This window comes from Musca domestica, unplaced genomic scaffold (assembly GCF_030504385.1).
Source record: "Musca domestica strain aabys unplaced genomic scaffold, Musca_domestica.polishedcontigs.V.1.1 11, whole genome shotgun sequence".
Lineage (NCBI taxonomy): Eukaryota > Metazoa > Arthropoda > Insecta > Diptera > Muscidae > Musca > Musca domestica.
In genome coordinates, this window is record NW_026712133.1 from 16,620,443 (window position 1) to 16,692,531 (window position 72,089).

The window sequence follows — 72,089 nt, forward strand, 5'->3', positions numbered from 1 at the left end:
AACGGGCGGAAAACCGGCACTAAAAAAACCTTGAACAAGTGTGAAAATTTTATAAATGTTGGTCATAAAGAAAGAGAAAAACAAATAAAAAAAGAAGAGAAGAGAATTGGAAAAACAATTACAAAATGTACTAAGTCGGTAATTTAGTATGTACGGCAGTTGCTTTGTCCTTGAACGATTAGAATACCAAATGGAAACCCTTCTATTTCCTCCAAATTTTCCCTTTGAAAAAAGAAACAGAAACAACAAATAAATGGAAGGGTTTCTATTCTGGCCATGCTGAGGAAAATAATGATGACAATGTGAATGTGATGATGGTAATAGAGCGGCCCAGTGCGGTTGGTGATGATATTTTATTGACTGCCATAAAATATCATCAACGTAAAAAAGTGTGTGTGTGTGTGTGTGTGTGTGTGTGTGTGTGAGTTGTTTAAAAACGCAATTGCTTAAACATTACCGGTGTTGTTGTTATTGTTGTTGCCCAATCGTGAGTAATAATTCCTGAGGATTTATTACTATTTACAATGCATTGCTCAAGTTCCGTTCTATTTTTAATGCCTCGCTTGTCATTGTGTGGATGATGGTGATAAAGAAGTACGCGCTTACGGCAGTAGCAAAGCCAGGCCCTTGCTGCCTGTCCGCTTTCCTTCCTGGGCAGGCGGTATTGCTTTTAAGAGGCTCATTTCTATGGGTTTTTTTTTTCTTTTTGGGCTCTCGGCGACTATTTTACCTCAATGACAAATATTACTTACAAATTCCCCGATATTACATGAACGGATCATAAAAAACCACCACACAAACTCCTCGGGGCTAAGTGTGTGCGTTGTTTTCATTTTTTTCGATTGATCGAGGAATTTATGTCACAGCGCCTGCGTGCGCGCTTAGCGTATGCGCGCATCATTTGTTTACTTTAATTTCAACAGGGTTGTTGTTCTTGTTGCTGTTGTCGTCTAATAAATAGCCTAGCCTACAATTGCGGCTGTAATGGCTTGGCTTCCTTTTTTTATGATCCCTTGAGGGATTGAGGTTTGTGTTTTTTTTCTATGCCCGAAGAGGAGGTAATATTTTTGTATCTTATTACATGAATTGTCATCACATTCGGGGCGGAAGTAATATCATTTCGTATTTTATTTATTTCGATTTTTAATTCTATTTCTGTTCGATTCCTCAATTTAAGATTAATGTTGCATGGGTATGTGCGGTGTGTGTGTGTAGAGAGAGATTTCATTCTTAGTCCGTTTATGTTTTCTTCTTTTTCTTGACATGCTTGAACAAATCTAAGCCTTTTTTTCCTATTTTTTCTCAAATGTTTACCCTTGTGTGGTTATTCGAGATTGTATCCTTGGGGGCAGAAATCATTAGGTTTAATTACAAATGTACATAGTTTTGTGTGTGTTTGTGTTTTTGTGAAATGACAAAAGGTAATCAATATTTAGTACAGATTTATTTACTCGGAATGTAAAAAAAAAAAACACTCCTCGAAAATATTCAAGTCATTGTCGTTTCTTAGAAAAAATAAAAAAAAAAAATTGTTGCACACCACCATATCGCCCGGTAAATAAGATGACATTTGTGACATGAGTCCCAGCGAGAATTATACAAAGGAAGTGGTTTTTGTTAAAACGGAAATAAAATGTTTGACATCCACACAAATTCCGGTTAAATATGAAAATCAAATTTGCAAGATTACCTTTGGTTTTACATTTGATTTTCTAGGGGCTTATCGAAATAAATGGAAAATACAACCAAATATCCTTAAATCGTTCCCATGACGGTTGGGCCTACAATACGGAAATATGGAAAATCTTTTAGGCCTAGCATTGTCAGGTTGGCATATTCGGTAAGAACCATGTCAAATATTCGTATAATTGTTAAGACTTGTATAATTGTTTAAAATCTTGACGTACATTAGGAAAATTCATAATTGGTTCTTGAATCTACGAAGTATATAAGATAACAAGCTGAACCCAGCGCGTTCCGCTACCCCTTCTGATTTTATATTAATTCAAACTTTTATATAAAATGTTTAAATAAAAATAATGTTTTTTTGTTATTATTTTTTATACCCTACAACTCTATGTGTTGGTCCACGACATAGTAATATTGGTCCCCAACATAGTAGGCTATATGTATGGATCTTCCTATCTCGCCGAGCTGAGTCGATCTAGCAATGTCCGTCTGTCCATGTTAATTTGTAATCACGATACATGGTGATACGAGGTGGGGTTAGAGTCAGAATAGAAGTCTATTTGGAGATGATCGCCAAAAATTAGTGGTTGAAATGGTTAGAGCTTAGGGATGGACAGAAGATTTCCAACAGCATGTGTTAAGGGTATTATATATAGGCCGCAATTATCGTCCGATCCTCACGAAATTTTGCATTGCAGAATTAAAGCCTATTGTTTTTAAAGATATAAAAACATAAAATTTCCCTGATATTGATGTCTTTCCAAAGGTCGCAATTGAAAACCAATCGACACGGAATTTTGCATGAGAAGAGAGTTAAGGTCAGGGAAGAAGTCTAACATTTTGGATGACCATTGGATTATGGACCACAACTTTTGTGTAAATTTGTTTCAGCACGACAGAGAGCGAAAATATTGGACAATTGCCCCCGTTCAAAAAACTAAGGGTAACATCTGGCCAGAGCTCTATGACATAATGTCAAAAACGAACTTTTCCATAATGGATTTAGACATAAGGAGCTTCCAACATATTGTAGTGTTGTAGGGTATCACATGGTCGGCCCCGCAAGACTATAGCCTTTGCTTACTCTCCTGCAGGAACGTAAACAAACAACTTACTCGGTCTGTCAAGAAAGCAGGAACATACCAATTTAGGATTTATTAATTTTCATTACAAAAATATGTATGAAGCTGTATCCAAATCGGAGGCGATTTCAATATAATTAGACCAATGAATTTCTAGACCAAATTGCGTCCTTCATTCCAAATTTAAGTGAAATTGGAGGTACAAAGCGTGTTTGGAGCATCAAATGCATGAAATCGGTCGAAAATATGTATGGCTGCTATATCCAAATCTGAACAGATTTCAATATAATTTGGCATAGTTTTCAGCCCTGATTTTACTCTTTAAATATCATTACCGAATATGTTGGCTTGGGATTATCGTTACATGAGAGGCCTTCGTCATGCGAGATTCGGAAGTGAACTCGAAACAAAAATCCATTCCATGTATTTTTTCACAATATAGTGTTTGACGATATTTTGAAACCATAATAATGTTGAGCATATAATTGCGAATAATCTAATCTAACTGAGGTCCAGGTTCTGAAATTACCACTATATTACCCTGGCCCACAATTATTAGTAGCGTGGAGACCCTAGCCAATTATTCGAACTAATCGTGTTGAAATTTCGTTTTGGGAGTTTTTATCGAGTGTAAGATATTCGCCCGTTTCTGCGATACGAAATTGAACTCGAAAGAAAAAGACAATTGAATAGTTTAAATTAAACATCGCACAATTTTCAACTTGACATCATAAAGCATCAAAAGTAACGAATTATTTAATTACTTATACATAGTATGGAAGGTATATTAAGTTCGAAATAATAATTTTTTACATATTCTTGGTCTGCGTAAATTTCTGAGGTGATTTAGCCCTGTACCTCTGTTGTAATCACTCTAGAGTCAAAACGAATTAAGATAGGAAGCTAAAATTTTGCACAGATCAGTCTTTTGTCTGCAGGCAGGTCAAGTTCGAAGATGGGTTATATAGCCTCCTATAGCCTCCATGTAACGGTACCTCCGATATTCGGTATTTTGATGATTTTAGCCACATTTTTCAATGGAATTGTCCACACAAGGGGTTCCTTCTGAACACTTTACCCCCTAGAAGAGATTGTCTATATAGGTTCACGATATCGTATTTTCGGTATTTTGATGATTTTAGCGACACTTTTACCGGCTCTCGAATTTAAAGTTCGTAATGTGTGCTACAACCTATGACAGAAAATTATCTGTGTATATTCACGTCTTAAAATAGCACACATATAACGGCACCTCCATTTATTCGGAATTTTGATGATATTAACGACATTTTTACCGCAATTGTTTCAAAATTTAGTATTTGAAGTTCTGTAATGAAAACTACAGCTTATGGAAAAAATGCGTATGCAGTTCAACGTTTTCGTATGGTCCCCATATAACGATACCTCCCGATATTCGATATTTTGATAATTTTAGGCACATTATTTATTCGGACTTGTTTCAAATTTCGCAATTGAAGTTCGTAATGGGTACTAACGTAATGGGTATTTAGAGTAATTTAAATTCGATGTAAAAGCTAATTTTTATTTTCGAATTTTAAAGATAAGTGTCGAAAAAATTTTAAGTGGTTAATGAATATTAAAACATAGATTCAGTTTTATGTTAGTTTTCCTTGTTGTAAATAATTTTATGAGAGAAATTTGCTACCTGTTATTATATTCTTGATTAGTGTAAAACTCTTAGCTAATTTAATTTATATATCTGCTAGGGTCCAAACACCTTGTGATAGGAAGCTATGATTTGATATAAATCAGACTTTTGCCTGACAACACAAGTCAAGCTCGAAGGTGGAATATAACGGTTTACGAATCTCCACAATATCCTGAATATTCATGATTCGAACCACTTTTTTTCAACTGAATTCTCTGTCATTTTTATTCGAAACTGGTGTTTATCCCAGGTTATTTGGTGCCTCCCTGAATTAGGTATTTTCACGATTTCAGTTATATTTTTAATATATGAAGTTGCTCATAAGTACTAATCTCACATATTCGGTATTTTGATAGATTTGATCAGTGAAATTGAATTTGAATATTCGTAAATGGTAGAAATTTTGCTAGAAAAATATTGTTTATGGAGTTTTACGTTTTCATGTTTATATTTCCCGAATAAAAGTGCCACGCGATATCCAGTATTTTAATAATTTTAATTATATAATATATAATTATATAATATATAAATATATAATTTTAATGGAATCGTTTGCAATGGATTCGTAATAATTCCATTGTAATACCGGTACTTTCCCTCATTGGCATTTTTATGTGACTCACCAAATTTAATACGAAATTCTAACAAACAAGAGTAATTGGAACTAGTAAAAAAGCACTAAGTTCGACTGGAGCGAACCTTTTGGAAGAAATTTGCAAATTAAAAAAAAATCTGTTGCAAAATACTGCTAGAATCATAAAAATACAGAATATAGGGAGTTATCGTTATATTGGGCCTATACGAAGACAAGAACCTGTAAATGCAATTTTCGTTATAGGCGATTACGATATTCAAATACCAAATTTGAAATAATGCCGTTGAATAATGTCGAAAATCATCATAATACCAAATATAGGGAGATATCGTTGTATGGGAGCTATCCGAAGAACTGGGCCTGCATATGCAATTTTCTGTCATAGGCTGTAGTCACCATTAGAAACTTCAAATACGAAATTAAATCATCAAAATATCGAGTATATGGAGGTACTGCTGGATGAAGACGTAGATCTGTTTGAGCAATTTTCTGTCATAGGATGTATTACCCATTTGAAACTTCAAATTGCAAATTTGAAACATTTCCGGTGAAATTAGAAACTTCAAATACGAAATTTGATACAATTCCGGTGAATGAAGTAGCTAAAATCATCCAAATACCAAATATAGGGATGTACTTCTATACGAAGACGTAGACCTGTTTGAGCAATTTTCTTTTATAGGATGTAGTACCCATTAGGAACTTCAAATTGCAAATTTGAAACATTTCCGGTGAAATGTGTGAAACAAAACATCAAAATACCGAATATTTGCAGGTACAGTTATACGGTCAAAACTTAGACCTGCATTGACAGTTCTGTGCAAAAATGTTTCCTACATAACGATATAAGAGAGAATATTTGGGTTAAAATTGTGACAAATGCAGACAAAAAACCTTAGATCTGTCGGTAAAGTTATATAGGCCCATTTGCAATACCAAATGTCCTGCAGAACAAACACACATCTGAGTAAAGGTTTAAAAACCTACTTAATTTCGCTTGGAAGCTAGAGTGGTTTCCACAGACGGACAGCCTGACGGACATCGCTAAATCGACATGGAACTTTATGCTGATTAAGAAAATATATACTTTGTGGGATCTAAAATGTATATTTAGAGGTGTTACAAACGGAATGTCCCCTTCGTAATATGGTGGAGGGTATACTAATGAATTAATTGGGGCCGTATTAATTCTGAATGGAAATAATTTTCCTTCTTGTACACAAACTATAACCAAGTTTCAACAAAACGGTCTTCTTGCCCTAATGATGGAGGATATCAAAAGACAAAACACTTGAAAAGAATTCCCTTTACGGAATTTGTAATAAAAAAGATATTGAAAGTGTTCAAAGCTAAGAATTCTGTTTGCATACAGAAACAAGTAAATGCAGTTTACGAGGATTCAGATATTCATAATTTTCATAAAATTTATGAGATGAATTGATATCAGTCCTTTATGGGCATTACTTTTATTAAGGCAGTTTTCACACTATTCAAATAAAATGTCCGTAAATATTTAGCTTCAATATAGATACACTTAAAAGGAATTCCCTCTACGAAATATGTAATCAAAATTTATACTTAAAGTGTTCAAAGCTAAGAATTCGGTTTGCTTACAGGATTCAGATATTCACAACTTTCATAATATTTATGAGATGAATCTATAGCAGTCCTTTTTAGGTAATAGTTGTAATAAAATTTCCGTAAATATTTAGCTTTAATTGAGTAAACTTGTCTTTCTTCCCTTCCAAAATGTATAATAAACATGATTTCCCTGTCACACATTTCATACAACTGCAATGTTAATATCAAAATGTTATATTAACAGTCTTACCTAAAAGTCTTATACTATGTTATGGATTACAGCATTAGAATTTCGAAACTGTTAAGAATTTCTTTGTTTCATTGTGTTATTAACAGTGAGGAGAAATATGTAATCGAACCACGTTAACAGTTCAGTTGTTTACATTATATCATTTACATTCAGAAAACATGTATTTCCTACAGGAAATGTTAATCTCATTCCATCTCTGAAACAAATAACATTTGCCTTTATTATACGAAAGAGTGAAAGAGATAACATGCTTCATTTGGTTTTTTCTCTGTGTTTGTTTCTCAATGTTAAGCACTATGCTAACGCACAGAATGCAGTAGCAGTGCCTTAACTGCACTCCTAGTTGACATGCGTGCTCTGTCCGAGTGCGTTTGTGTTGTAAATATGTAGGTAGCTATGTTGAATGATATCTTCTTCTCCATGTGAAGCAGGTCTGTGTGAAATTGTCGGTTCTCATAACGTTGCAATCAAACACAGAGTAAAGATGTTATTGCGCGCTGAACAGTTGATTTGTTCAATGGGAAATGTTTGTTACTGCTGTTTGGGTCCTGAGCAGGAACTTGGTGCAAAACAAAAATTGTGATTATTTTTTTTTTTTCATCAACAACTCCCTCTCCCATAACACAACAGAATGTGTTATAAGGATTATGAGAGGTTCTCATATTAAAAAAAAAATAAGAAAAAACATCAAGAATTATCTCCTTAGTTGTTAAAATTGGGAGAGAGAGAAAGAGCGCGTGTGAGAGCAGTTCGTTTTTATTAATATGGCATGGAAATACGAGAGCAGTAACCAAAAACAAAACCTGTCTTTTCAAGTTTATTCCTACTCATAATTTTGAACAGCAAAAACTCAGAGCACCAACATCGATCCGTTCTCCCCAACCTCTCCTTCCAGAAAACCATTGGCCATAATAAAGATTTGTTGTTTTTGCCAAGCAGTTTAGTTTGTTTGACGGCATATGAGACGGAAGATACAATTCGATGAGAATCGCTGCTAACGATTAAGTCAAACACATTCGTGAAGCTGCCAGCAGCCATGTCGTTGTCGTCGTCGTCAGCCTGTCATATTTTCTGTTTGTTTTGATGAGTGTCGCGCACAACAACAACAAACATTCATAATTTTCTTTTTGACAATGTGTTGGTTTGCTTGTTTGGTGGTTGGTCGAATTATGAACAATGGAGAAGAGTACCACCAAAAAAAAAAAAAAAATAAAAACAACAAAACCAAACCTCATAAAGAGTAGCAAGTTGAGTGTGTTTGTTTGCTTGTGTTTTTTAGCTATTACTGCTGTTGTTGTTGTTTTTGTGTTATTATTTTATTATGTTATCTGTATGGCAGAATACCAACAACAAATTCATTGAAGTGGGGAGGAGTATTGTGTTGTTACTGTCAGCAGTCTAATAAAAACGGTTTATTGTCATATGTTTGTTTGGGTGTGTGAGTGTGGCTGTGTGTCTTGCCAATGAATGGCTGGACGGACAGACAACGAATATTGCCTTGCTGTTGCACTCTTCTTAGCCGAACCTGGCAATGGTGGTTGTTCAAGCCAAAATATGAATGTGGTGGATATTACTTTGTGCCACTGAGGGCATATGAGTGTTTATGAGGCACTCCGCCCTTTTCCTCTCTTCAAAAATTTATGAATTATGTACAATAACAACGGGAAGATGAAGTCATTGCTGGCTGGTACGTCGACTGCCCTTACATAGGAGATGTACGTTGTATGGCCCTCTCAGCAGGGGGAGGGGGTTTCCAGTACATGGGTGGAAAATATTTGTTGGCGTTTTCTTACTGGTGCGCAAAAGGTGTTGAGAATCACCTCAATATATGAGTTTATATTTCATATTTATGCTGCTCATGACGCTATCTCCAAGTTCATGTCTTCGACGTTAACGTCATCGCTGGCGTGGCTTGGCTTCGTTTTTTTTTTGGATTTATTCTTTAGGGTGTTTTATTTCATTATATATTTTTTACACGTTCTTCTTTTTTTCTTCTTATCTTGTGTGGTTCCCAAGAATGAGGGCGGTGATGGTTTTATATATCATAAGGGATCTTAACCTTTGTTGTTGAACTCGCACACTCACCCACCTACAATGTGGGTATGTCTGCATAACCCACAAGAACTATAAATACATATTTTTCTCCCAAGGATTCGTTTTTTTTTCTTGGTTCATATCAAACTTGAGTACTTTTTTGCAGTTATTTACCAAAAGTGGGTGGCTGTATGTATTTATTGAGCAGAGCCATTTATGATGTTACCTCCAAACATAGAGAATTTTGTTCTACGTCTTCTTTAATACGAATATCTTGCTTTTGGTTAACATCTTCCTCCTGCCCGCCACCTCAAACGAAAGCTTGCCGTTTTTATTTCTTCTAAAGGTGTTATATGACCCCCAGAGGTGGATTTTATTTCACTCATTTCTTTTGTATTTTCATCTTTTCACGATTTTCTTTCTTTCATTCGAAGGTGGAGTTATTATTCCACGTTTTTATGATATGGTATTTCGTTCTCTTGTTGCTCCAAAGGTCCTTGGTTCATTTTTGTTTTTTTTTTTTTTTCAACCACAATTTTCTTTTTGTTATGAGAATTTATAAATATTTGAGGTTATTTTTTATTGGTTGGTTGGTTGGTGGCTTGGAAGTCATGGTTGGTTAGAAAGACAAATCAATTTTCAAAAAAAAAAAAAAAAAACCCGAACCTAATACAGAAAGTAAGTAACTTAACATTAATGTTAAAAGAAATCAAGGGGGCAAAGGTTAAGCAGTCATATTTGAAAGGTTAAAAAGAATGTGTACAACAATCATTTTTTATTCAATTTAATAGCCCCCCAAAATATTTCAGTTGTGAATTATAGAATACCCAGCTATTTTATTGAATTTTTTATACCATTAACATGCAAATTGATTCACATAAAAAATTCTAGTTTTGTATTTTAAAGATTTTTTTTCAAAGGAATAATTAAATATTATGGCTAGGTGCCGATATTAAATCCATACAAAATGATATCACAGGCATTAAGTTTATTTGCTATTTTATAAAATGTATGTTTTTATTACTTATTTATGAGTTTTATTTTTTGCTTCGTTGTTCTTCTAATCGAGGAAATGGTGTTGAATTTTGAATAACATCAGATTTATGCATCATAATATAGATGGTATGGGATATTTTTAAAAAAACAAATTAAGTATATTTCAAAAAATAAAAAAAAAAACTTAATTGGTTGAGTCAACATTAAGCCAGGAATTTTTTTTATGTTAAAGCATTGAGTAATACTTTACTTAAAAAAAATTACCAAATGAATTTTTCTATTCAATCATAATTTTGTATTAATTTATAAGACCCTTATATATTAATTAAATTGTCTCTGTATTGATGATATGGGGTGAGTGCGCCCATGTTCGGCATGTCTCAGTAGTCAGAAAAAAATATTTTTTTTATATTGAAACTCAAATATATGAGAATTTTTAGAACTAAATGTAAAAAAACAAATGTTTGTTAGGTTCGAATATAAAGTGAGCTATCCTTGTAAAGTGAGCTATCCTCGCTAAGAAAAAAAAAATTTAGTCCATTAACATTAACATTTTAGTCCGTGAAAGTCATCAGCTCGAACAAGACATTGTAAATTCTTAGGAAAAAATTAAAAGGGACGTCAAATTTAAATGACTCTTATCTATATTAAAATTAAGAAATTTCCCACTTTTCAAAACATTAAAGAATTGTCCGAAGAAGTGTTTAGATATGGATATTATTCTAAAATATCTCTAATATGCGATTTTTTAAGAGGCCGCCTTCTGGCACACAAAAAATTTAGAATTTTCCTAAAGTCGGCATGTGGGAGGGAAACATGAATTTTTGGACATTACTATTATAGGCTGTAGTATCTTAAAGGAACTTCAAATGCGAAATTTTGAAACAATTCCGGTGGATAATGTCGCCAAAATCATCAAAATACCGAATATAGTGAGGTACCGTTATATGGGACACCTATTCGAAGACCTTCAATTTTCTGTCACAGGCTGTAGTACCTATTACGAATTGCAAATACGAAATTTGAAACAATTCCGGTGAATAATGTAGTTAAAATCGTCAAATAATATGGGGGGTTACCTGTATATGGGGGCACAATACATACTATGTATGTAATTTAGGAGGGTATAGAAATTAAATATTTTTTTTTAATATATAATTTTTGCTTTGGAAAAAAATCGATATGCCGACAATTGGAAAGTGGTGCCAACTATTGGTTAGGTGATTTTTTTAAATAAAATTGCAAAATTTAGCAGATGTTATAAAAATGATTCAAACAATGAATACTACTTCGAAAACTAAACAAAACTTTGAGAATTCTACTCAGAATGATAAAAAATTGAAGAAAAATCCTAAAAGTTCATTACGTTTGTAATACCTCTAAATATCTATTTATATTCTTCATCAGCATAGCCCCCAAGAAAACTATACCGGCAGATTTAAGGTATTTTGGGCGTTTTATGTGTCAATTTTAACCCGCATCTGAGGTACATTAGCAGTTTACATTCCCAGTATGTACAAAACATCTATATAGATCCACATGTAGTTCGCTATAGACCTTCTCTGGTAGATTTTTGGCTAATCCAGATACATGCTTTCGTATAGCACCCATATAACTGTAACGCCAGATATTCAGCACTTTGATATGTTTAAAGACACTTTTTGCACGAATTTTTTTACAGTTCGCAAATTCCTTCCAAAATCTACAATTTATTATTCTTATAAAATGGTGTTTGACATCCAAAGTTATTGCTCGGATTATTTCAACAAAAATCTACAATTATAGTTTTGATAATTCTTCAAAAAGTATTTTCGCGAGATTGGTGCTTTCTGAATTCTTCAAAAATTTTAAAAGATCATGCCTTTTTTATACCCTCCACCATAGTATGGAGGGTATATTAAGTTTGTCATTCCTTTTGTAACACCCCGAAATATACATTTTAGACCCCAAAAAGAATATATATATTCTTGATCAGAATAAAATTCTATGTCGATTTAGCGATGTCCGTCCGTCTATCCGTCTGTGAAAATCACTCTAGCTTCCAATCGAAATGAAGTAGCTTGATAAAATTTTACTCAAATTTATATTATGTCTGCAGGACTTTTGGTATTGAAAATGGGCCATGTAGGTCCACGCCTTCATATAGCCTCCATGTAACGGCACCTCCTGATATTCGTTATTTTGATGTTTAAAATTTCAAATTTAAATAATAATAAAATAAATAATAAAAATAAAATAAATAGAAAATTGCATACCCAAGTCCATGTCTTCACATAGACCCCAAGATAATGGCAACTCCCTAAATTCGGTATTTTTAGGATTTTAACATAATTTTTAAGGTATTCTATTTTTTTTTTTAAATCTCCAAATTCGTTCCAAATGGTGGAAGCTGGAGGCCCGGCCTAATTTACTGCTTTTAAACTTGTTTTACTTATCAATGATTCTTGCCTTGCCCAAAAAGTTGTTGATAATTCATAATCTTTATTATCCAAAAACATAAAAAAAATCCAAAATTCATACCATCAAAAATTAATTTTTAAAATCCTTAATTCTTGTCAACAAAAATGTTTCTCTGCCTTCAAAAAATATGTTCAAAATTCTATCCTTGTTGGTCTGATAGTCTTTAAGAAACATATTGTCAAAAATCCAGGATTATTGAATTCAAAGAATATTTTTAATAACCATCAATACATGTCATAAATATATTTTTGTAAATCTACGATTCTTGCCTCAACAATATTATAAAAATTTAAACATGTTGCTCGGATAGTCCAAATATATATTGTTAAAATCATATATTATTGCCATGATTGTTTCTAAAAATATTCTTAAAAAATTGACTTTTGTTTTGATAATCCTTTACATTTTTGGTATAAAAATCCGAAATTGTTATAATATTCTTAAAAAAACCCTGATCATTTTTTGACTATCCTTCAAAAATTGTACAAGAATTGTCGGATATATCCTAAGAAATATTTAATAAAATTCACTACGATTGCTTCTATGTCTTTCAAAGTATTTTTTTAAAAAAACAAAAAAAAAAATGGAAAAATGTTCATTGAAAAAAAAAAACAGATATTCAACTGAGTGCCTCACGACAGGCCCACCAGTGTAATCTTAAAAATTTTCTATTCAAGCAAAGATTCTTATAAATTGTAAATTTATTATCATCTTTTTAACAGTCCTTAAGAACGACCTTGTAAAAGCGCAAATATTGATTTGAGCTCCATTGAAAACATGTTCTTGAAAATCCGAAATTGAGCGTAAATCTGAGGTGTAAAAAATAAATATTCCATGATATATTTGAAATACTTACTTAACAATAGAGAGCAGAGAAGTACGTAGAAATGTCTTCCGAACATTATACTATTGCTAGTATACTATTTTTTAAAACCTACAATATTAGATCTGTGAATACTTAAGCTCAGTTCTTAAGCTCTTAAAAACTATTTTCGGAATAGTTAAAATAATTTTTTCTAAAATATTATTTAAATCTACGCTTTTAATGCAAATTTTAAAAAAATGTGTTATATTACAATGTTTCATAAAGTCGCTGTAACTTATATTCCCATGTTGTAATTATTTCAAAAACCCTATCTACTTTAATCTTTGTTTTCAAATACAATTCCCTATACCTACCGCCATCCATTTGACAATTTTCCTTTAAATTTAACGCAACTCTTTAATTGCTAGCTCTTTAAATGAAAACTTTCATCCCTTCATTCCGCATTCAAAATAACCAAAAGAATTTGATTAGATATCACAACACAACAATTATTTTTATACTCAAAGAAAGAAAATTTCTTAAACACTTTAATCAAATGGATAGATGGATTGCTTTGTATGCAATTTGGTTTTCTTGACAATTGGCCTTTTTATTGAAAATGCTTTTGATTTAAATCTTTATTCTTAAAGTAAATTGTAGTATTACTTAAAGCAAATTGGTTAACAGTTAAAAAGGCTTTAGTTTTCTTGTTTGCCATGGAATTAAATGTTTTGGGAAATGGCCCATTTAAATACAACATTGAAGTGCACACACACACACACACCAAACTATGTATATACCTATGTGTTTGTACACAGTATGTATATACATAGATATGCATGTACATACATATGTATGTAGGTATGTACGTACAAAGAAAGTAAACACTTTCCGAATGTATAGATACATGGCAACAAGTGGCCAAAAACTCTTTAAGATGTACAAATGTACATATCTATGTGGGAATAAGTTTGGCAATTTTTAAACAAAGCAAAGGACAATTTCTGTTCTACAAATCGAGTGGAGTATTTAATGTGAGACACTTTAAAGGCATTTGTTTATGTTTGCGTATGGTTTTCAGAAATAATTTAATTTAATAAAAAAAATCTAGAAAGACTAAAAAATTAAAAAAATAAAACGAATGAAATATTTCTCTGTTACGGCCGTCGTATTTTTGAAAATTTTGAAACTCGCTAAAAAGATATATTAAAAAAAAAAAAAACAGTAAGAAAAGGTCAAAAGTCGGGAGGGGCCGACTGTATGATACCCTACACGACTATGCATATTTAGTAGAGCTCCCGCAACAAACAATGTATGTAAAGTAGATCATACCACCTATGAACCTTATTTGAATGCCTATTCCATTGGATAAGAAAAAATCTATCCAATTCGGACTGATATTACATATATGGTGAACAATAAGCGCAAATTGGATGAATATGTGTATCGAAGGGGAATAAAAATCTGAACCGACCTTGAACAGAGGTATTTTGCAGCTGTATCTGATGCCCGATATCAAACACCATTGCTGTGTAGGGCATATTACCAATGTAAGGGACTTAAACACCAGATGGAATGAAACATATGTATGGGAGCTATGGGTATATCTGAACCGATTTTCACCAAAATTTGAAGTACTTGCTTCTAGGCTGAATTCCGCCGAAAGTGCCAAAATGCAGTCCATTTGATGCACAATAAACTTGAAATCGGATAAAAATATACATGGAAGCTATGTCCAATTCTGAACCGATCTTGATAAAATTTGACAGAGGTATTTCTGGGCTGTATTTGATGTCTGGTACTAAATATCATTCTTATGGAGTGCATATTACGAATGTGAGGGACTTAAACACCAACTCAGATGAAACATATATATGGGAGCTATAGCTATATCTGAACCGATTTTCAAAAAAATTTATGTACTTGCTTCGAGACTAAATTCCGCCGAAAGTGCCAAAATTCAGGTCATTTGGACTGATATTTGCCATTTGGTGCACAAATAACCCGAAATAGGTTAAAGATAAATATGGGAGCTATATAAAAATTTGAACCGATTCTCAGGATAGGATTCGTCCTTGGGTAAAGGGATAGAGATAAAATTCTAAGATTTTATATATAGATTACTGAGTTTGAGATTTGGTGATGGTTTAAAAATGCGTCTTTGTACGAAAAGTACTAAATGGTACTAAAATTTGGTATTTGGGAGAGGCATAGGGTTGGAATACTGAAATTCGAAATTTGATTTGAGGTCTCTGTTGGTATCTGGGCTTGATATATGGAGGTGGTTTTGCAAATACGTTTAATAATTGTCCGAAAAGTACTTCATATTTTCAATCACTGTTAGTGTCTAGTCTGGAGAGATGTAGATTGTTTTGGATATGCTTACTAAATTTTGGTTTGGGTGAAGGAATAGAGTTGATATCGAGATCAATATTGAAAAATTGGATGTTGATCCATTGTGCAATGGTTTTACTAATATCCTCCTTGGTAAACGTCAAAATAAAAGATTTCAAGAAAGATTTTTTGGGACATTTTCCTATTATTCTTCCCGAAAAGAAAAAAAACTTGAATAATATATGAAACCTTAAAGGTCTGAAAAATTAGTACGATTTATAACGTTTTAATTAAAAAATGTTGTCAAACCGAAATTGTGCACTTTGAGTATTAATAAGGCCTAAGACGAACTCTTGGAACGAATCTAAAATTTAAAGGTGAGGTTTGGGCTGACGAAGTAGCGAGCACTTGATCGGAAACCTATATATTTAAATAATAAGTTGAGAATGCTGCCTTTGTAAAATTTCGAAAGGCCAACAAATATTGAACAATTATTTGTATATTTTTTCGTGAACTGTCTTAACTGAATCTATCAAATTTAAAATATTTCAAAAAGAGGTTGAATTCTTCACATTAAAAATTTAGAATTTTGAGTATTTAAGTCAAAACAAAAAAAAAAAAAAAAAAAAAAACTATTAAAAATATTCAAAAAAAAAAAAAAAAAAAATTGAATCAACATAATGCGTTTCTTTAAGATTTCAAATGATATTCCATGTTCCATCCTGTTTCAAATGTTTTTTTTAATATTAAGATAGTAGCCACCATATCTATCTATATTTCAGACTATAATAACACATATATAACAACATTTAATAAAAACTGTTATTTTAATATTTTTAAGAAAATTTCAATCCTTTCAAATTATGGACTTTACCTAGAATGATTTTTTTAAGTAAGCCCTTCCATTTTCTATCTTTATTCGAAGGTTTTTTGGGCCAAGAGCAATTTTTATTTATTATATGGCTTTATTTTTACAATATCCACATATTTTCTCTAGACTTTAAATTGAATAATCCAGTTAATCTTAAGAAAGAAATATTTTATCTACCCCAGTAATAGTGCCCACTACTTAAGATCACATTCCTAAACAAAAGAAACAATGCCTACTTTACACTTAATTACGAATCAAAATATAAAGCTTTAAATTGAATAAGAAAATACCCAGTAGGTACAATTTAAGTAAGGAATATATGTAGCCAGTCCACTCCTGTATTTTTTATACCATTTCTTCTACCTCTAAATTTTATTCTAATATTAAAAAAAACGGCAACCAAAGAACAAAAATTTCCAAAAAAAATAACTTAACTTTCTGCAACAAAAGAAAAGAAAGCAACCGCAAAGCTACGCTCTCTACGTCTTTAAACCCAAAAAGAAATGAAAGCCAAGAAGAAAAAAAAACAATAAAGAAATAATGGCAACGACAAATCATATAAGAAAGTGGGAGGTTACCTTTGGCTTTGAGCAACAAAAACACGACAGCAAAAAAAGAAACAACAACCACAAAAAAAAAACAACGACAACATTATGATAAATACAAGTCATAATAAAGAATATGATGAAAATATAAAAACAAAAACAACAACAACGATATAACCAAAGAGTAGAGGAGAGTCAACACCACCAACCAACCATAGTACCGTCGCCTTGTATTCATCAAATATTAATGCGCGCCAGTGAACGAAAACGTAGAAGAAGATGTTAAAGAAGCCCATTCACAACAAGAACAACAACAACACAAGAAAGAAACCCAAAATGAAGGGGGTTGGCTGTTATTGTATTGTAGTTACAGTCATATACAATGCCGTTGGCTTTGTTGTTGTTCTTTTTTTATTATTTTTGCCGCTGACGTTCTGCTTGCTGTCTTGTACATTGGTGCTTTTGGTTATGACAAGCAAGACACAGCAACAACAACAACAACGCCAATAATGTGTATAGAAAAAAACCTTAAATTATTAAATATGAAAGACAGAGAAAGCAACAGTTTGTGTTGCAGGCATTTTATTGACAAGAGTAAAAGAGAAATAAAACCAGTTGCTTTTTGCCTCACCAACGAGGAGAGTGTATGCGTATGGGAGAGAGTAATGTAATGTTGTTGGGTTTTCTTCTTTCATTTCTTCATAACGAATAAGCCAACACCGATATGAATGAATTATGATCAATTATTGTAAGAGAGAGTAAACAGAAAAAAAGAAACACCATAATAACACCCACCCCCACATGGCCAATAAAAACACATTTCTTGGGAAGTCCAAAGAAGAATTTACAATTTTTTGGGAAGCAAATTTAATAATTTATATTGTTGGCGTTTTCCTCCTGTTTTTAGTTTAATAGATAATTAGATTTTCTTTATTAAAATCCTTATTTCTTTTGTTTTTAATTCCCATTATCAAACCTCCAGAGAACAGAGCTAACATGTTTCCTCATTGATAAATCTCATTAATAAATCCACTCTCTCTCCCTCTCTCTCTCTCTCTGCATTCAAAACAAAAACACAGTAAATTTGAGCATACAAAACAGAGAAATGAAAAGAGCATTTGTTAAGTCGATGAGAGTCTGGTAGAGCGGGAGATTTTGTGTTTGGCTCTTTGATTCATCCATTTACCGAAAAAAGGGTGTGAGTCTAGTTAACAGTTAAACCAAAAGCAGTTAGAGAGACAAGGAAAGGAAATGTTATTTGATTTGCCTCACAGAATATGGGCTAGAAAGAGATGGCATGAGAAAATATTAATAAAATTATGATGTTTTGAGTTTTCATAACATTATACATTGTGGTTGTTGTTGCTGCTGCTGTTGTGTGGCCTGTGTATGTGTCGGTGAGTGAGGCCCATTAAAGTGTGTGTGTGTGGTGTTTGGCCGTAGTAGGGAAAAAAGAAAAAAAGAGAAGGCACATAAAAATTAATGTTGATATATGTTTCATATTTGAAATGATAACATGTTTTTGTTGCTGCTAGCTGGCTAGCTGACTGTATTTGTTGGTAGAGCGTGTGTGTGTGCCTGTATGAGTGAGTGCTGAGTATGAGTACGCATTTAAGGTGGTGGCGCTGGTGGTCTGGTTGTGCTGCCTGCCAGCTAGTAGTAGTCGTAGTAGCACAAGCAACAAAAATATTACGAATTGTTTGAGTGACTTTTTGGTTGGGCTGTTATTATTTGTGAAGTCAGTGTAAGTTTGACGCGCGTGCTGAACGTATCACACAAGCAAAAGAGACGTGAAAAACACACATAAGAGATATATATTTTCAAAACAACAGCAACAAAACTAAATATCAAGCAAAATAATAACGTAGTGTTTAAAAGAACGTAAAATATCAAACGAAAGACGAAACTTGTAATAAATCAAATAAATAAATAATTAAGAAAACAAAGTGAAATGTTTAGCACAATCATTTAAAAATTACCAAAATTATTTTAAAATTTAAAGAAAATATAAAAGTATTTAAAAAAAATTAAAAACAAAAAAGCCGCCGGGTTTTGAAAAAGTAACACACACACAAAAGAGACAAAAATAATTAGCATAAAAAGCAAACAAACTAAGTTAAAATGAGAGTATGAGTGAAAGAAAAACATTGAGTTGGATGAATAGAAAAATGAAATTGCTGTTATGAAACTCGACAGCAAAACATTTTTTGTTAATAAGGAATAAAAAATAATTTGACAAGCCAATCACAGGCCAGCAATCCAACAATTAACACCAATATATAATAACTACAAAACTTTTAATAAATCAATTTGCACAGGGCAATTGAGGAAGAACAACAACATCTGCCCATCAGTCATCGTCATCAAGGATATTATTTGGGAAATAAAAATATGTTTTGTTATGATAAATGAAAAAAGAAGAATTTAATTCTTGTTTTTAATAAAGTGCGTCATAATCAATTTTATGGTTTCCTAAATTAAATAAAACAAAAATTAAATTAACAAAATAATATGCCCCGTTTTGGACATTATTAAAACCGAAAGAAAATAAAAAACTTTATGGTTTCATTTACATTCGGTGTTAAACCTCGCGTATTTTTGCAAATTTATCTAACGGAATACCTGACAGTTTTCGTCGTCTCGTCTATTGTTCTATTCTAAATGAAAAATATTTTCTCAACGGTTTTGTGTGAAATGAGAAGTGATTTTAAAGAAAGCCATCAAGAAACCATTAATAAAATGATACAATTTGGCACGGTTAAATATGGAATTGTCAAACAATTAAAAGATCGTGCTAAAAGTGCAGAGAAAGGTAAGTTGAAAATTACAAAAAAAAAAAAAAAAAAAAAAATAAATAAATAAAAATATTTTAAAGAAATAACAATAAAAATGATTTATAGTGGAAATTGATATCCAAGAGATAAATATCAGGATTTTTAATGAGTGTCCGAAAATATATTTTGATTGGCTCGTTTGTTAATTTAGCCTCTATTTTCTATGAAAAACATTATTTGAACGTCTGTATTGAAAACTAGTTGAGAAAATATATTTGAAAATTGATATAGTGAAATATGCTAGGCCCATAAATGGGAATAAAAAATTATTAATAAAGTTATAGGATTTGTCATAGATATTAAGAGTTCTAATTATATATAAAATAGATTTTTTTTTAATTTTTCTAAAGATTATTATTCTAATCTAAAGATAAATATTATTGGTCTTTAGTGGTAAAATTTGTTTTTTTGATATCAGAAAAAAATGTTCTAAGAAAAAAAAAAATAATAAATTATATTGGTTTTCTTAAGTCTGCAGTATTCCCCCATAAAAAAAATTAAGGTTATCAGACTCTAAAATATCAAAATGCCCAATACAATTGTGGTTTACAGAAATTATGAAAAGGTTCTTAAATTCAAAGATTTCTCAATAGCTGTAATAGAATGTTTGAAATATAATTTTCAGATATAAGTGGACGAACGAAGAAAATGTGAGCAAATTATGTATTAAAGGCTTTGATTCTGACATGTATTGAAGATAGTATGAAAATGTTCCTAAATTTCAAGTAATAGTCCCTTATTATTTTAAGATAATTTGGGGAAACTGTGTTTCAGAATCCTAATTTTCAGATTATTTTTTAAAGCCTTTGACTCTTGAGACAAAATTCTAAAATAATAGCATTTACAAGAAATTATGAAAATTTTCTTACATTTTAAGAATTAGTACTTATATATCTTAAAATTGTACTTGAATTATTTTATAATAATTAAGAACTAAATCTTAAAATTTAAGAACGTTTTCATAATTATTTATTTTCATGTTCGAAATATATTTGGTAATACCAATTAATAGGAGTTATCACAATCGAGGCCATTCAATTTGAATCTGAAGACAGATTATCGGAAATTGAAGTTTCTTAAGTTTCCTTACTTTAATTTTTTTTCTAGAATGCTAAATTTGAAATACAAAAGTGAATGCTAGTTATGTGGTTTGAAGTTGGTGGCGTTGATAAGATTCAAAATGCATAATAGTTGTTCCTATAAATTATGAAAAAAAGTTCTTAAAATAAAAGATCAAGTTCCTAAATTCAATAAAACAAGGAAATGATCTGAATGATTTGAGACATATTTGACAAAGCGAAGAAATGTGTGTTGCTTATAATATCCGACTCAGAATGACTCTGATGATAAAATATCTAAAAATATCATATAATTATGAAAAATGTTCCTAATTGCAGATTCAAAAGGTTTTAATCTTGGAGAGATTTAAGAGAAGTCTCCATAGAGTTTAATTTTTGAATACAAATATATTTCAATTAATTTCTTTTTTCAATATTTGAGAAAAGGAAGAGCATAATCAGTGGCAAAAAAAAAAATGAAAATAGTGTTCCATTTTTTTTCTTTAAAATATCTAAGTTATTTTGTAAATATATCAGTATTGTTGGCGCCCAAATAGTAACCCTTTTTTATTCCTATCATTCATGTATGACAGAGCATATTCCATTACAAATCATTTAATTTTTATTTTTTGTTGCGGTCTAAGACTAGACTCCAAAAAAATTCATTTTTTAAATACAAACATATTTCAATGAAATTTCCCTTTTTTCAGTATTTGACAAGAGGAAATATATATTTTTTGTTTTTATTTTTTTTTTTACCTAAAAAATATCTGAGTTATTTTGCAAATATACCAGTATTGTTGGCGCCCAAATAGTAACTCTCATATACATACATATATATTTCTTTAAATCTCATCATTCCTGTATGCTAAAGCGATTTTCAAATCAAAATCATTTAATTTGTATTTTTTTATTGCCGTTATAATTATGTTTCCATACTTAAAAAATATAATGTCGTTGTTTTATGATTTTCGTTTTTAATATACATAACCCAGAGTGATATGGCAACAAGGGCAATAATTCATTGCACATTAGCATATTTTTAATTAGAGAGAAAAAAATTAATAAAATCTCTAACCAAATATGGTTTTTATGTTTCCAGTTGGAACAAAAGAAAAGGGCGGAAGATTTCATAATTGAATGGACTAAATGAAGTCCAAACAGGAAATAGATGTGGAGTAAGCAAATGGGTGACTATGTTTTTAATAACTTGAATGAGCAGCTAAAATTTAAAATTAAAAAGAAAATTTTGGCAAATTTTAGTATTTTTTTTGATTTGAAATTTTAAAGTAAAAAATTTAGCTCAGTTCCAGAACCTATAAGAATCTACTAGTTCTGCATTTTTTTCGTGGATATTATAAAGGAAAAATTGTTTCTTGTTGGAAACTTTTACATTCTTTTGCAGTTCTGAAACAAAGCATTTAGCAATTTAAGGGTGTTAAGAGTTCTATTGCATTTTCATATTGGACCCAGTTTATTTTCCATTATTTCTCTTGTTTCAATACCTTTTATTTTTTCATTAAAAAATAAATAATCATAAAAAAAATAAAAAATCATAAATATCCATGCTGCCAAATCTCTGTTCAACGGAAGCTCTTTTGAAATTCAATTAAATATTTCAAAAAAAAAAAAATTCAAAAAATATGAAAAAAATTTCTTTGAATCGGCAACAACAAGAACAACAAAAAAGCCAACTAAATTAAAATACATATATATCATAAATTTCTCTGTTAAATGCAAAGAAATCATTGCGTTGAATAAATTTTGGCTACCACCACCCGCCTGGTGCCGATGCTGTCTCGTGCTCCTCTGGCCAGTTTGAAAGAGTTGATAAATCATGTTTTTAAAAAAACAAAAACACATACATAGCTACATACATATTGTATTTTGTATGTATTAAAATTCATATTAAAAAAAAACAACAACAAAAAACATAAGTTTGTATTAATTTTGTGTTTTTTATTTTTGAGTCAACCACATTTTGACAAATGAGTTCAGTTTTAATTTCGATTTTTTTCATATTCTATGCCCCCACACATTCACTGTCGAAACGTTTTGGGGGTATTTTAAGTTTGTTATGCCATTTGAGACATTTGGTTGATAATATTGAAGATGTAAACTTGCCCGAGATATTTCCTTTAAATTATTATCTTTTATTTTTAAATTGGCCGCATAAATAATCCCCGGTGCTGAGACAAATCCGGAAATTAATCTATTCATAAAGCATTAGCATTGTTTTTGTTGTTTTTCTTTTGTGACAAAAATAAAACTTGATCTGTTCCTAATTGCCATTAATAATAATTTTGTTAATAACAAATAAATAATCAATAAATTTCGTATATTATAATTTTTAATTAAGTAAAACCAAAATTGGCCCGTGGTAATAAGCAAAATGGCATAAGTAACAAAATGTGGTATTTGAAAATATTTATTTTTTTTTACTAAGCACCTGTTTTGAAAACCATAAATATATATTTTTGGGACCATTGAATTTTATTCCCATGCCTGAATTCGTGTTGAACTTCTAAGAGAAGATCGTGATTTTTTTCTTAGATTTTTTTCGGTTTGAAATAAAAAAAAAAATCTGCTTAACAAATGTTAGTCATTCCGATGAATGTGATAAATATGTTAATAAATATGATAAGCATTATTACTTTTTAAATATGCATAACAGTGATGGTTATGTGTGTTGGTTAAAATTAACCCTATCATATGAAAATAGAGTGAGTGGGTGTCCAGAGACCCACAAACTAAAAAATTGGAAATATTTCCTCTGAATTTTGAGAGAAAAGAAATTTGTTACTTTCCACCAATGAATAAAACAAAGCAACAACAATGAACGATATTTGCTACTCATTTGAACTAATTCAAACTATATTTTGAAATACCTTTTATGAATTATTCTTTTAAAATCATCGCATCGAAATTGTGATAATTTTTTTTTTAAAAAAAACTTCTAATGCTCGGAATTTACCCTTATTTGCCATCTAGGGGTTAACGAAATCCATTATTCCCATTAATAAATAAATAAACACAGACAAATAATTTGTTATCTATCATTTTCGAAAAGCAAAGCTTTTTCCCATTCAAAAATTAAAATTTCCAAAATTGGTTTTGTTTTTATTTCTCCATACCAGTTTCGAACGAACAAATATTGAAATTTTATGTTTTGTCTGTTGTCATGATATTTATGATTTTTATAAGGCAATCAACTTGAAACAACCAAGAGAATCAAAGCTACAAAGAAACCGAAACAAAATATAGTTTATGAGTTTTCATTAAATCAAAATGCCATGATCGACAACAACAACAACAATATTAAGAAGAAAAACGAAGCTCTATTAAAAATTGACCATGTTAATAAATTAATTTTTAAAAAACATTTTCAAATTTTGTTCTTTTACTATATATATTTGCTGAAGGTGCTGATGTATTTGTGATTTAATTTTTGTTATTGTTGTTGTTTTTAAACTAGTTTTGTTAAAATTTCAAAGAATTTGAAGCAATATTTGAAAAAGAGAAACGGAGGGGGAGGGTCATTTGCCATAATTTGTACTGGGAAGAAAGATAAAGATTAGAAACTTGTAAAAATTGTGATAAAGTAATACACATAAGTATTGTGAGGGAGGTACCAGAAGGTTTGGGCCAATATCTATCATCTTCACACCAAATCTTGTGTTTGAAGCAATATTGGGATGTGTGAAATTTGAAGAGACTCGGAGGCTTATTTCTCTTTTTATGACCATTTTAGTTATTCAAGATTGTGAGCGGCAGGTACCAGAAAGAGCTTAGTAGTTATTCAAAATTTTGATCTCTTTGAGGGGCAGATACCAGAAAGAGTGGGCCGATATCTATCATCTTCGCACCAGAATTGGTGAGCCAATATATCCCATCTTCACACCAGATCTTGTGTTGGAGAAAATATTGGCATGTATAAAGATTAGAAAGAATCGGATGCTTATTCATATTTTATAAGCATTTTAATTCTTCAAAATTTTGACCCTTTTGTGGGGGAGGTACCAGAAGGGGTGGTCCATTTTATTCCATTTTCACACCAGTTCTTGTGTTGCGAAAAATAATGAGATGTGCGATGCTTGAAGACATTTGGGCTCTTATTTCACCCCTAGATCGACTCCAAATGTCCCGAAACTGATTTGTTCCAAAGAGACCTAGGGTCCAAAATCGTTATTTCGACCAATATTTCAAGGTGTTTCTAAAAGTTTGGCTCAATCGAAATAGTAATACCCCTAATGCATGTTCAAGAATAAGAATTTAATTTCGATACAAAATTCCCCCGAAAATTTGCCGAAAAGGGAAATAATTTTACTTGAAATCAAATAGACTTGAAATCTAAAGTAAAATTCGTTTTATTTAAATATTATAAAACTCTCTCGCATTTTTTTTATCCCAAACTCTGAAAACTTACAAAAAATTCTAAAAAAAATTTCCAATTTTTCAAACTCTCAAAACCGAAAAAAAATCATAAAAAATGTATTTTTTTTTTCCAAAATTTTAATTCCAATATTCTATTGGTTTTATAGATTATTTATTTAAAAAACTCTAAATCAAATTATTATACAATGAGAACAAAAAACATTCACACGCTTAATTTTTTTTATTTGTTGCTGTTGTTGTTTTTGTTTTTTTTGTATCATATTTCAATCATCTTTGTTGTGTGACTTTCGTTTAAGAAACGCTTATCGCCAGCTTGAACACAAAAGAAGCCGCCAATATTATAAATAAAAATTAAAGATCAATATTTGTTTAAACGCAAAAATTATATTTAAATTATAAGTTGTTACCGAAAACATGACGAAGAAAATAAATGACAATTAAGGTGTCATCATAAATAAACAACCGGTTAATAATTTTGATGTTTTTTTTTTGCTTTTTTGGCAGCATTTTTATGAAAATAATGATACGAGGAAATTTTTTGAGTTGCGAAATTGAATCCCGGGAAATGGGAAAGGCTAAAAATGTTTCCATTGGAAATTAAATTTTTTTTATTTTTTTCTATATATAAAAAAAGAATATGTTTCAATGTGACTTATTTCGTTTGTTTTGGTTTGATAATGAACTAGAATTATGGCAGAATTTTTATGAAAATATCGATATAAGGAACTTTTTCAATAACGGAATTCCATTCCGGGAAATGCGAAAGGCTAAAAATAATTCCATTGGAAATTAAAGTTTTGGATTTTTTTATTTTTATATTTTATATAAAAAGAATATATTCCAATCCCTTCCTTCATTTTCCCTTCTTCATTTTCATTTACCATTTTAATTATATTTTTATTATTCAATGGCCATAGCTACATTTTATTAAATTATTTCAGTTTGTATGGTGCCACAACAATGTTGTTCTTTTTTTCTGTTCTGGTTTTTTGAATATTCATTTTCAGAACCCAAATAATGGTGTTTTTTTCCTTCCGCATCGAGTTTCATATATATTTAATTTTTAATTGTTGAAAGAAAAAGTTTAATGCAAATATACAAACCAAGTAGTTGGAGACCAACGTTTTTTTTTTGTTTTTTTGTTTAATTTTATTATTTGTTTATAATGTAGGCATTTGAACTTTAAAGGTTACATACTAGCTTATGAATAATTTAATAAAAAAAAAAAAATTAAAAGTTTTCAACACATTGTAATTACAATGTCTTGAAAACTGAGTATATTTTATTGTGGCAAAGTGACACTAGAAAAAAAAAAAATAATTTTATATATTTACATTACGAAATTGAATTTAAAATTACTTTGACAGGCAATTATTCTAGGGTAGTTCAAACATGACCACAATATTTTTCAATTTATTTTTTTTTTTTTTTTATAAAATTTCCCATGAAAATTATGGATTTTTATTAATATCACTTAACACTTATTTATTTCATAGCCAAATTTATTAGTTTTTAATTTTCATAAAAAAAAATAAAATATTTAAAAAAGGGAATTATAATTTTCCCAAACTGGTCACTGACTCATTTTTGTTACCCATTTCAATGCCGATGAGTTTCAATGCCAATTTTTTCTAATATAACCCGAAATCGTTTTTACTTATTTTATAGCCAAATTTATTATTTAATATTATTTTTTATATTAAAAATAAACCTTTTGAAATGAAGAATATAATTTGCTCAACATATTTTTTATTCGCCTCCATAAAAAAATATTATTTTTTTTTACTCACAAATTTTGTTACTCTTCTCAATGCCAAATTTATAATTTACTGGGAGCCTATGTCCACTTCCCTTTTTTTCCTTTGGTCTTTTGGTCCAAAAACCCAATTGTTGTTGGTTTTGATTAACTTGCAAACACAAAACAACTAGCCGAAACTAAAAAGTTTACTAATTGTTGCATTAAGCGTCAATACCAAACTTAAAAAAGAAAAATCCAACAAAAACTGCAACCAAGCTGGCTGGCTGGCATTTAGGGAGGACAAAACAACAACAACAACACCACACAGATGAGTATGATGACAACAATGTCTAGGCAAGATATACAACACATGACAACACATATGGCCTGGTGGCACGGAAGAGTTTTGCTGCCTGGCACTGCTGGTGTTGCATATCGCCCCGGCAAAACTAGGCGAAGCCAAATTGAAAACAGAGCCGCCACAATGCGACATGCTCGCGATTAAGTCATATTGACTAGCAGAGAAGAGACCATAGAAATAGAAGCAGCCAGTTAGCCAGCTAGTTTGCCATCCAGGCAACCGTCCAGTCAAACAGCCAGTTTGCCACCAAACTGAAAAAAAAAAAAAACTAGGCGAGAGAGTAGTAGATTGTTTTTATAAGATTACAGGCCAAAAGCATGGCAGGCCAGCAGAGAAGATGAAGAAAGCAGGTTGCTGGCTGGATGGTTGGCTAGCTGTTTGATTTCCAGCAGCAGGTTGCTTGTTATAGGAATGTTAAAACACTTGCTTTACGCCACACACAAATGCCAAAACAATTGATACAGGTGTAAAAATGGCTTAGAAACAAAACCCAGTGACCAAGTTTAAGGTCTTCCACTGGAAAAAATATTAAAAAAAAATCTAAAAAAACACCCCAACTAATTCTCTCCTCTCTTTTTTCTCTCTCTCTCTCTCTTTGCAGATACCACAAACGATCATGAACAGAATGGTTCCTGTTCTCCATTGGCGGCGGCCACCGCCAATGAGCAGGAAAATCATGGCTGTGATAGGCCAGTAAGTCCCAGCAATGATAATTCCAATAATGCAACACCCTCATCACCTGCCCCCTCAAGTTCGGCAAATGAACCATGCCAAGATCAGGAAGAAACTCCCCACAAGACATATCCCAAGGAACAAGAGTTTCCCTCACCCACACCACCAGACCTCAATGAGTCACAGGAGCCGGTGAATAAGGCCCAAGAAACCACAGAATCTCAAGAAAACACAAACGAAACAGCCGAGGAACAGGACGAACACTTACATCAACAACACGAACACAACTTGGAAGACAAAGAAAACATGTGTCTCAGCAAGACCACAATTGAGCAAAATGATGAAGAAATGGAGGAGGAGGAATCCCCGCAAACTCTGCCAGCTCCTCCCAAATCCATGGAATTTGAAGAAAATGTCGAAACACCGGTGGCTGCGGCCGAGAAGTCATTAGCGAAATCACAAGAAACTGAAATGGACAGTGTTTCGACCACCCCATCTCTGGCCAGCGGTTCGCTGATGGCCAACAGTCAATTTCCCACCACCCCTGTTAACATTGAAGCCATCAAGAATATGCAACTGGCAATTGCCCAGGCAGCAGCAAAAACCATTGCCAACAGTGCTTCGGGTCAGGATAATGAGGCTGCCATGAAACAATTGGCCTTCCTGCAACAGACCCTCTTCAATTTGCAACAGCAACAACTTTTCCAAATCCAACTCATACAACAGCTGCAGTCTCAACTGGCCATGAATCAAACGAAAAATCAAGCCGAAGAAGAAGAGGAGGAGGAAGAGGGGGAGAATGGTGAAGAAGACACCTATGAAGAGGAGGAACGTATTGCCCAAATGGAGCTAAGGCAAAAGGCTGAGGCCCGCATGGCCGAAGACAAGGCCCGCCAGCATCTCATCAATGCTGGAGTTCCTCTCGAGTCCTTGAAGCGCAAACGTGACAATGATGAAGAACCCGAGGCCCAACGGCGCATGAGTGTGGAGTCGAGCAACAACAACAAGTCATCCGAATATGCCCTGGACAAACTTAAGGAAATGGAAAATCGCCCCCTACCCTTTGGCTCCGTTTTGGCCTCATCCATTATAACCCATCACGACGACTTGCCGGAACCCAACTCTTTGGATTTACTACAAAAACGGGCCCAGGAAGTCTTGGACTCAGCATCTCAGGGTATTTTGGCCAATAACATGGCCGATGAATTTGCTTTCAAGGAGAACAATGGCAAGGCCGGCAATGAGCCATTCTTCAAACACAGATGCCGCTACTGTGGCAAGGTATTCGGCTCGGATTCGGCGCTCCAGATACACATTAGATCTCACACCGGTGAAAGGCCGTTCAAGTGCAATGTTTGTGGCAGCCGTTTCACCACCAAAGGCAATCTGAAGGTACACTTTCAGCGCCATGCCCACAAGTTTCCCCATGTGCCCATGAATGCCACACCCATTCCGGAACATTTGGACAAATTCCATCCTCCTCTGCTGGATCAAATGTCACCGGAGAGCTCTCCTTCCCATTCACCCGCTGCAATGCCGCAACAAATGCCCGCTTCCGGGCCAGCTGCCGCCCCCGCCGCTACTGCTCCTCCACAAATGCCTGCATTGAATTTCCCCAGCCCTGCAAATCCCTTCCCCGCCTTGTCGGGTCTTTATCGTCCTCCCTTGGATCTGCTAAAGACTCTGCAAAGTACAACGGGTAGTTTTCCAAATCCATTCTTTCCCCAAGTGGCCAGCAATTTGGGAGAAGCTGCCGCCCAGGCCCAACAGGCAGCCCAGGCTGTTTTGAATAAGTCACAACAAGATGGCCCCACAGATTTGAGTAAAACCTCCGAACCAAATTCACCTGAACCTCCCACACAAATCAAAGCCGAATTAACGGAAGAAGCTGAAGAAGTCGAGGCGGCCAAAGAAAGCCGGCCTGTGTCGGCAGAATCACCCAGAGTCGAAACGCCGCCCAAGATGGCAATGTCACCCACGCCGGCGGCTGGCATCAAAATCAAGGAAGAAAAACCTGAAGAAGATGAACGTGAAGTAGAACATTTGGCTACCTCACAATCCCCGGCCCCGGCCCGCTCCCATGTACCTAATGCCTCACCATCACCGCCAGCCACAATGAAGCCCATTCAACACCCCTTGCCGCCGGTGGTTCAACCAGTTCAGCCACCAGCTGTTATGTATCCCCAACCCTCGCCTGGATCTCAACACAGCCTTGACCATTTGCCCACCCCCGGGCAGTTGCCACCTTCGATGGTGCATCATCGTGAGGATTTCTTTGCCGACCGCTTCCCCATCAATTTTACCAAGACTGATGACAGACACTCACCCATACGTTCGCCAGCCCATTTACCGCGTCCACCTTTCTGCAATCCCATGAAACCCTATGATATGGCCTTGTTGCCACGCCCCCATAGCAATGACAATTCCTGGGAGAATTTCATTGAAATCTCAAACTCCTCGGAAACAATGAAACTCAAGGAGCTGATGAAGAACAAAAAGATTACCGATCCCAATCAGTGTGTTGTCTGCGATCGGGTGCTGTCGTGTAAGAGTGCTCTGCAAATGCATTATCGCACCCACACCGGGGAGAGACCGTTCAAGTGTCGCATTTGCGGTAGGGCCTTTACTACAAAGGGTAACCTGAAGACCCACATGGCTGTGCATAAAATTCGGCCACCCATGCGCAATTTCCACCAGTGTCCGGTGTGTCACAAGAAATACTCCAATGCCTTGGTGCTGCAGCAGCATATACGTCTGCACACCGGAGAACCCACCGATTTGACGCCCGAGCAAATCCAAGCTGCTGAGATACGTGATCCACCACCCACCATGATGCCGGGAGCTTTTATGAATCCTTTTGCCGCAGCAGCATTCCACTTTGGTATGCCCGGTGGTCCTGGTATGCCACCAATGGGTGGTCCCCATAATGGCACCATGGGCTCGGAATCGTCTCAGGGTGATATGGACGATCAAATGGATTGTGGTGAGGATTATGATGATGATATGTCCTCGGAACACATGTCCAATTCGAATGACATGGAATCAGTGGATAGGCCAAAGTCCACGGATGATTTCAAGGCCTTGCTGTTCGAACAAAAGCTAAGGATTGATCCCACTGGCATTGTAAATGCCGGTTCCCGGCCCCAATCGGCCACCTCCAATGCAAATTCTGTGAACTCGGCACCCAGCAGTCCGGTGGCTTTGAGTAAACCCTTGAATGTTACCCGTTCCAGTTCACCTGCACGATCGGCATCGGAGACGTCGCATGGGGCTTTGGATCTAACACCAAGGGCGGCTCCCTCAACGGCACGTTCACCACAACCCGTGACATCGGCGAAACGACGATCCCCTTCGCCTTTGAGCAAATCACCAAAAATGCCACAAATTAGCCCAACTACCAGCCTACCACCCACTGGTGCCAGTCCGGTTGACTGTTTGCCACCAAGTTTACATCATCACTTGCAGCAGCAACATCAACATTTAATGCAACAACAGGCTGCCTTGGCTGCGGCACAACATCATCAGCAAATGCAGCACAATGCCGTTGTGGCCATGCACCAGGAACAGTTGCGTCGTGAGGTGGCTCAGGCCCAGGCGCAAGCGCAACATCATCAGCAACAACAACATCAACAGCAGCAACAACAATCAGCCTTATCGCCAAATACATCGGGCGGCAGTAGTTCACATGCAGCCGCCTCATCGGCAACCTCGCCACATGGTCAAGTGGCCCCGCCACCACCACCACCAAATCCTTTGGTGGGACCCCGACCACCATTCGGCATGTTCCCAAATCTCCCGCTGTTTCCACCGGCTTCTACGCAAAATATGTGCACAGCCATGAATACGATAGCCCAGTCTGTTATGCCGGCGGCACCATTTAATCCTTTAGCTCTATCGGGTGAGTTGTGAGTGAAACAATTTTTTATTCCAATTTTATTTTCTGTTGTTGTTGTTAAGTAAACGCTAAAGCAAAGAATTCCTAAGGCTAGAAAAAAATGAGAAGAAGAGGAGGAGGAGTAGGAAAGAAACTCCAGGGTTTCCCCGCTTGCTATTCATTTCTTGTGTTGGGCTGCATGGCTTATTATGCTTTTCCCTATGCTTTTTAAGTTTTTCGATTCACCTAAGCTTTGTATTTACTAATTTTTGTTTTCTTCGTTCTCTTTGTGTCTTTGTAGGAGTCAGAGGCAGCACTACCTGCGGCATTTGTTTCAAAACATTCCCCTGCCATTCGGCTTTGGAGATTCACTATAGAAGTCACACAAAAGAGAGACCATTCAAATGTACGATTTGTGATCGCGGTTTTACAACAAAGGTAAGGTGTCATGGAAGGAAGGAAGAGAAGAATATCCTTTTATTATTTTTATTTTTTAAGAGAAAAAAATCTTTTAAAATTTTTCTAATTTCAAAATGTCTACTTTTTCCCTTCTCTTTCCAGGGTAATCTCAAACAACACATGCTAACCCACAAAATTCGTGATATGGAACAAGAAACCTTCCGGAATAGAGCAGTCAAGTATGTAAGTGTTCCAAAATAATAATGACATTTTCATTTCATTTCATTTCATTTTGTTGTTTTATTATTTTCGTCTACTTTCTACTGGGAGTTGTACGGAGGGAGAATTTCTAATCATTATAAAGTCATTATTCTTGTCACGAATAACCTGAGACACGTTCGATATAGAGACGAAACAGAAGAAGTTGTATTGTATTGTTCAACTGTGCTCATTTCAAAATTGTATGCATCTATTTCAATTTTTATTTGTGGGAGGGCAGTGGACTGGGAATTGAAACTGTGATATTTGAAATTAATTGAAATTTGCTCAAAATTTTTGGTCTTCAATCGGGTTTTCAATTCAGAGCCGAAAAAATAAAAAAAAAACAGTTTTGAAGAGAAGAAAATTTTCTCTGAGCAAAAAAAAAAGGTTTTGAGCATGCAGACTTGGCATGGTTTGACTTTGGTCCATTTTTGAGAGAGAAAGCACAAGATTGCCCTCTTCTCCACTAATAGGTGTGATAAATTACCAAAGATGAGAGAACGTACAACAAATCCTCTTTGTCTTACACTGGTATACAGATTTTTACGAGTTAAACATTCGAAATTTCAAAAGCTCTCCATGAACTTTCAGCGATAAAAATCATGCCTCTCACTTCAACTCTCTCCACCACTCTCAGTATTTCTCATATGGAATTATGATCGAGGGACATTACTCCCCCCAACTGCTCCTTCACATATTTTGGGTAACTGTAATTGAATGTAGTTCTCATTAATTGACAAATTTAATTTTTTAGAAAGGATTATAAATCTTCTCTCTTCTCCAGTTTACTCTTCATAAACTCTTAGCGACAAAAATATTTCTCATAAATTGAGACAAAGTAACAAAATATGTATTGGTAGTTGTAGGGGACTCCCTCGCCCTATCAAATTAATGGCAAATCGAGAGAGAATACGGGTGTTTTGTTTATACTTTTTCGTTCGAGGTCTCGAGGTCTTTTTCGTTCGAGTCTCTTCATTTGCAAGGAGCTGTGTTCTTAATATTTAACAAATTTAAAACATTTAAAAAATAGAAATCCCATCTTCGTCATCATCTCTCTCCCTTTTCTGTAGTACTCTCATTCATGCATCCTACCTCTTTCATCATCTCACTCCTGTTATATTTTATTGTGAAAATTTTACTAATTTCCTCCCTCTTTCTTTTTGTGTCTTTTTAGATGAGTGGCGCCAAAGAAGACTGAGGTGCATTCTAAGTCATCACACTCTATGCTGCTGCAGGTTTCCGGGCCCCTTTACATGGCACCGAATTCGAGTATAACACACAATAATATCCCGGATTTCAGGGTTAGATAAGTTTGTAGAGCTATTTTATCCACATCAAAAAAAAGTAAAACTTTAAACAAAATATCGACGACGTGATTTTCAAAATCGAAATTCCAAAGATATAAGACAACAACAACACAACAATTTATTTATGAATTTAAGTTGAAAAACATTTGCAGAGAGCCAGAGAGGGTAGCGGGAGAAAATTAAGGATAAGGAGGAGGGTTTTGTAAAATCAATGAACTCTTTCTCTCTCTCTCTCTCTTGTTCCATCTCTCAAGTCTCATAACAATTAAATCACAAAACTCGCATAGCAATGATCTCACTCATACATAGACACAAATGGAACCCATTGGACAAACATACACGCGCGCAGCCCTGGTAAAAGGGGAGCTTTGGCCCCAAACCAAACAAACAAACACCCAAGTGGTCGTTGTTGTTGTTGCCGATGTTTCTCCAGTGGGTTGAATGAATTGGTTGGCGGCTTGACTTTTTGTTGTTGTTACTTCACACACACACCTATCCACATCCACACAAGAGCGCTTTTCGCTTTCGATTTTAACATTGAGCATATGAAATGATGTATTGCAAACGTCAAAATGTTCAAAGATGAAAGCAATTGAAACTAATATCAATTCCAAAGAAATTAAAGCGCAATTATTTTTGGTGGAGAGCCCCAAAAAAAGTAATGAAAAAAAAATCGAAGCGAAAAAGGCAAAAATGTTTTGTAAAACAAACATCTCCGTGGCCTGGGCAAAATAATATAAATGTATTTTTTATGGCTATAAACAATCACCAAAAAGACATAAAAACCAACTAATTTTCTTTTTAATATTGAAACAAATCCAAAGAATTTTTATTTAGATTCCCCAAAATAGAAAAACTACAAAAATAAATAAAAATATTGTTTTTTTTTTTCTTTTTAAAGATCAATAAGTTTTAATATTTTTCCATTCTTTTTTTCAACTTCAAAGAGAAGTAACGGAATTAAAAAAAAACATAATTGGAAATGCCATTAAAACTTAAGCAAAAAAGAAACAAAATAATAATAAAAAAGAAAAACAACAAAAAAGAGACTGATTTCGTTTCATAAAAAAATTTACACAAGAAAAAGAAAAAAGTAATAACAAAAACAATTCCAGCTAGGAAAAAAGACCAGCAAAGATAAAACACAAACAGAAATAAAATCAAAAATTCGAATTTAATACCAACAAACAGAAACTAAAAACAAACAATGTAAAATATTATAAAAATTTTAACAATAGTTATTGTGCAATACAAAAACAAACAAAAAAAAATCCACAAAAAAAAAAAAAAAAAAACACAAAGCAAAATATCATTATGAAAAAATAATTCCCTTTCCTTTATTAATTATTATTATTTTTTTTTTGTAAATACATTTTTGCAATCATGTTTTTTAAGATTTCATAAAATTATTAATTATTACAAAAATTATAAAAAAAATTGTGATACTATTTCATACTTTTAATTGTTTGAGAAAAAAATGGATTTCCTTTAATAATTATTGATACATAAAATCAAATTTACGGCATTTGTACATAATTCAAATTGTATTTTTTCATTTTAATTTTCATTATTTTTTTTTTTGAATTGAGAAAAATAAATATAATATATATGTATGGTCACATTTCTTTAACTAGTTTTCAAACACCCTTCCCCCACTTAGTTGTAATTAGTCACCACAAGATAAAATATATATTAATTATAATTTTAAATACTTTAAAAAAAGCATCACACACACAAACACATCCAACAAAATACATATAATTATATAATTAAAAAAATAATAATAATAAAATAACTAAATATAATTTCTCTCTAGATTTAACAATTAAGTGTACAATTAATGTATTAAGTTATAAACTAATATTGAAAAGAAAAACAAACATAACAAATAATTTATATATTGAAACAATATTATTATTGTAATGTATATTAAAATTTAGGAAAAAAAAAAAAACAAACAAAAATTATTATAATTATATATTTAGTAAGAAAATAAACAAAACAAACATCTCATGAAAGAACAAAACAAAACAACAACAAAAAATATATACAACAAAAATACATTATGAAATTTGTGAAAAAAAAATTAAATGAAAGCCTTTTATTTCCTCTTGCTTCTGTCAGATGAAAATATTTTTGGGGGAAAATGGTACTTTGATACCCCACACCATTTTGCGTATTTAGTAGAGCTCCCGTAACAAAAAAGTTTATATTGGAAATACCAACTATAAACCAAATAACATTGCTCTATAGGGCACAATATAATTTTGATGAGGATTATATTCAACAAGTAAAAAAGCAGTTAAATTCCTACTCTCCACCATTTTAAACGATCTTGAATATACTCAAAAAACCGTAAAAAATAACGCTCAAAGGAAAACCGTTATATAGGGGCCTTACGAAGGCTTGCTCCTGTATAAGTAATTTTTGTGTTATAGTGTGTAGTATCGATTCCGAACTTAAAATATGAAATTTGAATTTGGTTAAATCATCAAAATACCGAATATCGGGGGTACCGTTACATGGTGGCTATACGATATCGTGGACCTATATAAAAAATTCTCTTCCAGGGGGTAAGGTACTCCCAAGGAACACCTTGTGTGGATTTTAAGACAATTCCATTGAAAATGTGGCCAAAATCAGCAAAATACCGATTTTCGGGTTGTACTTTTATATGGGGGCTATGCGATATCGTGGACCTATGTAGATAATTCTCTTCCAGGGGATAAAGTATTCACAAGGTACTCCTTGTGTGGATTTTAAGACAATTCCATTGAAAGTGTGGCCAAAATCAGCAAAATACCGATTTTCGGGTTGTACTTTTATATGGGGGCAATGCGATATCGTGGACCTATGTAGATAATTCTCTTCCAGGGGATAAAGTATTCACAAGGTACTCCTTGTGTGGGGTTTGAGACAATTCCATTGAAAAATGGGGTTACAATCATCAAAATACCAAATATCAGGAGGTATAGTTATATGGGGGATATGCGAAATAGTGGGCCTATATAGACAATTCTTTTAAGGCGATAAAGTACCCACAAAGAACTCCTTGTGTAGAATTTCAGACAATCCCATTGATATATGGGGGATATACGATATCGTGGACCAATATAGCCCATATTCGAAATTGACCTGCCTGCACACAAGAGACTGATCTGTCCAAACAAACTTCCTGTCTTAATTCGTGAGCGTGATTACTATAGACGGACAAACGGACAGATGGACAGGGCTAAATCGTCTTAGAATTTTACTCTGATCAAGAACATACAGGGTGAGATGAAAAAACTGCAACCAACTTCAGACTGCAGTCATTTCTAAGCCACTCGTCCGACAGCTGTTAAAATTATTCCAGTGACAGGTCATTATATTGTTTACAAACGTACAAAAGCATTTTGGTGAGAATTTTCCAGAAAAAAAGTTATTCGTGATCGTGTGACTTCTTTATATTTGGCTGAAAACCCGCAAGTGGCTATCGTTAGAGCACTCCAGCATTTAAATGTGAATAAATCTTTTGTGTCTCGTATCATCGCTCGTTACTGTGATACAGGTAGCGTAGCTCGACGTCAAGAAAGTGAACGGAAAAAACAGCAACATCAGCAGAAATGATTCCAAAAGTAATGAAGCGACTTGGTGGAAACCCGCATCGCAGTGGCAAAAAAAAAAAAAAAATGGCTCGTGAGCTTAACATATTGCAATATTCCATTCGGAAAATATTGAAAAAATGAGCTCGGGGTAAAGCCATTGAAATTTCAAAAAGTGCAAGAACTTACACCGCAACAAAAAGAGCTAAAGAGTTGCTTCGCTTGGCTGAAAGTGGTAAACTGCCGAATTTGGTTTTCCCCGATGAAAAAACATTCGTTGTCCAGCAGTTTGTAAATAAACAAAATGATCGTGTTTACTTGCCAAAAAGGTCAGCTGAAAATGTGCACCTTAGGTTGGCCACCAGAATTCAAGCGCCGGCCATGGTGATGGTGTGGGCCGCCATAACAGCCGATGTTCGCTTTCCGCTTGTATTAATCGACCGTGGCATCAGAATAAATGCCGAATATTATTGCGAAAATATTCTGGAACAAATCTAAACTTATTCTAATATTTGATGCTATTTCCGAAGTTTTTTGCTTTCACTCAGTAAAATTAAAAAAAAGTAAAAATTATGGCTTTTGACTTTGTTGCAGTTTTTTTTTTATCTCACCCTGCATATTTTAGGGGGAAGAAGTACAATAAATTATCTGAAACGATTTCAATATTATTTGACAAAATCTATTTTTGTCCATTTGACATACATAACGAGTTTGGTGCATCAAATACACGATATCGGCCGAAAATTTTTATAGGAACTATATCCAAATTTAAACCGATTTCAATATAATTTAACGAATTTATTTGTAGACAAAATTCAGTCGCACAGTCGCCACATTTCATTGAAATTGGAGATTCATAGCGTGTTTGGTGCAGCAAATATAAGAAATCGGCATAACATATTTATGGAAGCTATATCAAAACCTCAACAGATTTCAATATAATTTGACAAATTTAGTTTTTGATCAAATTCCATTATTCATACTAAATTTTAACATCGTATATATAACAGACCAATGGATTTATGCATACAAAATCTAAATTATTTGGATATACCTCCGATTCTAATGATATATCTCCAGCTCCAATTGTTATTGTAGTATCTTTAGAAAGGTAACCAAACCTCAAATTTTGAGTTTCCAGCTCTTTATTTACCGCAACTACCAAATTTAGTACTATTTAGTATTACTCATAATTTTTTGTATACGAATTTTCAAAAACACCTTTCAACCCTAATTCCAAATTGTAGATTTCAAGAACTATCAGGCTTATCATAGACTTGATTCTCATATCAAATTTCAAGTTTTTTCAATAATTCCAAATGATACCAAATGTAGTGATTTTTTTTACTTTTAGTACACGTATTGTTAAAATTTTGAAAACCCCTTTAGTTTGTCTATCCTACACAACATCAAAGATACTCACTCAAAATTTCAGATTTCCAGCTCTATTCTTTCCCCAAATACCAAAGTAATTACTATGTAGTACTTTACGCACTTCTTGGTACGTATTTCTAAATCCCTCGCCATATATTAACCAAACCGCACAAAAGGAGAATCTAAATTCCATATTTTAGACTTCCAACTCAATCCCTTACACAAATACCAAATTGATTACAATTTAGTACTTTTTAGGACTGAGAAGGGACCCAAAGTACGAAATATTGACTTTTCAATGTAAAATTTGCAAAATGTCTACTTTCACATTCCCCCGCCTTATTTAGTTATTGTGTTCCATTCATGAACGACGTTTTTGCTTTTGCGACATTTTCTGAACGTAGATCAATTTTTGTAGATATTTTTATAACCTCCACCATACTATGGAGGCTATATTAACTTTGTCATTTCGTTTGCAACTCCTCGAAAAAGTCATGTCAGACCCAAAAAGTATATATATATTCGTGATCAGTGTAAAATTCTAAGTCGATTTAGCGGTGTCCGTCTGTCTGTCCGTCCGTCCGTTCATCTTTCGAATGAATTGAGATATATGGCTAAAATTTTGCACGCATGTGTATTTTTCTAGGCAGGTTAAGTTCGTAAATGGGCCATGTAGATACACGTTTTCATATAGCTCCCATATACCGGTACCACCCGATATTCGGTATTTTGACGATTTTAGCAACATTATTCATCAGAATTGTTTCAAATTACGTATTTGGAGTTCGTTATGGGAACTACAGTCTGTGACAGAAAATTGTCTATGCATGTCCAGTACCTCCTTATATTCGGTATTTTGACGATTTTAGGTACAATTCCCGCCGAAATTGTTTGAGATGTGGTATTTGAAGTTCGTAATGGATGCTACAGCCTGTGACAGGAAATTGTCTATGCAGGTCGATATAATGGTACCTCCCTATATATCATATTTTGATGATTTTAGCTACATTATTCACCGTTTATTTCAAGTTTCGAATTTGAATATGGTAATGGCTTATGAAAAACAATGCCTATGTAGGTCCACGTCGTATAGACCCCAATATAACGGCTATATTTGGTATTTTTGAAATTTTAACAGAATTTTTTAAGGATTTTATTTTTTGAAAATTTACAAATTCGTTCCAAATGGTGGAGGGTATTCAAAGTTCGGCCTGGTCGAACTTACTGCTTTTTAACTTGTTCTATTTTGAAATATTATTTGTGCTTCTCTCTATATATAGAGACAATTTTTTGTTGTTTATGTCAGAGATATATATATTTTTTTTGAAAATTGAAAAAAAATATTTTGCAATATTTTTCAATGAATTCTAGGTAATCCGATGCAAGTGTAAAATTTGGTGTCACTTTTGTGGCCTAGTTTTTTGTTTTAATTGCAAATTGCATATCCCGCCCATGATCTATTTTGACATTTTAAGGAACAGACTGACGAGATAGCAATGACCTTGTTTAACTTTATCCTCGGTCAATAAATCATAATTATATGAAATTGAAGGTCATGACCTCATTTTTTAAAAATTGTATCATTTTTTTTGTTTTTGGTCTCAGCAAGAATTCAATTATCTACTTTTCGAAAAAAAGAACATTAAAAATAATATTTTTTTATTCAGAAACACCTTGAATGTGTCTGTCTGTCTGTGGTGTGCTACACTTGTTACCATTTTTTTGTGCACCACCAAGGTTGTGGGTTCTTGTGTGACAACATTGTGAATCCACTTTGACTTAGTTTATTTTTTCGGCTGGTGTTGTGTTCAGTTTCAATTTCATTGCCTGTGTTCCGCTCAATTGTTGTTGGCCATGCTGCTGGCTTTCGCCAGGCACAGCTGGATACCAGTTTGAGGCAGTTAATAAACGATGATTATGATGATGGTCACCCAGTCACCAGAAAAAACACAAGAATTTTCATTTTTTTTCTTTCTCAAAACTATAAGGTGCCAGTTGTCGAGAGCTGCTAGGTCGTGGTGATCATTAGGGGATAGATTATGATTTGTTATTGCGCTGACAAATATTTTGATTTACAACTTCAAAACACACAGCATAGATAATGTAAACAACAATATTAAAACAAAAAATATCAAATCAACAAAAAAACGTCACAACACCAAACAATGGTCTGGCCCACGAATTGGAATAAGTAAGGCGAACAGAGAGAAAAAAAACACATAAAAATATTTTTATTTTGTTTTCATTCTATAGCCGTAAAATTGATCTTTTTTCCACACTGAATGTTTCATTGACTCAATTTCCACAGAATCGGTGTCCAATGTTTATGTTAAATATGAAGATAGGAGAGAAACGAGAAAAAAAAAGTTATGAAATGTAGAAGGAGGAGAACACCCAAAACCGAATATTTCGTTACGCTATTTTTAAAAAAAATCTATCTCCAATCGGAGATCTCCTAGAATTTTGTGTTTTTTTCTTCATTCAGTTTTAAAGAGTTATGTTTCGATTAATATCTTTTACCTTTTATTAATAGAGAAATATTGTTTCATTATTGATTTCAGAGAAATTATTGGAATTGGAATTTTATATGGATTTCTGGGTGTAGTGATAAGTTTATCGATTTTATGTTGAAGTTTCAGTTTTATGATTAAACTATTTTATTACAAATTTGGAAAATAAAATTTTGAAAAATCTTTTAATGATAACCTTCATGTGTAGTCTTAAATATAAATTAAAAGGAATTTTGATTTCGTAAGAAAATGGAATATTTAATATTTCTCTTAAATTAGATTGTGAAATTCATAATACAGGCGAGATGATACCATAATTATGTTCATGTCGAAATTGTAGACTTAAATGCAGATAAGTGAGGCAGGCAAAATAAAAAAAATAAATAACTTAAACCTGACCATATATCTGGGCTGACCATGTGATATCCTCAAAGACTCTATTTTCTTAACCTGCAATACTTTGTGCGGGGGTATTATAAGTGTGATTGGGCCAACAAGTTTGAAACACCTCGTTGTGTTATATATGGAATTTCCTATCACGCAGCTGAGTCGATTTAGCTGTATGTTTCCGTCCTTCTGTCCATGTTAAATCCTCAAAACAAAAAAAAAAAAAAAAAAAAAAAAAAACTGTCGGTCGGTTTTGCCGATAGATGTATATCCCAGCCAATGTTCGTTTATTTAAAAATATTTTGACTTATGTTATGATTATTCCAACTCTTGAACCCTATGTGGGGCAAGTAGCAACAGAAATGGTCCGATCTCTACCATCTTTATAAAAGAGAGGAAATATAACAGAGGAAATATTGAGATGTACCAAGTATGAGCTTCATGGATATTCAAAATTTTGAGCTACTGTGGGGGAAGTACCAGAAGGGATGGACCGATATATTCCGTCTTAATACCAGATCTTGGGTTCATAAAAATATTAGGATGTGTGAAATTTGAAGACATTCGGACTATTACATCATATTTTTTAAGAGACATAATTATTTAAAATTTTGACCCTTTGTGGGATAGATACTTGATGGTGTGGACCGATATTATTCATTTTTGCACCTGACCTAGAACTTACGGAAATATCAGTGCGGAAAATATATTATTTTATAATTTCGAGATTTTGTAGAGGAGGTACCAGAAGGAATGGACCGATAATGTCCATCTCCAAACTCGGTCTAAGTTTGACAAAAATACCGAAATTGACAAAAATACCGAAAAATACCGGACCGAATTGGATAATCCCTTCGAGAGTTATCGTGCGCACCAGCCAGCCAGATAGACGGACATCGTTAGATCGACTCCAAATGTTTTGAAACTGATTTGGTTCAAAGAGACCTAGGTTCTAAAACGTTATTTCAACTAGACACGTTTTGACCGTTTTGACCGTTTTGACCGTATCAAATGGCAGAGGGTATAAAAAATCCATAAAAAATTCTCACGAATTTTTTTATGGGCTTACGGTAAGTGTCAGAATAGAAGGCTATTGCTTTTTTGAAAATGTTCTCAAAATATTTTGGGTTGGAAATTGTCCAAAAAATTTTTTTCCATTGGAAAATTAAAGACCAATCGACATGGAATTTTGCATGAGATTAGAGTTAATAGCTCATGAGCTGAACATATCGCAATATTCCATTCGGCAAATATTGAAAAAGAAGCTCGGGATAAAGACATTGAAATTCCAAAAACTGCAAGAACCGAAAGAAAATAGACTTACGAGTTTCTTCGTTTGGCCGAAAGTGGTGAACTGTCGAATTTGGGTTTCTCCGATGAGAAAACATTCTTTGTCCAGCAGTTTGTAAACAAACAAAATGATCGTGTTTACTTGCCAAAGAGGTCAGCTGAAAATAAGCTGAAATCGGTTGGCCACCAGAGCTGAAGCGCCGGCCATTGTGATGGTGTGGGCCGCTCTCCGCTCGTATTAATCGACCGTGGCATCAGAATAAATGCCGAATATTATGGCGAAAATATTCAGGAGGGTGTATTAAAGCCTTGGGCACGCAAAAATTTTGGCCGTTCAGGCGTTTGAAGGCCATAATTCATGCCAAAGGTGACCAATTCTAACAAATATAAACTTATTCTAAAATTTAACATTTTTTGCTTTCTTTCAATAAAATTTAAAAAATGGAAAAATTATGGCGTTTGACTTAGTTGCGGTTTTTTTATCTCACCCTGTAAATGGTATTTTTCTACGAAATTTTCTTAACCTTTTGCAAGTTCCTTCCAAGTGGTGGTGGGTATTTAAATTTCGGCCCGGCTCAACTTAGCTGCTTTTTGACTTGTTGATTCTCATATGTTAACCATCTTCTCTTCTATGGAATTATTTCAAATTTTGTATCTGAAATTTGTACTTCGCAACACCTTATAAAGACAATTGTATTTATAGGTCAGCGGTTTCGTACAGCCTATTGCATTTGGTAATTCGATGGTATAGGTCCACCCTTTTTATATCCACTATAAAATTGTACCACCCCATATTTGACATTTTGAGGCTGTAAGAGACATTTTACAAGGGTGTTGGCTTTAAGGTTAGTTAGTAAATTGAAATTGTCTTAAAAATGAATTCGGAACTGGTGCATTGTGTATTTTTTTAAATGTTTTCATTTCCTCACCGTGGAGCGTAAAAGAAGCTAAATTGAGTATTTTCCGGTGTTTATAAAATTTTGCCACCACATACACTGTCGAAACAAATAAGGAAGTATTATTAGTTGATAACTCAAATATACTCAGCCGATGTAGATTCAAATAATATCCCCAGCAAATAAACAACATTGTCCAAAGAACAACAAAGGCAAGCATCAAATCCAAAACAAAAATCAAAACATTACCAAAATCGAAATCAGAACACGATTTAATATTCGAAAGACAGTTTGCTATTAAAGCCGTCTCCAAACGGCAACACCAACAAATGAAGGCGTTTTATTTGATGTTCGTTATTGCAATTCGGACATAAGATATTTGCGGCTTAATATTGGGCACACGCCTCATATTTGTACGACAATATGCCATGGATTAGTTATGATGTGATATGGACGGACGGACTAGCGAACACCCCATGCCTTGGCAAACGGGAGCAGCAATGGGTGGAGATGGTGGTGGCGACGTTGTTGAGGCGGGTAGATATTAGCAGTATCGATAACAAAGCATATTTAACTTTGTGTGTGATAGCTTGTGTTTAAGCCAAACATAACATAATATTATGTGTAGCAGAAGTACTCTCATCGATGTTTGGCGAACAATGCCAATACAAACAGACAATTTCACACGGACACTTTAAACACACACACGAACACAATCATATAAAATGTTACAAATAATTGCTATAATACTTGATGTCCGTCCTTATATCTTCAAACGTCGATCAGAGAGTGTGCCTGCCTGTGTGTGTGTTGTAATCTTGGATAACGTCACAAAAATAAAATTGTGGTTAATATTTATTTGTTTGCCCTGGCCAGGACAGGCTAGGAAAGTGAGAGAGTTTAGGCCAAATATTAACACGGCACGTGTTAATATTAAGCCCTGAACGTATGTATGGCATTTATTTCGAGGCAGTTTGCCAGACAATTGGAAACCCAAAATTGAGGGCGTTTGTTTTACGTTTTTGATCGAAAAACAATGTTTGTTGTCTTCCTGTCAAAACATTCTAATTAGAGATTATGATTAATTGTCATAGATATTGAGACTATTTGCTGGCGATGAAAGGTAGAACTAGCAGATGCTACTGTAATTGTGGTTAAGGCGGACATGAGTCTTCGAAGGAAAAAAACGATTTTTTTTGCTCCCAGATAATATATTTTAAACAATAAGGACATATTGGAATTAAAGAAATAAATTCACACTAAGGGGCCTATGAATAAAAAACTAATGTATATATATTTTTTCGGCTCTTTGTATATAAAGGGAGATAGGAAAGTCTTTCAGAAAAAACACATAAAACATAGAAAAGGCCATAAAATCTTTATTTGTTGATAGTACGGTCCGTATATTTTAATGTTTGAAGATTTTTTCATACAAATTTTGATCGCCAATGTGCCTCAAAAATAGTCAATTTTTCTAGTCCGATTTTGACATACATATAAATTTTTTAATGTTGTCTTCTAATGCGTCAATTATAACGTGTTCGTCTGTACAGAGAAGAGCTTCAACACAGGCGGCTAATTGACCGGTCCCAAATTCTGGTCTGATGGTTGAGTACCATAACGAGGCTCTTGTCTTTCGTGGCGAGATTCAGTTCGACATCGATTAACCAGTAAAGAAAGTCTTAAGGTCGGGCGGGACCGACTTTATGATACCCTACACCACTTTTCTAATTTAGTAGAGCTGCGCATAACAATTAAAAGTTTTTATGGGAGAATTTAATCATACACGCTATGATTATAATTGCAATTTAAGTTCAAAGGACTAAATATGCCGAAGCATTTGTATCTTTTAAATTCGGACTTGTATTGAACATTTGGTGCACAATCAATTTGAAATCAGATAAAGATATATGTGGGAGCTGTATCCAAATCTAAACCGATCTCGATAAAATTTGGCAAAGACATTTCTGAGCTGTATTTGATATATTTCCCTGAATATCGTTGTTACAGAGTGCATATTACAGTCAATTCGGTCTTAAGTGCCAAATTCCATTCCATTTGGACAAATATTAGACGTTTGGTGCACAATAAAAGCTAAATCGGACGAAGTTATATATGGGAGCTATATCCAAATCTGAACCGATCTCGATAAAATTTGGCAAAGATATTTCTGAGCAGTATTTGCTATATTACCCCAAATATTGTTGTTACAGAGTGCATATTACGGCTGCGGAGGACAAAAATAACAAATCGGATGAACAATATATATGGGAGTCATAGCTATATCTGAACCGATTTCGATAAAATTTGGCATACTTATTTTCAGGCGTAATTTGGTTGCATGTGCAAAATTCCATACTATTCGGGCTGATATTACACGTTTGGTGCACAATAAAAGGCAAATCGGACGAAGATATATATGGGAGCTATATCTAAATCTTTACCGATTATCTCCAATTTCAATGGGGTCCTTGGGCCAAACAAATGATCTGTGCAAAATTTCATCTGGATAGGGCAATAAATGCGACTGTACTTTGTTTACAAAAATACGTGGACAGACGGACGGACGGACATGCATAAATCGACTCAGAATGTGATTTTATGCAGATCATCAAAAGGAAGTATGGGTCTATCTCGTTTCCTTTTGCCTGTTACAAACAAATGCACATAGATATAATACCCTGACCACCTTGTGGTGTAGGGTATAGTGAAAATAATTTGGCTATTACCCTCCTCTTGAAAAGTAGAAGTAACTCCGTTTTTTGCGAGAGAATGGATATCCTAATAAAACTCTATCCTATACTGGAATTGATTAGTGTGTCCTGTGGCAAAGCTGTAATATAATTTCTGCTGATTTCTGTGAATTGCTGTCTATCTCCCTATTCGAATAACGTCCAATTTATTATTTTTCGGTATCGACTGGCTACTTTCCCTAGCGTAAGAGATACATACACTATTTTTAACTTCACAGACTTAGAAAACACCAATCGATCAAATAATTTACTGTTCCAGATTCTCGAATTTGATAATATTTGAAGCATTCTGAGGATAAAGGCACAAAAAGCAGAAATGTTTTCCAACTTTGCAGTTTATTCACTTTTCACAATTATGGAACGATCTACACGAAATTCTACAAAAATTATAGGTTGGGTCAGAGAAAAGCTCACACTTTGGATGTTGAGCGAATAATATTTATGGCCATAACCTTTTTGTGAAAAATACAAATATTTTCAATCTCAAATAATGTTGATGCTAAAAGTCAGTTCCAGAAATCACAGCGATCTCAATGACCGAAAGGTTTTTGGAAAATAGAACATTAAGGTCATGAAAATATGTAAAATGGTACTAAACTTCTAAAATCGTACCTTTTAGTATTATCTGTACAGATAGAGCTAAGTATGAGCAAGTATGTTGGATATATTAAGCTAGTCTTGGAAATGTGTACTTAGTTTGCGAACTGTACTAAATGGTAATACATTTGAAACTGTTTGATTTAGATTAAACGGATGAATCTGGAATTTTTAACTTTCATATTGGGGTCCCTGTTGGTGATAGTTTTGTGATGAAGAGGTGGTTTCGGAAATATGTACTATAAGGGCAGAAAAAGTATTAAATTGTACTAATTTGATACAATTTGGTATTGCGAGAACTGACAGTGCTTGAAATCTGAAATTTGTGTAGCCTGGACATATGGAGGTGGTTTTGGAAATCTGTACCATTATTGTACGAAAAGTACTGATTGGTACTATAATTTACCCAATAGGTCAAGGTATAAAAATAAAATTCTGAAATTTGATATTTGGACTACTGAAAGCATATGTGTTTGAGATTTGGCGGGGGTTTGCAAATGCGTCCTATATTTGTACAAAAAGTATTAAATGTTACTAAATTTGGTATTAGGCTGAATAATAGGGCTGAAATCCTAAAATTTGAAATATATGTCAATGTTGTTGTCTTTGGTTAAGATATGAGGTTGTTTTGGAAATGTATGCTATAATTGCTCGAAAAATACTAAGTGTTGCTAATTTGGTATTGAGGTCTCTACAGATATCTGTGATTGATGTATGGAGATTTTTTTTTGGAAATGTGTACAATAATTGTACGAAATGCTATTAATACTGGGTAAAGGAATAGAACTGAAATTTGACATAGAGGTCACTGTTGGTGTCTGTAGTTGTACTAAATGGTACCAAATATGGTAATAGGGGAAATTACAGAGCTGAAATACTGAAATTGTTTATTAAGGTCATTGTGGGTTTTTGGAGTTGAAATCTGGTACTAAATCGTATTAGTTTTGGATCACTGTTGATGCCTAGAATGAAGAGATGTCGATTGTTTTGAATATGAGTGCTAAATATTACTAAATTTAGTGTAGATTTGAAATTTTTAAATTTTATATTGAGGTCAATGTTGGCTTCTAGGATCTACATATGGAGACGTTGAAATACTAAAATATACTTTTACTAAAATCTTTTTCGGTAAAGTTCATAAAGAAAGATTTTGAATATTTTTGGTGTAGAAGGTAGACGGTTTTTTTTCTTTTCAAATTAAAATTAAAAATGAATAAAAATTTAGTGCTATGTATGAAGTTTTGATTATTTTTTTTTCAAACTGAATAAATTGCCCTTATGTTGCCCTATTGTTAGTTATTCAAAATAATTTGACACAAAAGTTGTGGTCCACTTTACAGCTAAATATAATCCAATAGTTATCCAAAATTCTAGACATCTTCCTAGTCCTTAACTCTCCCCTCATGCAAAATTTCGTGTCGATTGATTTTCAATTGCGACTGTAAAATCAGCAAAATTTTATTTTTTTTTGTTTTATTTGAACCCCTGAATTTACTTCTTCAAATCAATAGGCTTTAATTCTGGGCCTAACCCAACCCGGGATTAAACAAATATTCGCGGTTTAGTGGAAATGTTCGTATTTTTGACATAAAAGTTATGGATTATTTTACCCGCTAAAAATTATCCGACGACCATCCAAATTGGTAGGCTTCTACCCAGCATTAAACTCTAACTCCATGCAAAATTCCGATTGGTCGATTGGTTTATAAATGCGTAGTTTCCTATGTTCGAAGTGTTACATAATTTTTGGCCCAATCAAACTTATAATATCCCCAACATATAATGTTGTAGGGTATAAAAAGGTCTAACTCGAACAGTGGGAACGAATCTAAAAAATTAACATCCGACTCCTATCAATCGAAAATCAGACGAGCCTTATATATGGAACTGCTTTCAAAACTGGTGCAATTATGTATATATGTAGCCAGAACGTTTTATTCAAACTAAACAAGTATGCAAAGGCTATAGATGGGCGGGCCGACCGTGTTATGCCCTACAACACTGTAATATATGTTGGATGTATAAAATGATTTTTCTAAAAAATTATTCCAAAAAAGTTTTGTTCTCTTATTTTCAATGCAAAGTGGTTACATAAAGGATGAGATAAACAAAGCTGCAATAAAGTCAAACGGCATAATTTTGACATTTTTTTTTAAATTTTATTGAATGGAAATTAAATTGTCGGAAATAGCATCGAATTTTAGAATAAGTTTAGATTTGTTCGAATTGGTCAGCTTTGGCACGAATTATGACCTTCAAACGGGCAATGATACCGTCGCACGCTGCCCGAATGTTTCTCTGCGGTATTTTGGTATTCTGCGGTATTCCCGGCGAAGCGCTTGCTTGAGGTGATCGACACGTTAGTATTTTTTAGTGACAAACTTGCTTTTCAAAATATTCCAGAAACAATAGTCAAACGGATTGGTATCCGGAGATTTGGTGGCCAGTGTGTGCTGGAAATGAAGCGAGGAACCTCATTTTGTAACCATTCTTGGGTGGCGCGTGCTGAGTGCTGTTGGAATGTCCAATGTCTGCGCCCAAAATGTTTGTGTTCCCAAGGCTTTAATACACCCTCCAGAATATTTTCGCGATAATATTCGGCGTTTATTCTGATGTCGGTCGATTAATACGAGCGGAGAGCGACCATCGGCTGTTATGGCGGCGGCCAACCGAAGGTGCACATTTTCAGCTGACCTCTTTGGCAAGTAAACACGATCATTTTGTTTGTTTACAAACTGCTGGACAATAAATTTTTTCACATCGGAGAAAACCAAATTCGGCAGTTCACCACTTTCGACCAAGCGAAGCAACTCTTTAGCTCTTTTGAGTCTGTTTTCCTTCTGTTACGGTGTAAGTTCTTGCACTTTTGGGAATTTAAATGGCTTTACCCCGAGCTCATTTTTTAATATTTGCCGAATGGAATGTTGCGAAATGTTCAGCTGACGAGCCATTTTTCGGCTACTGCGACGCAGGTTTCCATCAAGTCTCTTTTGTACTTTCGAACCATTTCTGCTGATGTTGCTATTTTCTTAAGTCCATTTCCTTGACATATGTCGGGCTACGCTACCAGTATCACGGTAACGAGCGATGGTACGAGACACAAAAGAGTTATTCACATTTAAATGCTGGAACAATATCATGAGCTGTCATTGAAATAATTTTAACAGCTGTCGGACGAGTGGCTTAGAAATGACAGCAGTCTGAAGTTGGTTACAGTTTTTTCATTTCACCCTGTACACTTATCTGCCACAAGAAGTAGAACCCGTTACCAACGAAAATGTGGCTAAAATCATATGAATATCGAATATCTGGCGTACGGTTATATGGGGAATATGGAAACGTCGATACATAAAAACTCTTTATAAACTCTAAGTACAACATTTGCGACAAAAATGTAATCTTCACCGTCAAATACCGAATATAAGGGCAAAACAAAAAACGTGATTACAATAGACATGCAGGCATCGCTAAATCGACTTAGAATATACACTTTGGAGGGTCTAACATGAGAATTTCGAGGAGTTACAAACAGAATGACGAAGTTAATATGGTAAAATAGTATAGTTTATATTAAAGATCTGTGGAGAGGATGCATTTTTCGAAAGGTCAAAATTATATTTTTCTGTAGGGGATACTGTTAGAGATACTTTTCTGACATGCTTTGTACTTTTCACATGAAGAAGTACATTTGTTTGCTAATTGTTCAAAATGCATTTCTGGCTACGTCTCGGCTGTTGGAAAACCGGCTGAAAAGTTTTCAACATGCTTTTATGCGATATCCTTAAGAAAGTCGGATCATCATGTTATAAACATTATTTCCTTCTTGGAGGAGCAATACCTTCCGTGTTGACTCAATGGTATAACACTTTCATAAAAATTTCCGAAACATTTACCCATCGCCCGTATTTCTTCAATCCGTATTTAAATCTCCCCCTGGCAGGAATTATTATCGAGTTTGTCATAAATTCCTTGAGTCGACCCAAATCAATCAACATGATTTGTTCGATGTTCATCGACAACAAAACATGACGACGACAACGGCGTTGATGTAGACGATAATGAGAACGGGGGCAGAACAGAAGGCATAACTTTATAATTATGCATGCAATTACAACAAATAATATTAACAAACAAACAACCCAGCAACAATTACAAGCCATAAACAATACGGTATACAAACAAACATGCATACATACACATGTACATGTGTATATCGATCCATATGTGGATAGGTATGTAGTTGCTGTTAGCAGCAGCCTACCTATGGCAATGTTGCATAGACAGCGAGGGGAGTACTGGATGCATGTGGCATGCATGCAGTTTGTACAACTGCTTGGCTGACTGACTGAGTGACTGAATAACTAACTGACTTTGCAGCATATTCAAGTGTTGACTCTTGAATATGTTGTAAATAAATGTTGCACGTACGTACGAACACGGACGCATGCACTCACACACACACACATTCTTACAAATTAACTCTATGAATGTTGAACAAAAATGTAAACAATTTTCAAGTGACGATGATGATGATGATACAAGGATGGTGGATGCTGTTTGTGCCACTATTACTCCTTCTGCGCATCAAAACAACACATCATATTCCATTGCACCCATATTTCAACAAATGATACATTTATGTACCCCCTCCCCCCGATCCATAATCGATACGGCGGGGTAGCAGCAATATGATCTTCGATCTTTGGTGAAAAACAACCCCTTTGCTGCTATTGCTGTTGATGTTTTGTGTAGCTGCCGTTGAAAGTCATAAAAAAGAAATTAAATAAATATTTTCGAATTTTCAAACAAATAAATAAAAAATATATATATTTGTATGTATGTGGAGCGCCATGCGAGTGAAAACGGAAAAAGCGGAACAGAAACATTAAGAAATTTATGACAAACAACTACGTAGTAATGATTGGTACGCCTTTAGCTGTAAATTCTGGCACAGTGTTTCAGAACGAGTTATAAGAAATAAGAACATTTAGCAAATAGAAGCAACTTCATTCAACTTAAACGTGTCTTGTCAAGTGTCTTCTGAATATTTTGATGGAAATTCCAATTGTTTGTCTCTTTGTTCCCAGAAATGGTTTCGAAGGCCATTTTTGGCTATGCCGGCGTTTTTAATGGCAATATCCGCATTTTTCTTTAGAATCGATTGACTTTCTATACCCTTCACCATTCTATGGAGGGTATATTGGATTTTTCATTTCGTTTGTAACTCCTCAAAATATTTATTTATAATAGACAATACAAAGTAAATATTTTCTGAATCGGCGTAAAATTCTAAGACGATTTGGCGATGCCTGTCCGTCTGTCTTTTTTTATCACGCTATATTTCGAAAGAATTGTGATATAAGGCTAAAATTTTGCATACATACATAGTTTACCAATAGGCAGGTTAAGTGCGTAAATGGGTCATGACGGACCACGTTTTCCTATAGCCCCCATATAAAGATACCTCCCGATATTCGGTATTTTCCTGATTTTAGCGACATTATTTACCGGAATTATTTCAAATTTTATATTTAGAGTTCGTAATAGGTACTACAGCCTATGACAAAAAAATGTTTAACAATTTTCCTGTGGGCGGAATTTTTCGACGGAATTTTATTAACATTCCGTCATTCGTCATTCCGTTTGTAACCGATCGATATAATAATTTTAGATCCAACAAAGTGATTATATTTTTGATTAGCGTAAAATTCTAAGACGATTTAGCCCTGTCCGTCAGTCAAAACGATACAGTCAAAACTAATTAAGATAGAAAGCTAACATTTTACTTAGATCTGTCTTTTGTTTGCAGGCAGATCAAGTTCGAAGACGGGCTATATCGGTCTATGATATCACATAGCCACCATATAACCCCCCGATATTCGGTATTTTGCTGATTTTAGCCACATTTTTCAATGGAATTGTCTGAATCTATACACAAGAAGTTCTTAATGAGTACTTTACCCCCGGACAGAGAATTGTCTATATAGGTCCACGATATCGTATAGCCCCCATATAACGGCACCTCCCGATATTCGGTATTTTGATGATTTTAGCCATATTTTTCAACGGAATTGTCTGAAAATCCACTCGAGGAGTTCCTTATGAGTACTTTATCCCCTAGAAGAGAATTATTTATATAGGTCCACGATATCGAATTTTTAATGTTTTTATTTTTAGAAAATTTCCAAATTCGTTGCAAATGGTGGAGGGTATTCAAAGTTCTGCCCGGCCGAACTTACTTCTTTTTTACTTGTTGTTACTAAACTCTACTCCCAAAATACCTTAAAATTCGAAGTCTTATGAAAAAAGCAAGAATTAACTAATATTAATTTTTCTTAAAAACATTTTAGAATTAAAGTCGTACTTCATATGAGTTTTAGAAAAATGACGCAAATGAAAAAAAATCATCAAATTTCAGTGCAAGTCTCCAAATAAAGGAAATCTCTTTCTTAATTATATTTCATTATTACCATTATTGATCTGATGGATTTTTCTTTTGCCTCTTCCAAGTTGACGTATTAAGGTATTATCAAACTTTGTGCAAGGCTGAAAGTGTCAAAGCAGGAAATATTCAAACCCTAATTCAAACCCTCCTCTACGAAATAAATTTAAGAGTAGATCCTTTTCAATGTGCTTGTTCAAATTTTCCAATTCAAAAATTTGCCTAGAAACTCCAACAAAAAAGCCAAAAAAAAACATAGATTTTTGAAATTCTTTATATTACTTACATTCAATTTTTGTGGTGAATCAAACTGCCAACAGAGAATCCAAAATAACGAATTCGGCTGATTTTGTAGGAAATTGGGGTCAAAAGCTTCAAACTACCAAAAAAAATCTGGTGGTTAAGCTTTGTATTTGCTCGACCGATGCATTTCAAATATCCTAGGTAAAATATCAATGCCAGTACAAAATTCTAAAACTTTGTCTTTAATAATGCGAGATTTATTGCGATTTCAACAGAAGGACATTGTTAAATCGATTTTTGCGCTGATTATAAAAATAAACCTTATGAAGTATTTGGAGTATAATTCGAGGTGCTGGAAACAAAATGGCAAATTAAATATGTCCTCCATTTTATAGAGAAGGCTATAATCTCGTACTAAAATAGGAGGGTACTAAATTAGGAGAGAATATAAACTTGGGAATTTCGTAGGGAATAGTTTTCGTGTGCAGGATTAGGTCAGTTTTCAGAAAGTTGTGCTAAGAGTTCAAGCCTGGTCGAGCTTTGAACACCCTCCACAATTTGGGATTTTTAAAGAAAAAAAACTGTAAGGAAAAGTCAAAAGTCGGGCGGACCGTCTATATGACTTACTACACAATCTTGCATATTTAGTAGAGCTCCCGAAGAAGAAAGAAATTATTTGAAGTAGATCATACAACCTATAAACCTTTGGCTTTAGACCAGTTATAATTTGGTTTCAGAGGAAACTAATATATGGGGGCATTCTACATAATAAATTGATTTTAACCAAATTTGACTTAGAAATTTTTATCTTTTATACCAAATAACATTGTTATAAAGTGCATTATATCACTTCAGCCGAGTTCAACAAAATGGAAACGTACGTCCGAAATTCACTCCATTTGGGCTGATATTAGGCATTATTTGTACAATAAACCTGAAATCGCAATAAGGGTATAGCTATATCCAACTTTAAGCCGGTTGAAGAGATATGGGACCTATATCCAAATCTGAATATATATGGGAGTTATATCTGAACCGATTTCCTCCAAATCTGATTTACTTGCTCCTTGACTGGATTCGGTGGGATGTACCAAAATACAGGTCATTTGGACTTGTATTAGCCATTTGGTGATATTGGCCGAAATCCGTTGAAGATTCTATAGAGCTATATATAAATTTAACCGATTCTCACTAATTTCAATAGGGTTCGTCAAATATTGTTTGCAAAATATCATATCAATCGGATAATAAATGCGACTTGCATTGTGTTCACGAGAACACAACGGACGGATGGACTAACTTGCATAACATGCAACTATGAGTCTATTTTGCTTCCTTCTTCCTGTTACAAAGAAATTCACAAAGACATAATACCCTTACCACTATGTGCTGTAGGGTATTAAAATAACTTTTGGAACAACAAATGTGTGAATAATTGTAAATTAATTTAAACCAGTAAGGAAAGCTCAAAAGTCGGGCGGGGCCGACTATATGATACCCTACACCACTATGCATATTTAGTAGTGCTTTCGTATAAAGGTTTATACAGGGCATTTCAGAGCTCTATGAGATATTTGGTACAAAATCAAAATCTATCTAATTCTATCGTGCATTTTACGAACTATAGCTATCTCTGAACCGGGTTTCTCCAAATTTGACGTATCAGCTTCTAGACAGAATTCGGTCTTATGTACGAAAATTCAGGTGATTTGGGCTGATATTGACCATTTAGTGCACATTTAACCCGAAATCGGATGAAGATATATATTGGAGCTATATCCAAATCTGAACCGATTTCGATAAAATTTAAAACAGCTATTCCTGTGTTCCATCTAATACCTGGTACCAAATATCACGGTTGTGGAGTGAATATTACGAATGTAAGGGACTAAAACACTAAATCGGATGAAACATATATATGGTTACTATATCTATATCTGAACCGATTTTCACTAAATTTGATATACTTGCTTCTAGGCTGAATTTGGTCCGATGTACTAAAATTCAGTCCATTTGGACTTATATCGGCCATTTGGTGCACAATTAACCCGACATCGGATGAAGATATATATGGGAGCTATATCCAAATCTGAACCGATTTCGATAAAATTACAAACAGCTATTTCTGGGCTGTATCTTATATCTGGTACCAAATATCATTCTTGTGGAGTGCATATTACGAATGTGAGAGGCTTAAACACCAAATCGGATAAAACATATACATGGGAGCTATAGCTGTCTCTGAACCGATTTTCTCCAAATTTGTTGTATTTGCTTTAAGGCTAATCTCGGTCACATGTACCAAAATTCGGGCCATTTGGGCTGATATTGGCCATTTGGTGGTCAATTAACCCGAAATCGGATGAAGATATATATGGGAGCTACATCCAAATCTGAACCGATTTCGATAAAATTTAAAACAGCTATTTCTGTGCTCCATCTAATACCTGGTACCAAATATCACGGTTGTGGAGTGCATAGTAGGAATGTGAGGGACTTAAAGATCAAATAGCTATATCTGAACCGATTTTCTCCAAATTTGATATACTTGCTTCTAGGCCGAACTCGGTTGGGTGTGCCAAAATTCAGGTAATTTAGACTGATAGTGGAGATTTGGTGCACATTTAACCCGAAATCGGATGAATATATATATGGGAGCTATATCTAAATTTGATCCGATTCTCACCAATTTCAACAGGGTTCGTCCTTGGGCCAAAAAAATATTGTTTGGAAAATTTCATCTCAATCGGATAATAAATGTGACCTGCATTTTGTTCACAAGAATACATGGACAGACGGACGGACGACTCAGAAAGTGATTCTATGAAGGTTCTCAAAAGTAACTATGGGTCTATCTCGTTTCCTTCTCCATGTTACAAACAAATGCACAAAGACATAATACCCTGACCACCTTGTGGTGTAGGGTATAAAAACATAATCAGACGTAAGCTTAAAGTACAGAAAATAATGCAAAATCTCCGTTTTATTTTCATCCCTTTCCAACATTTAACTTTTGCCCAATAAAGCTTGCGGAATCTTTGCATCTATTGCAATATGAAACCTTCAGATTCCTTTTAAGGGATTTTATAATTTTGTACCAATTTTAAGAAAAATGTGAATACATTTTAATGATAGAAAGTGACAACCTATCTCATAATCTACATCATATTAAAGAATTACACTTTTCTAAGACATTTCTCCCAAATCACCCACGGTGCATCTGTGCACCCTTTGAACACACAACTAACCCTGCTAATGATGTTTATGTCATATTATGGCAAAAGGGTGTTAAAAATTGTTTTTCTCCATTTTTGTTTCAATGTTCAACCTTTCATCACATCGAAGAAATATGAGAAAAAACGGGCAGGCAGGCACACTTGAAATGCGTGTGGATGTGTATAAAAATGATCTGCCTTTTCAGCGAATGTGAGATATGTGTGCGCATGCGCTCTTGTTCGTGGAGCGTGTTTGTTTGGCTGTGCACTATATTTCTTGAACATATCCATGCACGTAGGCATTTGAGATAGTTGTTGCTTGTTGGGTGCTCTCTGTTGACATGTATGCTTATGGTTATTACACGCTTTTATGATATGTTGCTACCGGATGATTCCTAGGAATATAACATGCTTGTCAGTGTCCCCATTACCATCAATCGTCAACAGTGGAAGTCAAAATGAAATGAAATGAGGAACGCAAAATGCACCCCTATTCCGCGGGGCTCTCTGTAAAAGGTAGCAGTTGTTTTGCGTGTCATGACGGCTGGAGAGTTAAACGTTTTCGAAATACTATTTTTTTTGTTTTTGCTCTATTTTGAATTATGATGACAGTTTACAAAATTCTTTGGCTGTATGCCTCCTGCCATGTGATAAAGCAACAAAAACAATGCCACAATTGAAAACTGCTGACGTATGTGTGTTGGGTTGGTTGGTTTGTGAGTCTTATCTGGAGTATCAAAAATAAAACTAATTAATGACTCGTGTCTTATGGTTGAAACAAGTGCGACAGAATTGCCAACATTTGACCACCAAATGTTGGCTGGTTTTTGTGCCGTACCATTGCCAGTAGCCAATCACCAGCCAACAGCCACCTACCATGTATGGTGGCAGGTTCTGGTTCCAGTCGACATTTGTATTCATTAGAAATCTATTTTTCATTTTTAACCTCTTGCCGTCTTTGTTGGGAATTCATGGAGAATTCTTTTTTCCGCTTCCATTCCTTTGCTGGGGGCTTCGCTAGCTAGTTCACCGTTGTCCTTCTTCTTTAGCTTTCACTGGGAATAATTTTACTTGATATCCATTTTCTGTGATTGCAAAATTTAAATCATGCAACTCCCTCGTCTATATTTAATCTGTCACGGACACACCACCACCACCACGGCCATGATTCACACAGTTCAATGGATAATAAGTAAGCCATCACGTCCTTAGCAGTAGACTGCCATAGTCAATAGAAAGAATTATTTTGGTTACACTGCCAGAAGACGACTGGCAATGACGACAACGCAAAAGAAGAAACGAAGAAACGAAAGAAAAAGGAAAAGCTAATCCAACTTAATGTTCTTTGCTGTGCTCTGTGCTTTATTTGCAACAATTTGTTGTCTGCAACTTTGTTGCTTTTTATAGAAGTATTCTAGCATGACCAACATTTGTCATGTGAATGTTTTTTTAGCAGTAATTTTTTCTCCAAAAATCAAGGAATAGTTTAATGACGTTGAAACTATTTTTGAGGTATTCAAAAGTCAAAATTCAATCCGGGCAGAAAATGTTATTGACTTATTTGATGGAATTTTCAAGAAGTTGGTCACGAGGTGTATATGCTAAAGACACCTGCCTAAGGTAAATGCTCGTGGGATTTAGATCTAGCATGGTGTCGTTTTCTAAGGCTTGAAATCTACCCCTTCAGTATGTATTCTTTATCATCATAATATCCTACCTTGCGTCTTTCAAACTGTCTATCCTTCTGTCTGGCTCTTGCAATTATTATTTTATGTAAATCTGAAATTTTACACATTAGCTTGTATTGTATACAGGGTTGCCCATATTCGACGGACCTTTGGGCCCATTCCAACCGACGAGGCTTGTCCGCAGGCAACATTCTTTGCGTCAATTGAATTTTGTACTGGAACAAATGCAAATCAATGCGAATAATCCGTTGTAAAGTGGACCTAGTCATGCCCAACTGCTGAGAACGGCGTTTTTGGGATGTTCTTGGGGACCTCTCAACACTGGCTCGTACGGCAGCGATATTCTTGGCCGATCGCCTTGGTCGACTTTTATATGGCCTCTTCGGATTAGAAAGAGCCTTACCAGTCGAAAATTTTTCGTATTAATGCTTAATGGTGTTTTGATTGATTTGACAATTGACTTCTTCTGTTGAATGTAAATTTCAACTATTTCAGAGCGCTGTCATTAAGCGATGTGACATCTCTGTCAAAAGTTATGGCGTTGCCAGATGGGTCCGTCGAATATGGGCAACCCTGTATATGATGATTGGTATTAAAAGTGGTGTTTATCGATCCAACTTTTGGTAAAGCCCCCGCGTACAGTACCACTTGATAGTTTGAATTGAATATTTAGACAATTTTATATTTCGATTTCCAAGTAAGTGGAACTCCATCTCATAAACAATTAAAAAGGCAGCCAAATTTGAAAATTTTTAAGAAAAAAAAAATCTGTCGAAAAATACCGCTCAAATGAAACTACATGAGGGTTACGAATACGTGGTCCTGCTTAAGTAATTTATGTCATAGGCTGTAGCAACGGTTCCGAAATTTATATACGAAATTTGAAACAATTCCGGTGAATAATGTCGCTAAAATCATGAAAATACCGAATATCTGGGGTTACCGTTATATAGGCACTATACTAATATGTGGCTCTATTTAGACAATTCTCTTCTATGGGGTAAAGTACTCAGAAGGATCCCTTTGTGTGGATTTTAAGACATTTCCATTGAAAAATTGGGCTGAAATCATTAAAATACCGAATATCGGGGGTACCGTTATATGGGGGCTATACGATATCGTGGACCGATATAGCCCATCTTAGAACTTGACCTGACTGCAGAAAAAAGACAGATTTGTGGAAAATGTTAGCTCCCTTAATCTTAATTCGATTTGTCTGTAGCATGATTACAAAAGACGGACAGGACAAAATCGTCTAAGAATTTTACGGTGATCAAGAATATGTATATAGGGTGAAACGAAAAAACTGCAACCAACTTCAGACTGCTTTTATTTCTAGGCCACAGCCGACAGCTGTTAAAATTATTCCAGTGACAGCTCATTATATTGTTTACAAGCGTACAAAAGCAATTTGGTGAGAATTTTCCAGAAAAAAAGTTATTCGTGATGGAATTCAAGCGTGATAGTGTGATTTCTTTATATTTGGCTGAAAAACCGCAAGTGGCTATCCTTAGAGCACTCAAGCTTTTAAATGTGAATAAATCTTTTGTGTTTTGTACCATCGCTCGTTACTGTGATACTGGTAGCATAGCCCGACCTCAAGGAAATGGACGGAAGAAAAGAACAACATCAGCAGAAATGGTTCGAAAAGGAAAGAAGCGATTTGATCGAAACCCGCATCGCAGGGGACGAAAAATGCCTCGTAAGACTTAACATATCGCAATATTCCATTCGGCAAATATTGAAAAATGATTTCGGGGTAAAGCCATTGAAATTCCAAAAAGTGCAAGAACTTACACCGCAACAGAAAGTAAGTAGACTCAAAAGATCTAAAGAGTTGCTTCACTTGGCCGAAAGTGGTGGACGGCCGAATTTGGTTTTCTCCGATGAGAAAAACTTCTGTTGGCCACTAGAACTCAATCGCCGGCCATGGTTATGTTGTGGGCCGCCATAACAGCCGATGGTCGCTATCCGCTCGTATTAATCGACCGTGGCATCAAAATAAATGCAGAATATTATCGCGAAAATATTCTGGAGGGTGTATTAAAGCCTTGGGCGCGCAAATATTTTGGCCGCTGACCTTGGACATTCAACCGGACTCAGCACCATCGCACTCAGCACGCGTCCCCCAAGAATGGTTACAAAATGAGGTTCGTCGCTTCATTTTCAACACACAATGGCCACCATAATCTCCGGATACTAATCCGTTGCACTATTGTGTCTGGAGTATTTTGGAAAGCAAGGTTGGCACAAAAAAAATACTAAAGCGTTGATCACCGAAAGAAAGCGCTCCGCCGGGAATGTGCGAAAATACCGCAGGGCAACATTCGGGCAGCATGTGACTATTACATTGGCCGTTTGAAGGCCATAATTCGTGCCAAAGGTGACCAATTCTAAACAAATCTAAACTTATTTTAAAATTTGATGCTATTTCCGACATTTTTTGCTTTCATTCAATAAAATTCAAAAAAAAAAAAAAAAATATAAATAAAAAAAACTGTAAAAATTATGGCGTTGCGGTTTGTTGGAGATTTTTTATCTCTCACTGTAAATATCCAATTTGAATGAATTTCGGGTAAAAAAATTATCAACATACCGAATATCGAGAGGTACCGTTATACGGGCGCTAAAATGCATTACGAACTATATGTTCGATGGCTACATAATCACGAATGTACACACCAAACCGCCAACTGCAGAGTTTTCTTACATAAATTCAAATATTTTCTAGAAAAAAAAAATAGCAAGGAAAGCTCAAGAGACGGCTATATGATACCCAACACCACTGGGGTAACAAAAAAAATTATATTGGGAATTTATGTGATGTGAAGAAATACCAACAATGAACCTTATTTGAATGCGTATTATGGCTTTAGATTAGTCACAACTTGGGAACTATATACAACTCTGAATCGATTTTCAGCAAATTTGACGGAGGCTTTTGTATCTCTAGTACCAAATAACATTTCTGTATAGTGCGTGATATGACTTCGATAAGAATTATATAATACAAGTAAAAAAGCTGTAAGTTCGGCCGTGCCCTCCACCATTTGGAACGAATTTGGCAATTCTCGAAAACAATAATATCCGTTAAAAATTCTGTTAAAGTCTTAAAGATACCGAATGTAACTGTTACATGAGAGTCTATACGACGACATGGACCTGCATAGGTAACTTTTGTCGTAAGCCATTACAATATTCAAGTGCGAAACTTAAAAAAATAATTAATAAATAAATAAAAAAAAATCGGTGAACAATGAATAATGGTTCATAAATTGGCCGAATATCGGGAAGTACCGTTATATGGGGCTATACGAAGACGTGGACCTGCACAGACAATTTTCTGTCAATATCAAATTTGAAACAATTCCGGTGAATAATGTCGCTAAAATCAACAAAGTACCGAATATCGGGAGTTACAGTTATATGGGGGCTATACCAAAACATGGACCTACATTTTCAATACCAAAAGTCCTGCAGACATAATATACATTTGAGTAAAATTTTATCACAGACATTTTCGAGCAGTATCTGATGCCCGGTATCAAATGTCATTGTTGGGAAGTGCATATTACGCATGTCAGTGACTTAAAACCCCGAATCGGATAACTTATTTCCCTTCGGGATGAGCTTAAATTAAATCAAACCACAGCTTGATGTTGGGTTAAATGTTCTTAAACTATGTTCTCATTTTTGAATGCTTCATAAATTGGCTCCCCTTGAAATGGAAATTACATTTCAAGATATTCCTTCCTCTCTCCTCTTCTTCTATTCTCCAAAGTAGCAATTATTTATACACAACAATATGAAATCAAGCAAAGAAGCAAAAAAATTGGTTCAAAATCATGTATTATAGAAAAAACGATTTTTTCCCAAAATAGCAACATTCTATTTGAGAGGATAAAAAAATTAACTGGTTCATGCATTTCGTTGGTGGGGTTCCATTATTTTATTCGTTCTGTCTGCTTAAAGTTTGATTTAGCATAAAGTCAAAAAATGAACGTTTGATTTATAACAATTCATACAGATGTTGTTTCGGAGCTTCGTGAAATTATTCAGAGAGATGAGGTATGTCGGAGGAACAGACGTAGAGACTGACTAATGTTCCTGCCAATGATGGCAATGATGCTGCCAGAGCTTCTTTCTACTGCTGCTGCTGCTCTGTTGCCTGATGATGACGATGATGGCCATGGCAACATAAATGACTAAACATTCACGTTAAATTTTCACATGTATATGGTTATATGGTACGTGAAAGAAAATAATCATCCGGCCATAAAGGATGAGCTCGAGTTTGGAGTTTGAGTGAGATGAATTTGAAATGTATGGGAAACAAAACCGAAATGAATTGAAGCAGAGCCCGTTTTCATCATCATGAGAAATTGGATCAACTTAACAACAGCAACAACAATTGCAGTTCTATATATGTAGCAGCGAATGGTAATAAAAGTAAGAAGAATTCTAGCAGCTATAAATGATTGGGGGTCGTCGGACAGTGGTCTTGGTTAAATACTATATTTATATACCAGTAAGGCAATATAAAGAGTCGGGCGGGCCTAACTTTATGATACCCTACACTACTATGTGTATTTAGTTGAGCTCAAACGAAACAGTTTATATTGGGAATTTATGTGAAGTAGATCATACCAACTACGAACCAAATATATATTATTGCCGTATATTGCATGATATGACTTCGATAAGGATTATATTAAGAAATATTTATTGGAGCAATACATATGCCGGACCGAGTTTCGAAAAATCGTAACCGTAAACCATAATTTCAACCGTAAAATCGGATGAAGATGTATACCCAAGCTATATAAAAATCTGAACCGATTTCGATAAAATTTGGCAGAGGTATTTTCGAGCACTATTTTTTGTCCGGTATCAAATATGATTGTTGTGGAGGGTATATTACGCATGTGAGGGACTTAAAACCGCAAATCGGATGAAACATGTATATGAGAGCTATAGCTGTATCTGAACCGGACCAAATTTGATTTACTTGCTTCTGGGCTGGATTCGGTGAGATGTATCAAAATACAGGTCTTTTGGACATATATTAGCCATTTGGTGCACAATTAACCCGAAATCGGTTGAAGATATATGGGAGCTTAATCTAATCCGATTATCACCAATTTCAATAGGGTTCGTCCTTGGGCCAAACATATTGTTTGCCAAATTTTAACTCAATCAGATATAAAATACGACCAGGATTTTGTTCACAAGAACACATGGACAGACAGACATGCATAAATCCACTCGGAAAGTGATTCTATGAAGATGAAGTAACTATGAGTCCGTCTCGCTTCCTTCTCCAAGCCAAAGGCAAAGACATAATACCCTTACCACTATGTGGTGTAGGTTATAAAAATTGAATCCGTTAATAAGTTAAAATCTTAAAAATACTGAATATAGGAAGTTACCTTTATTAGGAACTTCAAATATGAAATTTGAAACAATTACGGTAAATAATGCATCTAAAAACATCAAAATACCGAAAATAGGGAGGTACGGTTATGTGGAACTATAACTAAACGTGTACATATATAGGCTGTAGTACCCATTGAGATCTTCAATTGAGAAATTTTTAACAATACCGGTGAAAAATGTCGCTAAACCTACCAAAAATACCGAACATCTGGAGGTACAGTTATATGGGAGCTATACCAAGACCTGAACCTGGGTTTATACGAAAAAACTGGGCCCATATGCGTAACTTTCTTTCGTAGGATGTCCAGGGTGAGATGAAAAAACTGCAACCAACTTCAGACTTCCGTAATTTTTAAGCCACTCGACCGACAGCTGTTAAAATTATTCCAGTGACAGCTCATTAAAAAAAAGGTTATTCGTGATGGAATTCAAGCGTGATAGTGTAATTTCTTTATATTTGGCTGGAAAAGCACAAGTGGCTATCTTTAGAGCTCTCAATAATTTAAAAGTGAATAAATCTTCTGTACCTAGTACCATCGATTGTTACCGTGATACTGGTACAGTAGCCCGACGTCGAGGACGTGGACAGAAGAAAACAGCAACAACAGCAGAAATGGTTCGAAAAGTAAATAGCGACTTAATCGAAACACGCGTCGCAGTGGCTGAAAAATGGCTCGCGAGCTGAACATATCACAATATTTCATTCGGAAAATATTGAAGAATGTGCTCGGGGTAAAGCCACTGAAATTCCAAAAAGTGCAAGAAAGAAAATAGACTCAAAAGAGCTAACGAGTTGCTTCACTTGGCCGAAAGTAGTGAACTGCCGAATTTGATTTCTCCGATGAGAAAACATTTGTTGTCCAGCAGTTTGTAAACAAACAAAACGATTGTGTTTACTTGCCAAAGAGGTCAGCTGAAAATGTGCACTTTCGGCTGACCACAGGAACTCAAGCGCCGGCCATGGTGATGGTGTGGGCCGCCATAACAGCTGATGGTCAGAATAAATGCCGAATATTATCGCGAAAATATTCTGGAGGGTGTATTAAAGCCTTGGGCACACATACATTTTGGCCGCAGACTTTGAATATACCAACAGGATTTAGCACCATCGCACTCAGCACCCGCCACCCAAGAAAGGTTACACGATGAGGTTCCTCGCTTCATTTCCAACGCATAATGGCCACCGAAATCTCCGGATACCAATCCGTTGGACTATTGTGTCTGCAGTAATTTGGAAAGCAAGGTTGACACTAAAAATACCAAAGGGTCGATTACCTCAAGCAAGCGCTTCGCCGGGAATGGGTGAAAATACCGCAGAGCAACATTCGGGCAGCGTGTGACGGTTTCATTGGCCATTTGAAGGCCATAATTCGTACCAAAGGTGACCAATTCGAACGAATCTAAACTTTTTCAAAATTTTTATGCTATTTCCGACATTTTTTGCTTACATTCAATAAAATTAAAGAAAGTAAAAATTATGGCGTTTTACTTTGTTGCAGTTTTTATACCCTACAACACTATGTGTTGGGGGTATTATAAGTTTTATTGGGCCAAAAATTATGTAACACCACGAAATATTGGTTTCCTACATAGTCCGTCCGTCTGTCCGTCTGTCCATGTTAATTTGTAATCACTCTACAGGTCGCAATTATGGCCCGATCTTCACGAAACTTAAAATGGAGGTGGGGATAGGGTCAGAATAGAACCTTATTTCTGGAGATGTTTGCATAATATTTAGGGGTTGAAATGGACCAAAAACTGAAAAAATTCCTGATTTTGCAGTTGCTCTACAGTTCGCAATTATAGACCATTCAAAGCGGAAGTTAGCATGGAGCTAGAGCTTGTCATCGGGTAATATTTAGTGGGTGAAATAATCCACAACCTTTGTGTTAAATAAAAGTCAAGTTTTCCATTTAACCGCGAATATTTTTAATCCCGGCGAAATCACAAATAGACGAACAGGTCAATTCTGACCGTTACGTAGATGCCGATAGTAAATATATCGGTTATATATAGCGAAATATATACAATGTGTATATACAAAGGAAGGGGATGTTAGTTAGAATGCATATATCTCAAGAATGGCTGGACCGATTTTGACAAATTTTGTCAATTCAGAATGCCCTCTTGACATAAAGGTATAAAATCTAAAACAAATCGCAGACAAATATGCCAATAACGATGTAAATATAGATTTTGCAGTATTTTGTGAATTTTTTTTTATTTGTTCAATCGCATGCGATTTATTCAATTTGACTTATAATATTTTGTAATTATTTTCACCTTACAACACAGGTTGGGGATATTATATAAGTATTGCACATATCGTCCGATCCTCACGAAAATTTTCACAAGGGTAGGGTTGGGCTCAGAAGGGCTGGGTCTATTGTTTTCAAAGATGTCCGCAATATATTAGGGGGTTAAAATGGAACAAAAACTAAAAATGTTCATGATTTTGGAGCCGTTATAAAGGTCACAAATAAAAATCAAAGGACACGAAATCTCGCATAAACTTAGAGTTAGGACAGCGGGTACAATGGACAACTAAATCTGTGTGAAAAATGCCAGCATTACTTAGAGGTGATATCCGAAATACACAAAAGGAGTTTCTGGCTTTTTTATGCTGATTTCGTTGACGAATATAGCCAAATATCGTAGACAAGCAAATCATATGTTCGAATATAAATTTGGAGATACAAAGGCGCTTCTTGCTTTTGGGAATGATTGCATGATTGATTGATGATTGTTCAAATTAACCAAAAACAGAAATGTTTTTCCGATCACACAATTGAAGCCAATTGACACGCCTGTGAAGAGAGTTAAGGACAGGGAAGAATTCTAGCATTTTTGATGACCATTGGATTATATATAGCTGTAAAATGGACTACAACAACTAACAGTCCGACGGAGTGCATAAATGTTGGGCAAATGTCCCTAGTCAAAATCCTAATTTCAAAAGCGAAATCTTCCAAATCCATGTTTACATAAGGGGACTTCTAACATATTGTAGTGTTGTAGGCTATAACGGCCCCGCACGGCTATAGCTTTTTATACCCTCCACCATACTATGGAGGGTATATTAATTTTGTCATTCCGTTTGTAACTCCTCGAAATACTCATGTCAGACCCAACAAAGTATATATATTCTTGATCAGCGTAAAATTCTAAGACGATTTAGCCATGTCCGACTGTCTGTCTGTCTGTCTGTCTGTCCGTCTGTCTGTCTGTCTGTCTGTTGTAATCACGCTATCTTTCGAACAAAGTGAGATAGAAGGCTAAAATTTTGCACACATGTATATTTTGCCAGTTGGCAGGTTAAGTTCGTAAATGGGCCATGTAGGTCCAAGTTATCATATAGCCCCCATATAACGGTACCTCCCTATATTCGGTATTTTGATGATTTTAGCGACATTATTCACCGGAATTGTTTCAAATTTGGCATTTGAAGTTCTTAAGGGATACTACAGCGTAAGACAGAAAATTATCTGTGCAGGTCTACGTCTTCGTGTAGTCCCCATATAACGGTACCCCCCGATATTCGGTATTTTGATGATTTTAGCGACATTATTTAGCGGAAGTGTTCCAAATTTGGTATTTGAAGTTCGTAATAGATACTGCAGCATAAAACAGAAAATTCATATAGCCCCCATATACCGTACCCCCCAATATTCGGCATTTTGATGATTTTAGCGACACTATTTACCGGGATTGTTTCAAATTTCGCATGTGAAGTTCGTAATGGATATTTCAGCCCATGCTAGAAAATTGTCTGTGCAGGTCCACGTCTACGTATAGCCCTCATATAACGGTACCCCCCATATTCGGAATTTTGATGATTTTAGCTACATTATAAACAGATTTTTCTTCAAGTTTCGCATGTAAATATTGTAATAACTTATGAAAAAAGTTGCCTATGCAGGTTTAAGGTTTTAACAGAATTAACGGATTTTATTATTATTATTTTTTTTTTTTTTTGGAAATTGCCAAATTTGTACCAAATGGTGGAGGGTATTAAAAGTTCGGCCGAACTTACAGCTTTTTTACTTGTTCTTACTTGTTTTTATCTCACCCTGTATTCTCAGCCACAAAATTACAATAAAATCGAAGATTTATATCAAATTTAATTCGAAGTAATAAATTCCATCTCAGGTTTCTGGTTGAGAGAAATATTTAGATATAGCAAGTTGTAAAAAATCGCTGACTTGTGTCGTAAGTTATGACAGATAAAAGTATTGAAAATTGTGACCCTTTGTGTGTGAGGTACCAGAAGGGGTTCACAGAGGTACCAGAAGGGGTTCACAGATATACATCATCTGCAGATATTGTATTAGCAAGTTTAAAGAGAGTTGGATTCTTATTTCGGTTTCTCGCGTTTGATTTTTCAAATCTTAAACCCTATGTATGGAGGTTTCAGAAGAAATCCGATCCCTACCATCTATATAACAGATCTTGTGTTGATAGAAATATTGAAATGTACTAAGTGTGAATGGAATCGGATGTTAATTTCGTGTGTTATGAGCTTCATGGATATTCAAAATTTTGACCCTTTGTAGGGGGATACCCGAAGAAGTGAACCGATATATTCCATCTTCGCACCAGACCTTGGGTTAATAAAAATATTGTGATGTGTGTTATTTTAAGACAATCGGATTGGACATCACATTTTTTTTAAGGTTATACTTATTCAAAATTTTGACCCTTTGTGGGGGAGGTACTTGATGGAATGGACAGATATTACCTATTTTCTCAACTGACCTAGCACTGATGCAAATATTAGGATTTGCAAAGTTGGAGCAAAATCGGATTATCCTTTCTCTTTCTGTGCAGTAAAATATATATATTTTTTTTGAACTCGATCTAAGTTTGATAATAATACCACGATCAACAAAGTTTGAATCAAAGCGGATGCGTCCTTCGAGAGTTATCATCCGCACCAGCCAGACAGACGGACCGAAGGACATCGCTAGATCGACTCCAAAATGTCCTGAAACGGATTTGGTCCAAAGAGACCTAGGGTCTAAAACCGTTATTTCGATGAGGCACGTTTTGGCCATATCAAATGATATATACCCTCTCTAGCCATATGACTGAGAGTTTAAAAAGATGCGTTGTGAAGAGACCAGACCTAAAGCTTAATTGATAATCTCCTAGCCTCCTTCGAATCCGTACAAAAGTCTCTTAATTCCGGAAAGGGTTGAAGAGACTTTTCAAAAAGTTTAGAACTGTAGTCCCTGCTCTTTCAGAGTTATATCGCTAATTTTGCACATATTGCATAATTTACGGGTGACCGGCTTGAAAGCGCTGGTCCAACCGTCCCCGGATAGACATACCCATAAATGTGAACTGGAAAACGATACGATAGGAAAATACTCCCCAATGTCGATGGAATCACGGCACTTGGGCCGCCAATATCTCAGCCTCATGTTCATAGGAACTGACAGTGCAAGATCAGTGGCATCTATCAAGGGAATGGTAGGATTGCGAGTGGATAGATCTTCTATTGCTTGACCACGTCGTTGGTCTTAGTGTTGACCGGTATTCTCTTGATATAGACTTTTATCAATCCTTCTCAAATCAGCGAAATTTGGCTTTAATGACCTGTAGTGGGATTCTATAACATTTTACGTTAACGACCAAAATCGCTAACTTCATTCGCGGAACTATTAAGCAAAAGTGAAATAAATGTTAACAACATTAATTCTATTGGTAGGTATTAGCGGCTATTTAATTTTCGCCGCTAACTTTCCGAAAATTTTCGTTAATTTCCAAAATTTTAAGAAATTGACACTACTGGTCAAAATTGAGGATATCCGAGCTACACCTTCGAAAGAACGCGTTTCAACACATCTATTCTGCCACAATGAGGACCATTAAGGCCGAGCAAGATTTTCGCTTCCCGTTTCGACTAAAACTAGGATGGCCTAATCTTCGTTGTCGTGAAAAAGGTCCGTTTGGATATTGCTCAGTAGTCAGTCAATATCCTGGGTCGCTCTGGATGAGCTACAGATAGCGCTTTAGGATTTCTTTCGCTTCCGGCAGGATTCTGGCGTTAACCGTGCCTCTTCCAGCTCTTGGCCATTACCTTGGCAATGTGCCACAGCTGGCTGTTTGGGTGGCCTTTTTCCTTGGGCTCGAGTGGCCAGCATAGCCTTCCTTTTGGGCAAGAAAGAGATGCCGCAGAGTGTCCTTCAACGTTGCAATTGATGCATTTTGGGTACTGTACCTGCATACTTCCCAAAGGGAAAGCACATATGGGTTACATGACCTTCTCCACACAAGCCAATTACCTTAATCTTTTTTGGATGCACATCTCGAACTATTGACTTCTTTCGAATTCATTTTAACAGAGGAGCTAAACATTTTAAGTACCTCAGTTCCACAAAAAATGAAAACCTATATGAACTAGTGTGTGTCTTCAAAGTGACCAACTAATTTCATTGCTCTTCGATCTAAATCACTGTTCCGCGTATTTAAATCGTCATTGTCATTATCATCATCGCCATCACCATCCTCATCATCAACGTGAGCGAGCACTGGCATTTGTGTTACCAACAAATCACTAATGTTGCACTGGGTTTTGTTTGGTCCGTTTTTTTTTTTGGTTTCTTCGTGGTCCTTATTTCCCCGTTTAGTCTTCATTTTTTTCGTGCTGTTTTGTTTCATTTACTCGAGTTGCTGCCTCCATGCTGCTGGATGGAACAATTTAGAATTGCATTCTGGGGAGTTTTATTTAGAACGCAATTCACTCGGTCGGTTGTTTGGTCTTTCGTTCGTTAGTTTGTCCGTTGATTCCAGCGTCCATACAAACATAGGAATATATGAGCGGACCAGTACCAGGGTATATGAATGGGTAATTTTCTGGCGATTTGTGTTGACTCCCCAACCAAGAGGTCGTACGTCGTTGGGAGGGTTCACTCTGGGAGGGTATGATTTAAAATTACGCTGACTTGACATTCAAAACATTTTACGAAACAAATCATCAAGCTTGATTTGCATGTGCGAACGTATGTGTGTGTAGAGTAGAGGGCGGGGGATTTGACTTTGTGTGTGTGTGTAATAAAGTGTTCTTGTCAGTGGGTAGGTATTTACGTTAGAACGAATACCACTTGACTTTTTTTTTTGGATTGTTGGAAATTTCCTCAAAATTACAAATGTTCGTTTTGGGGGCTTAGACTGTTGCAAATTCTAAACATGACCAATTCATACTTAGAGCAATCATCATTATCGTCAACGCCAACCATCCATCCATTCACCCATCCAATCGTCTATGTGTATATTCACCACCATCAAGACCAGAGAAGTAACGGCAAAGGCATTCCATTCTCTGGCCATGGACTTGGAATCATCACCAGCATCACCATCATCCTCATCATACCCATCAACTTGGTCAATTTTCTGACTCGGGGCTAAAGACAAAAACCAATTCTAATGGCAAATGTTGCAACTCCTACTCTGATTTGTTATGGTTTCGTTGCTATTTCTAGTTGGTAAGATTTCCATGCAATTTCTTTCAAATTGTTGGCGTTCAGATGGGGTTTGTTGTTCGTATTTTCTAGCTTTTTTCGGTTACATGCGTTTTCGGCAGTTTACCCTGCACGTGTGTGGCATGAACATTTATGTTGTCTTTACAATCATTTTGGTAATTTTTATATCATTTCAACAATTTTCAGGATGATTTTTTAACCCGAGGGTTCCAAAAGAGTGCATGTAGTGGATGTCAGTAAATTCATATGTAGCAGGAAGTGGTTTATGATGTATATAGAGAAAATACTTTGATATTGATCTTTTACAATATAACTAGTGTTTGTAGAGTTAAATAAAAAAATAAGGAATAGTCAAAAGTCAGACTTATTTAGTAGAGTTC

General features: G+C 34.7%; 1 protein-coding gene across 3 annotated transcripts; it reads left to right on the top strand.

The window, feature by feature from the left end:
* Positions 1-18,583: 18,583 nt before the first annotated feature.
* LOC101895997 (homeotic protein spalt-major) lies at positions 18,584-35,906 on the top strand. Of its 3 annotated transcripts, none has more exons than XM_011291979.3 (5): positions 18,589-19,723; positions 27,899-31,867; positions 32,145-32,281; positions 32,405-32,481; positions 33,678-35,906. In XM_011291979.3, exons 1-5 carry the CDS (start codon positions 19,573-19,575, stop codon positions 33,679-33,681), a joined length of 4,338 nt encoding a protein of 1,445 aa, XP_011290281.1. In that variant the 5' UTR covers positions 18,589-19,572; the 3' UTR covers positions 33,682-35,906. The 3 variants fall into 3 exon arrangements, 2 of the variants coding, with proteins under 2 accessions (XP_011290281.1, XP_005178074.1); XM_005178017.4 differs by having other exon boundaries at positions 18,590-19,723; positions 32,405-32,485; XR_891385.3 differs by lacking the exon at positions 33,678-35,906 and having other exon boundaries at positions 18,584-19,723; positions 27,899-31,874.
* Positions 35,907-72,089: the final 36,183 nt, after the last annotated feature.

Coding starts and splice junctions, on each gene's coding strand:
- LOC101895997 (XM_005178017.4), top strand. CDS start 19,573: ATGAAAAATATTTTCTCAACGGTTTTGTGTGAAATGAGAAGTGATTTT. Junction 32,282..32,404: donor ATCGCGGTTTTACAACAAAG/GTAAGGTGTCAT, acceptor TTCTCTTTCCAG/GGTAATCTCAAACAACACAT. Junction 32,486..33,677: donor GGAATAGAGCAGTCAAGTAT/GTAAGTGTTCCA, acceptor GTGTCTTTTTAG/ATGAGTGGCGCCAAAGAAGA.